Genomic DNA, 71,182 nt, shown 5'->3' on the forward strand with positions numbered 1-71,182 from the left:
CATGTATATGAACATTCACTTTGATATTTAATTTTTGTTCACTTTGATATTCTTCTTCTGTACACATAAGCATCAGATAACTGCCACATTTACATGAACTTGAATGGTGGAATGTTGCATCCTGAAAATGTTGTCTATTGCATAGAAATTGAGACATGTTAACTATGATATTTGTGCTGTTGTACTTGATTTCCTCTCAGCATAACTGAGACAGGTCTAAACTGCATTCAGGCCTAGGGTACCAAGTGTCACTGTATGAAAGTTTGTGCGAGGCTTTGACATGTTCAAGAGAAGTATGCTGATCTAAGGTATACAAGTCTGTGTGGTGCTGTCTGCAATCATACTTCCTATTTTTTCTTTTGCAGTTCATTATATTCCTCTGCTTTTGAAATATTTTACATGTCTATATTTTGTAGCTACTGGTTATTGGTGAATGATATAAATGCTCAAACTTTTTGTCAGCTATACATATGTATTGGTGAACCAGCACTGTTTGAATGATGACCGGTGCATAATACTGCTAGCTATTGTCTGAATTTTCAAGCTTAGGCATATTATACCGGTGTCTGAATATATTTCTTTATTTTGATTTACAGGAGCTTAGTAAAGCTACAAGGACCTATTGAGTACAGTCAAGCAAGCAAGCTTTTAGAGAACATGGGTATTCATTTAGCCTGTTGAAGCCACATTACCACTAACACTTCCAAGTGCTCGTTACTACTGTGCCATTGCTGTCTTTAGCTTCTGTGAGAGAACTAGATAGTCGTATAATGAACCATACAATGGAATAGTTGTATAATGAACCATACAATGGAATATGTTATGAAATGGTTGTAATGATAACTCTATGATGATATGGTCTAATATATATGTTGTTATGTTCTGTGATAATTTTTGTTTGTCATCCATGTATGTTTGGACAAAATTCCATGTTTTCAATGAAGATAACTGATCATAGTGGATAGTCAGTTCTCCTGCACTGTCCTGAAAATATTGCCTTGATGAATAGTTATCACTGCTGGCCCATAATACGGACTGGTGGTGATGATGTATATATCACTGCCGGTCCGTGGTTGGAACCGGTGGTGAATACACATTATCACCACCGGTTCGTATTACAAGCCGGCGGATAACTCATTTTCACCGCGGGTTGAAAACCGGTGGCCGAGCTTTCTCCGCCAATGCCTAAACCAGTGGTGATGAGGGGGTTTAGGGCCGGCGGTAAAAATAATTCTGTATTAGTGGATGATGTGCTCCAGGGAGAACAGAGGATTCAGAAGAAGCACATTCTGCATGTCTTTTTCATCGTTCAGCGACAAATCGTCTAGATCGACCGCAACCAATCAACCTACCCTTTTTCTCAACCAGCACGAGAAACATGACCTCAAGTACTGGTTGTCCATTGATTTGAATGCCACACCTCCAGATAGGCTGGCATCATCAGTGTTCATAATCCCAGGGTCAAATGGGCATACATACCTCACTTGAACGAGAGTTCCAATATAGTTATCAAAAGAAGAGAGAAACCATGGTGAACAAAAGAAGAAGCAGAGGAGAAGTGATGGACGACTAAGTTGGCATTTTCTAGAAAGATTAATACAGCAGCGGAAGCAGTTCATCCAGATAAGTTGACAGTTCCATGAAAGTGTAATGCGGGAGTGGAAGCGGTTCGTCCAAATTCCAGTCAATTGATTATTGTCTAGATGGAATTTTTAGAGTAATTGCATGTGTGTATATGTGTACATTTGCAATTCCTATTGGTTTATTTTTTGTTCAACCGAGATTTCCTTTGAATTGTGATGCTGACCCTTAACTATAATCACGGTCGTTGACGGCAAGAGTAGGCAACAGTGCGCTAGTGGCCAGCGAGGGCGGCGCCGCTTTATATTACTGAAAGGAATCAGTGCTCGTAGCCTAAGAGGGGTGGGGGTGAATTAGGAAATCCTAAAACCTTAACCTGGCTCAAACTAGTTTGCACAAAATATAAGCTAAAATATATAATCTAGATGTGCAACTAGGGTTCAACTAGTGTGAGAAACTTATCCCAAAAAGTTTTGCAACCTATAGCCAATCCTAACAAGATACTACACTAAAAATGTAAAGGCACAAAAGATTGCAATAAGAAATGCAGAAGCTTAAAAGAAGGGAATGAGGGGAAGCAAATTCTCAACACGAAGATTTATCCGTGGTATCGGTAGGCATAAGACCACCCCTAGTCCACATTGTTGATGCACTAACTATGAGTATTGCTTCCCGGTCAAAGGATCTCTTCCGGAACTCTTCTTGACTCACCACCAAGGCCCTCGCCAAGTCTCGGTCACCTCAATGTCGTCTCCACTAAGGAGCTTCTCCATGAATGAAGGGGGTCTCCACGACCCCCGCACAAAACCGTCGTCGCTGCTCCACACCAAGCCGGAGGGCCGAAGACTTGCTGGCAAGCCACCAAGACTCCAAAGGGCCGGCACACCGAGATACAACTTGCGGTTCACTCAAAAACCAGCACACAAGGCAGCAACGCCTTGCTCTCTCCCTCTCTCTAGAGCTAATCTTAGCACTAACACTCTGAAAGCTTGTCCTAGACCTAAAGATGTGATCAATGAGATCTTGGGTGGCTTGGAGAACTTTTTTAGAGTCCGGGTAGCTTCTCACGAGCTCCAACAGCCTCAAATAACTCTGGGTGAGTCCTTATATAGGCTAGAGATCCACTCCTAGCCCTTACATGCATTTTCCCTGAAAAGCATAAAGTGTCGGTTAAACTGGTCGTCACCATCGGTTTAACCAGTCACACTCAGCCTGCCTACTAGCCGTTGAACTCCAACTGCCATCTTCTACTGGTGTCTTTGCACCGACGCCTTGCACCGACACCGTCAGTTCAACCGGTGCTGAAGACTTTGCTTGGGAACTCTTCTGGAACCAAAATATGCGTACTAAGTAACCACATCACGCTTGCACCAACGCCTTCTTTTGCACCGTCGGTTTAACCGGCGCCTCTGTCATTTCTCCACTTGATCGTCATTTCATCTCCTTATTGCACCGATGCCTCCATTCTTGTAGCGTCGGTTCAACCGGTGCAATTGGGTTCTTTTGTACTTGATCGTTGTTTCAACTACAAATGCACCGACCCATTATATTCTGGGACTGTCGGTTCAACCGGTCGACTAATTTCGGCTGGCACTTGTCCAAGTCGTTGCTGCAATCATCTTGACAGCGAATTGAACCATCTTGTATATGGATTGGACTCCATCCATGGGACCTAGAAATCCTACAATCTTGAGCTTACAAACTCCTTAGTCCCATTGACTATGTTGTCACACAATCACCAAAATCACAATTATGGCCTAATGGGGCCATGTTCCTTATAATTACCCAACAGGTTGTCCCTTATCGAATAAGCTTCTTCGTGGTTCTTGCAACCTTCAAAAACCATCGAGTTACCACTGCCTTTTGAGGTAAGGTGTATCATGCTTCCTCTAACGAAGAGGAGATATCGCACAAACCCATCTGCTCCACTGATGAGGACTATTTTCCCAACCCCGATCCTCCACTGATTCGGAGTATGACGCATTAGTCAAAGCTAGAGACGAGGTGGATTTCCGCCATCATCAACACTATGGCATACGTGCCCCTAACCAGGGGCTTCGAAGCCCCTTCGTCGTCAAGCATGGTAAGGGAGCTCTGCCATCATCCTCGTGGCGGCACGAACCGCCACCCTCATCCTTGAGCTCGCGAGAAGGGAGCACCACAATCATTCTCTGGTGGCAAGGGAGTGCCACCCTCATGTCCTTGGTCGATAGAGTCCCAAGACAGCAAGAGAGGGCCACCCCCATTCCTCGGGCGGGGTGGGAAGGGAGTGCCACCACTATCCATCTGCCACGCTACTGGATTAATTGGGTCAAGGGCCTATTAAATCAATTAATCATATAATTCCAAGGCCCATAGAAAATGTTGGTAGTTAACTAGTGGTTAAACCACCTTGGAAGTTGAGAGGGTCCCTAACCAACTTATAAGGTGTAGTCTTCTCACACCTGGTAAGAAGGACAAGAAGGGATAGCAGGGTGCCACATGCGTGCGCGCTTGCTCACCTCACCGATGTGTGGTGTGGCGTGGCGTGCCGTGCCGTGCCGAGCCGAGCCGAGCCGAGCCCGACGTGGTGTGCTAGGCTTGGGCGTGTTTTGCAGTTTTGAACTCTGGTTGATGACTAGTAACTGATGCTACTTGATGGCAATTGTAACTGGTAACTGAAGAGTGATGGCTGACCATCAATGACCAGTAATTGAAGGCTATCATGGCAAAGGGTTGCTGGTAACTGACGCTGGTTGATGGCTGCAATGAACCTGGATGCCCAAATTTCTCCTAGTGCGTACATATACGACCTTCCTCTCTTCTTTCACATGAACGAACAACACATCTTTCCACTGCTATTGCTGCACTTCTGCATATCCGTTCCGGTGCTTGTGTGCACGAGTACTGGAAGAGTAGGCCTCCGAAACGCTGCTGTCCTTGAGTTTACCTACTCGGGTAAGGGCCGGCAATCACATTTTTGTGGGGTGTCCACTGGCGGCACGACTACTCGCATCATCTTCATCTTCTTGGTGGTGTGGTGATCATCTTCTTCCCGAAGTTTCAGGTGATCGGCATTGCTTCCTTTCCGCACTGCATCGAGCGGTACGACTACATCAACACGCACTATGTCGACTAGTGCTTCCAGCTCTGCCGCTAGGTATGTTTCTCATATGTGCTGGTTCAAATTCATGATAAGTAGTATCATCTGTATATTCATCACGCTTATATCTGATGTCACAAACCTATTGATTATCTTTTTCTAGATTAAATTGCTACTAAAATTTCCTAAATTTCTAACACTCCAAAAACGTGATAGGCAATTTTCGGTTTCCGGCTTTGCACAACTGTTGAAACCGAAAATTTGTGAGGGTGCTCATTACAAGAGGTGGCGTCAAAGGTGTATTCTATGGTTGACTGCTATGCACCGCTATTTTGTTGTCAAACCTAGACCGCTTGGACCACATACTGCTAAGGATTAGCAGCGGTTCAAAGATGCGGATACTACGTTCAAGGGGGCAATGATCAGCGTGCTAGGAGACTCCATAGTGGATACATATGTGATTATGTCCATTGGTAAAGAGATGTGGGATGCTCTAGAGGCCAAATATGGAGCTTCTGACGCCGGTAGCGAGTTGTACGTCATGGAGCAGTTTCATGACTATAGAATGTTTGAGGACTGTTTTGTAGTAGAACAAGCTCATGATATACAAACACTGGTGAAAGAACTCGAGAATTTTGGTTGTGAGCTGCCGGAGAAGTTTGTGGGCAGGCTGTATGGTTGCCAAGCGCAACTTCTTTGAAACATAAGAGACAACAGTTTGGCATTGCTGATCTGATTGGCTCTTTGGATATTGAAAAGAAGGCGAGAGCTAAAGATGTCCGCGACAAGAAAGTTGTGAATGGATATGAGGTGGGCTACGCTAGCGATAAACAAAAATTTTGCACCGCATAAACTAGGAAAATTGCTATTATAGATCACGGAATAACCACTAGACGCGCGGATGCAGAACTTCTGTAATGCATCGGGGTAGTGTAGTCAGTCGCCGGCAGTGCAGTTGCAAGACCTCCTCACGTGCGGCTTGTCCTCGTGCAGCAGATGTAGCACCTCCATGGTATCCACACGTATGGGGAAGAAGCGTCGCATTCTAGACTGCTAGGTCCACGAGGGCAACCGTGGGCGCGGGTGTGGGAGCAGGCGGCTGCCAGCAGGCATGGAATTAGGGTTGGCCCCTCCATGCGCCCCCACCCCTTCTTTTATAGGCGCCCACTAATGAGCTTCCTAACCGAGACCCATTAATGCACCTAAGCCTAATCTAATTCGGATCACATCCTCATTAGGCTTCCAGCCCTTTAAGTGTGTGACCCTATGGGCTCACACACGAATAGACATGGCCCGAGTACTCGTACACGACCAATAGTTGACAGCGGCTTCTAGCAAGACGTGTCAATTCCTATGTGCGCGCAAAGATCATATCAGACGAGCCTTCACAATCTCATATACATGCTATTCCCTTTGCCTCACAATATTTGGTCTAGCTCCAAGCTGACCTCTCTTTCTTGATGCCGTGATCTGAAATCCTTGGTTAACACTTAACCCTAGCACGGCAATGCATTTCTTGATCCGATCACTCGAGGGGCCCAGAGATATCTCTCTCAAGCAGAGAGGGGCAAATCCAGTCTTGACTGACCATGTCTCACAGCATGCTTCTTGACAAACCTGAGAACCATCTTTATGACTACCCAGTTATGGAGTAGCATTTGATGGCTCCTAAGTAGATCGGTTTACATCTTAAGTACATGCGACAATCTCAGGTCTAAGCACACAGTGTACACAATGTGTAATGAGAAATCACTATTTCTCGAATTAGGTCGGTCCAACCTCATGTCATACATACGCCCACATTATTAGTTTGACATCGTCATGTCTATAACTTGTGAAACACAGTCATCAACTAATACATGTGCCAGTCTAATAAGCCATGGCAATGTAAGTATCTTGGCTTAATCCAATAAGCCTTCTTGATCTATCTCTATAGATTCTTATGCCCAGAATGTATGCAGCTACCCCTAAGTCCTTCATAGAAAAACTATCTTTTAGTGAAGCCCTTACGGATTCCAGCATAGGAATATCATTCCCAATCAGCAGTATGTCATCTACATACAGGATCATAAATGCAACAGAGCTCCCACTTTCCTTCTTGTAAACACAAGCTTCTTCTTCGTTCTAAAGAAATAACCCTTTGATTACTTCATCAAAATGAATATTCCAACTTCGAGATGCTTGCTTCAACCCACAAATGGATTTCTGAAGTTTGCATACCTTTCTAGCATTGGTCAGATTGACAAAACCTTCAGGCTATATCATATACATGTCCTCATCCAGGTTTCCATTCAGGAAAGCTGTTTTGACATCCATCTGCCATATCTCATAATCGAAATACGCGGCTATTGCTAGAATAATCCGAATAGATTTAAGCATCGCTACGAGAGAGAATGTCTCATCGTAGTCAACTCCTGGAACTTGTCTAAACCATTTAAGTGACAAGTTGAGCCTTATAGATGTAAACATTTCCATCCATATCTTTCTTTTTCTTATAGATCCATTTGCACTCTCTGGCTTTAACACCATCAGGCGGGTCAACCAAGTTCCAAACTTGATTGTCTCCCATGGAGTCTATCTCGGATCTCATGGCACTCTGCCATTTCTCGGAGTCTGGGTCCATCATCGCTTCTGCATATGTCACAGGCTCATCACTGTCCAACAATAATATCTTGCGTGCCGTGCGGAGCCTTTCCAACCTTCGTGGCTGCAGTGGTGCTTCTCTTGCCACGGTTATCTCAACTTGTTCTGCAATATTAGCATCACTTGTTGAATCTTGCCCGATTGGCTCATCTTGAACCTCTTCAAGATACACCTTCTGTCCACTTTTCTCCTCCTTGAGAAACTCTTTCTCTAAGAAAACACCGTTTCAAGCAACAAACACTTTGCCCTCTAATCGGTTGTAGAAGTATACCATAAAGTTTCCTTTGGATATCCCATGAATATGCACTTATCCGATTTGGGAGTTAGCTTGTCTGACTGAAGTCGCTTGATAAAAACTTCACATTCGTAAATTTTCAGAAAAGACAAGCTAGGAGTCTTCCCAGTCCATATCTCATATGGTGTCTTAACTACAAATTTAGATGGTACCCTGTTTAGTGTGAAAGCTGTTGTTTCTAGAGTGTAACCCCAAAACGATAATGGTAGGTCCGACTGGCTCATCATCGACCGAACCATGTCCAATAAATTTCAATTACATCGCTCGGACACACCGCCTCTCTGAGGTGTTCTAGGCGGCATGAGTTGTGGAACAATTCCGCATTCAGATGATTGCTAAACTCATGACTCAAGTACTCACCTCCTCGACCAGATCGCAAGGCCTTAATTTTCTTGCCACGTTGATTTTCAACCTCATTCTAAAATTCCTTGAACTTTTTAAAGGTTTTAGACTTATGCTTCATCAAATAGACATAGCCATATCTACTCAAATCATCAGTGGAAGTTACGAAGTATTGGAATCCTCCTCTAGCCGTCGTGCTCATTGGTCTGCACACATCAGTATGTATGAGTTCCAGCAAGTCCGATGCTCTCTCTGGAAAACCTATGAATGGTGTCTTGGTCATCTTGCCTAGCAAACAAGCTTCTAATGTCTCGTATGATTGAAAATCAAATGAAGTTAAAAGCCCATCCGAATGGAGCTTCTTCATGCGGTTCTCACTTACATGACCCAAACGACAATGCCACATATAGGTAGGACTCAAATCATTAGGCCGAAACCTTTTAGCATTTACATTACAGATAGGTGAATCATCAAGATTTAAAACAAACAACCCATTCTTAATAGGCACAGAAGCTACAAACATATCATTCTTAGAGATCACACAACCATTGTTTTCACTCACAAATGAATAACCATCCATCATCAAACACGAAGGAGATATAACATTTCGACTCAAACTAGGAACAAAATAACAATTATTCAACTCTATAATAAATCCTGACGGGAGGTGGAGTTGCATCATCCCAACGCTCAATGCAACAACTCTTGCATTATTGCCCACGCGGAAATCAACTTCTCCTCTTGCCACGCTTCTACTTTTTGTCAGCCCTTGTATCGAATTGCAAATGTATGCAACTGATCCGGTATCAAATACCCAAGAATTGACAAAAGAATCATCAATCAAAATATCCATAACATAAACAGTAAGGGTACCTGATGTGGAAGTACTCTTACTTTCGCAGTTCTTCAAAGAAGCTAAGTACACCTTGCAGTTTCTCTTCCAGTAACCCTTTTCATGACAGTGAAAGCACTCATGTCAGCAGCTGGTCCAGTTTTAGCCTTAGGATCTGAGTTCGGCTTGGGGTTCTCAACCTTAGCCTTGCCCTTCTTCTTCCAAGAAGTATCCTTCTTCTTGAAGTTAGACTTGTTCTAGACCGCCATCATATGGCCGCCGCCCGTGGTCTTCTTGATGTCGCTTTTTGGTGTCTTGAGCATGCCGCATAGCTAATTCAAGCCCTTTTCAGCCCTGTGCATGTGGTAGTTCGAGATAAAGTTCCCATAGCTCGGTGGTAAAGATGCAAGAATGAAATTAGTGGCCAACTCTTGGCCGAGTGGGAAGCCCAGCTTCTCCAACGTCTATGTGTAACCAACCATCCTGATCACATGCGGCCCACTATTGCACCCTCTGCCAGCTTGCTCTCAACAAAGGCCTTGGACACATTGAACCTTTCAGTCCTAGCTTGTGTCGGGAACATGTCCTAAAGCACCACGATCATATCGTGAACCTCATGGTCTGTCTCAAACTGCATCTGCAACTCGGGTTCCATGTAAGCGAGCATAACGCAACTCACTTCAAGATTGTTGTCACATGCTTTCTCGTAAGCATTCTTGACAGCAGTAGTTACATCATCAGCAGGCTCTTCTGGTAATGGGGTATCCAGAACGTCTTCCTTTTTCTCAGCCCTGAGAACAATTCACAGGTTACGGATCCAATCTGTATAGTTAGTCCCATTCAACTTATCCTTCTCAAGGATCGAACGCAAAGTAAAAGATGTGGTGGTGCTAGGTGCCACTGATCTACAACAAAATAATAATGCAAAATACTAAAACAAATGTATCCATGAAAGAGTAAATCACATTAAACATTTAACAGAATCTACTCCCATTAAAATCAATATCCCTCCATTGATACTTAGTTATTCAAGACCCACAACTATCAAGTTGACTAGTGAGCTTTAGCATCACCACTAGAAGACAGGTAGATCGGTAAGCAACTCTTTGCTAAGCATATCACATATGACTCTTGTTGTTGGATAACATCTCTATGTCTCGGCTCCCAACCTTTATGCCCCAGGGTCCTTAACCGTTAAGATGACCTTGTTGAAGCTTACCAACCCTTTATGCATGTAAGTATCCAATACAAACTCATCAAGTCAAGGAAAACTAGTGGCACCCTAATTTCATAGACCCACCACTAATTGTACAAGACACGCGATGGAGCAAGGTTTAGTTGGGAGGGCATTTAAACTTAAACATTGCGAGGGATCGATCGATCTACTTCTACCGTATGCAGAAAACACATTATCGCATGTTGAAGTAAAATGATAAGAACGGCAAACACATAGTTGTGAATCAGTATGGCCCATATTCACATGGTGATCTCCATCTCCATAGAATCTGTCCACCATGATAATCTCCATCTGCATGTTCCATATGCGCCATCCTCCAAGTGACGAGTTCTCCAAGAACTATAACTACCGAAATCTAGTTACATTGTCGGATCGGATCATCACAGGTTGGCACGCAGGCCATTACACAAATTGGCAATACATTTGGCTCCGGTGGTATTGCATTACTCATGACACGCAGGTCATGAAAATTACATACATGAATCACATACACATAAGAGCCATATCGATCACACATGATCCTGCATAAACAAGTTAGGCGCAACAACGTATAAACTTCGAGCGCCCAAAACTCCATCTTCCAAGCCATTTTTGGGAAATCTAATTTCAGCAAAAACGCCCAAGGGGTTGAATTTCATGTGTAAGATTTTCTGTAGATGAATTTTCATATAAATTCACCTCAATCCGAGTTCGTATGCAAAAGTTATGGTTGTTTTACTGAACAACATGTTTCTGCAACTCCCTCAACCCGGTAGCAGATCCAATCTGCCACCCCACGCATCATATGCATCTGGTGATTCATCCTAGGTTTCGATTCGACCAATCTCATTGATCTCCGCCTACTTTGACTGGGTTTATGTGTATCACTTAACTCCGATGGTGGATACCCGAACGGTAGGAGTATATCATTACACGACCATCATAGCGGGACACAAAACAAGATTAGGGTTTCATCTACATCAACGTATATCTCCATATGCATACATCTGAACCTATAACGAAGCAGCGACAGCTCTGATACCACGGAATGGATATAAGGTGGGCTACACTAGCGATAAACAAAAATTTCCACCGCATAAACCAGAAAAATTGTTGTTATAGGTCACGGATTTACCACTAGACGCGTGGGTAAGGAACTTCTATAGCGCGTTGGGGTCATGTAGTCGGTCACCGGCAGAGCAGTTGTAAGACCTCCTCACGTGCGGCTTGTCCTCGTGCAGCAGATGTAGCACCTCCAAGGTATCCACATGTTCGGGGAAGAAGCGTCGCATTCCGGACTGCTAGGTCCACGAGGGCAACCGTGGGCGCGGGCGTGGGAGCAGGCAGCTGCCAGCTGGCGTGGAATTAGGGTTGGCCCCTCCATGCGCCCTCACCCCTTCTTTTATAGGCTCGCACTAATGGGCTTCCTAACCGAGGCCCATTAGTGCACCTGAGCCTAGTCTAATTCGGATCATATCCTCATTAGGCTACCAGCCCCTTAAGTGTGTGACCCTATGGGCTCACGCGCGAACAGACATGGCCCGAGTACTCCTAATCGACCAATAGTTGACAGCGGCCTCTAGCAAGACGTGTCAACTCCTATGCGCGCGCAAAGATCATATCAGATGAGCCATCACAATCTCATATACGTGCTATTCCCTTTGCCTCACGATATTTGGTCTAGCTCCAAGCTGACCTCTCTTTCTCGTTGCCGTGATCCGGAATCCTTGATTAACACTTAACCCTAGCACGGCCATGTATTTCTTGATCCGATCACTCGAGGGGCCCAGAGATATCTCTCTCAAGTAGAGAGGGGCAAATCTCATCTTGACTGACCATGTCTCACGCCATGCTTCTTGACAAACCCGAGAACCACCTTTATGACTACCCAGTTACGGAGTAGTGTTTGATGGCTCTTAAGTAGATCGGTTCACATCTTGAGTACATGCGACAATCTCAGGTCTAAGGACACAGCGTACACATTGTGTAATGAGAAATCACTATTTCTCGAATTAGGTCGGTCCAGCCCCATGTCATACATGCGCCCACATTATCAGTTTGACATCTCCATGTCTATAACTTTTGAAACACAGTCATCAACTAATACATGTGCTAGTCTAATATTCTTGTGTGTCTATACATGAACTCCGACTAGGAACAACTTTAGAATAACCATACAAGTAAAGAGTCTCACAAATAATTCACATAATTTCCAATCAATACAAGTTGCCTTTCATGGATATTTAATGAACACATAATACATTATAGATACAACCAAATATGATCATCTCTATGATTACCTCTAGGGCATATTTCTAACGAGTTGTTGAGGCAAATTCTAGTGCTCATGTGGTACAGAAAGGTCCTCAAAATTCCCACAAGAAGAAATTCAAGCTGGAGCTCAAATAAAAGAACACTACTCCTTTTAAGAAGAAGAATCAACGTAACAAAGGAAAGGGCAAGTGTTATACTTGTGGTGTCGAGGGACACTACACCAAAGAATGCGAGAAGAGCATGTATAGGCCCAAGAAATCTGCAGACATGATTGAGGCTGATGGAGGAACATTAGGGTATGGTAATTTATTGCCTACAGTTTTTTCAGTTTGTCATACACCTGATTGGTCGATTGATAATGGTGCTAATATTCATGTGTGTGCTGATATTTCTTTATTTTCTTCTTATCAGGTCAGGAGGACTTCCTCCTTGTTGATGAGAAATGGAGCACGTGCGGCTGTTCATGGTGTTGGTACGATCGATCTGAAACTTACTTCGGGAAAGACCATGCAGCTGAAGAACGTCCAGCATGTCCCCTCGATAAGAAAGAATTTAATTAGTGGTACTTTGCTGTGTCGAGATGGCTATAAACTTGTGTTTGAGTCAAATAAATGTATTCTATCTAAGTATGGAACATTTATTAGTAAAGGCTATGAGAGCGGAGGCTTGTTCCCCTTGTCTTTATCGGATGCTTGTTTTAATTCTGTGAACTATGTGAGCCATGACATTGAGACAAATATTTGGCATTCACGTTTATGTCATATAAATTTTGGTTGTATGACTCGCTTAGCTGGTATGAATTTAATTCCAAAATTTGATTTGGTCAAAGGTTCTAAATGCCATGCGTGTGTGCAATCGACCAACCTCGCAAGCCTCACAAGGCTGCTGTGGCGAGGGACTTGGCACCATTAGAACTAATCCATTCTGATTTGTGTGAAGTGAATGGTGAATTGACTAAAGGTGGCAAAAGATATTTCATGACGTTCATAGATGACTACACTAGATTTTGCTACATGTACTTGTTAAAATCAAAAGATAAAGCGTTATATTATTTTAAGGTCTATAAAACTGAGGTTGAAAATCAACTTGAGAGAAAGATAAAACATGTTAGATCGAATCAGGGTGGAGAGTATTTCTCAAATGAGTTCAATTTGTTTTGTGAGGAACATGGCATTATTCATGAGAGTCAAATGGAGTGGCTGAAAGGAAGAATCTCATTCTAACTGAGATGGTCAACGCCATGTTAGATATAGCAGGACTTTCCTGGGAATGGTGGGGTGAGACTATTTTGACAGCCTGTCATACTCTTAACAGAGTTCCTATGAAATATAAAGAGAAAAAACCATTCAAGGAATGGGAAAATAGAAGATTGACACTCTCATATTTGCCTACTTGGGCTTGTTTAGCAAAAGTGAATGTGCCAATTGCTAAGAAATGCAAACTCGGACAGAAAACAGTTGATTGCATCTTTTTAGGCTATGCTATTCATAGCGTTGGGTATAGATTCTTGATAATAAAATCTGGAGTACCTGACATGCATGTTGGGACAATTATGGAGTCCAGAGATGCTACATTTTTTGAGATAGAGTTTTCTATGAAAAATACACCTAGCACTTCTAGTCATGAATCTATTTTATTTCCTGAGACACCTGAACCGGTAAAATACACCGAAACTGAAACCCATGGGGAATATCTAGAGGAGGATGGCAATGAAGCTCCTAGAAGGAGCAAGAGACAAAAGACTGCAAAGTCTTTTGGTGATGATTTCATTGTGTACCTTGTGAATGATACTCCAAGAACCATTGAAGAGGCATACTCCTCTCCTGACGCTGACTACTAGAAGGAAGCGGTGCGAAGTGAGATGGATTCGATGTCTAATGGAACTTGGGAGATTGTTGATCGTCCTTTCGGGTGCAAACCTATGGGATGTAAATAGGTGTTCAAGAAAAAGCTTAGGCCCGATGGTACTATTGTAAAGTACAAGGCAAGGCTCGTGGCCAAAGGTTACACCTAGAAAGAAGGCAAAGATAATTTTGATACTTATTCACCAGTTGCCTGTTTGACGACCATACGAGTGTTACTTTCCTTGGCTGCCTCACATGGTCTTCTCGTTCATCAGATGGACGTTAAGACAGCTTTTTTGAATGGAGAGCTTGAGGAATAGATCTATATGGATCAGCCATATGGTTTTGTAGCAAATGGTCAAGAGGGAACAATGTGTAAGTTATTGAAATCTTTGTATGGCCTGAAGCAAGCACCTAAGCAATGGCATGAGAAGTTTGATAAGACTTTGACATCAGCTAGCTTTGTTGTGAATGAAGTTGATAAATGTGATTATTATCGGTATGGTGGGGGAGAAGGTGTGATCTTGTGTTTGTATGTGGATGATATACTAATCTTAGGAAATATATTAATGTGATCAAGGAAGTGAAATACTTTTTGTCTAGTAACTTTGAAATCAAATATATGGGAGAGGCTGATGTTATTCTTAACATAAAGCTATTGAGAGAAAAAATGGTGGGGTTACTCTTGTGCAATCCCACTATGTGGAAAAGATGCTGAATCTTTGGATACAGTGATTGCACATTTGCTCCAACTCCTTATGATCCAAGCGTGCTATTGAAGAAAATTGGAAAATAGCACGAGATCAATTGAGATATTCACAAACTATTGGCTCTCTTCTGTATTTGCCTAGCGCAACGAGGCCTGACATCTCGTTTGCAGTGAGCAAACTTAGCCGATTCATGTCAAATCTGGGAGATGATCACTGGCAAGCTCTTGGAAGGGTGTTGCCCTATCTGAAAGGAACTATGAGCTATGGCATTTACTATACCGGGTACCCGAGGGTACTGGAGGGTTACTATGATGCAAACTGGAAATCTGATGCTGATGAGATTTAGGCCACAAGTGGATATGTGTTCTCACTTGGAGGTGGCGCTGTTTCATGGAAGTCTTGCAAGTAGACCACTTTAACGAGGTCAACAATGGAAGCAAAACTCACAGCATTGGATACCGCCATAGTTGAGGCTGAGTGGCTTCGTGAACTCCATATGGATTTACCGGTAGTTAAGAAACCCATACTGGCTATTTCTATGAACTGTGATAATTAGACGGCGATAATTAAGGTGAACGGTTCTAAGGATAACATGAAGTCTACAAGGTATGTGAAAAGGCGGTTAAAATCTGTCAGAAAACTAAGAAACTCCGGAGTAATAGCGTTGGATTATGTCCATACATCTAAGAATCTGGCAGATCAATTTACAAAGGGTCTGACACGTAATGTGATAGAAGGTACATCGAGGGAATTGGACTTGAGACCCACCTGAGAAGTCATTGCATAGTGGTAACTTGTTCTATATAATCAGAGATCCCGTGAAGTAGAATGGTGTAACAAACTAGTGGTTGACTGATGGAGAGACCCCTTATGGTAAGGTTCAGATCGTTTGAGATGCACGTTTCTCCTAAGCTGTATCATAGGATGATTAATTTCTTAATGTGATCCGAGGGGCTTGTTTAAGCAGGGATGTTGTCCTACAGAACATGTAGAAGGAACACACCTATATGGGTTCGACTGTTAGTCATAGTCTATGAGATCAGGTAATCTCTAGAGACTCATGAAAGGCATAGGAGTACGACTTATATGCTCCAAAAAGAGGGGATGCATTCACAGCCTTGTATCGGTCAAGGGCTTAAGTGGAACCTGTTCGCACAAAACTGTCAATTTAAGGCATGGTCCCTTGTTCAGTTGTGGACAAGTGTAACTTATGTTCTAGGTGGATGTTAAACCATAAACAGGTCTCCATCAAAACACTGGTATATCAAAATAACAGTGGAAATGAGAATTTAAAATCTATGCTTTGGAATTTGGTGGAGATTGTTGGATTAATTGGGCCAAGGGCCTATTAAATCAATTAATCATATAATTCCAATACCTACAGAAAATGATGATAGTTACACTAGTGGTTAAACCACCTTGGAAGTTGAGAGGGTCCCTAACCAACTTATAAGGTGGAGTCTTCTCACACCTGGTAAGAAGGACAAGAAAGGATAGCAGGGTGCCACATGCGCGCACGCTCGCTCTCCTTGCCGACCCGAGGCGTGGCGTGGCAAGCCAAGCCGAGCCGAGCGTGACGTGTGTGCTGGGCTTGGGCGTGTTTTGCAGTTTTGAACTTTGGTTGATGACTAGTAACTGACGCTACTTGATGGCAATTGTGACCGGCAATTGTGACTGGTAACTGAAAAGTGATGGCTAACCACCAATGACCAGTAACTGAAGGCTGAAGGCTATCATGGCAGAGGGTTACCGGTAATTGACGATGGTTGATGGCTGCAATGAACCTAGACGCCCAAAGGTCTCCTAGTGCCAACATATACGGCCTTCCTCTCTTCTTTCACGCGAACGAACAGCACATCTTTCCACTGCTATTGCTGCTCCTCTGCGTCTCCGTTCCGGTGCTTGCACGCACGAGTACTGGAAGAGTAGACCTCCGGAATGCTGTTGTCCTTGAGTTTACCTGCTCAGGTAAAGGCCGGCAATCACGTTTTTGGGGAGTGTCCGCTGGTGGCACGACTACTCGCATCGTCGTCGTCTTCTTCTTGGTGGTGTGGTGATCGTCTTCTTCCTGGAGTTTCTGGTGATCGGCATTGCTTCCCTTTCTTCGCTACATCGAGCGGGACGACTACATCAACAGGCACTACGTCGACTAGTGCATCCAGCTCTGCCGCTGGGTATGTTTCTCATATGTGCTGGATCAAATTCATGATAGGTAGTATCATCTGTATATTCATCATGCTTAGATATGATAGGTAGTATCATCTGTATATTCATCACGCTTAAATCACACTTGTACATATCTGATATCACAAACCTGTTGATTATCTTTTTCTGGATTAATTGCTACTGAAATTACCTAAATTTCTAACAGCGGCAAGGGTGCGGCGCTTATGCACCACCAACCGTGAAGCAGCGCCGCGACTAGTGGTACTAAATAGTAGTAATAATAAGCTGGTACCATCATCGATCTCAATCCCATATATATGGTTTCTTTTGCCTGTAAGATGGTAATGACTGGGGCAATCTTTTGATTGTAAGATAGAGCACTCCTCGGTTTTATGCAATGTTGTAGTTAGAAAATGGCCTTCTAGCTTGAATCGTGTTAGGGTTGTCTTCGGAGTCGTTATCCGCCTTGTCTCTGGTCTATATATATGAAACATGAATTTCGTTTTGTGAGAATGAAAAATGGGCCAGAACCTCGTCTCGGAAAAAGGTTTATTTAAAATAGCTTAAAAGCATCTTCAAGAGCCTTTATAAAATCTACTATCTAAATCATCGTTTAGAAAATTATTTGAGTAAAAATTATTTTTTATATCTTTGTAGTCTCCAGCTTCTTGTGTGTTATCTAGAGAGCAATTCTTGCTCTCCATCTTTAGCTAGCGAGAAATCCTGAATAGAGAAGGTCTATATTTTAGATATCCAATTGAAGAGTATGTTGGAGGGCAAATTTTTACTAAAATCTCTATTCCTAAAGATATAAATAAAGAGTCTCTTAGAGATGCTCTAACGAATATTTTCTCTTTTATCCGGTCTATTCACAGAAACAGTAACGAACTTCCCCTTCCCGACTATGGAATTTCCTCTTGTGCAACCTTACACAAATGTTGTGAGATTAAGAAGACCGTTACCCAAACATCATGTAAAGCCAGACCATGTAACTAGAACCTCATGTTCAATCATTCACACATTACAAAATTGATTAAAATTTGTTCAGATGACTCGGCATGACAGTAAGCAACCTTATGTAGATTATTGTGGCTAGATCTACATGCGGCCTCTACGTTACAAGTTGAACCCTAAAACTAAAATCTCATATTCCTACTTTAATTTTTTTAGTGAAATTGATTGAAATTTATTATAAATGACATAATATGGCCTTCGCCTACTTGGTGCTAATCTACATGTGGCCCCACTGCCCCACGTCAAAAAAATGGACCTAAGAACTAAATTCTCACTTTCACATCTTAAAAATTTAGGTAAATTAACTAAAATTTATTAGAGATGACTCAGGACGATAGTCACTAGTCACTGGAAACTCCCTAGGAAATCTAAAATATGTTAGTTTAGGCTAGACTGGTACTCGAGTCCAACTGTCCAAGTGATATTGGATTCTTGGCGTCACCTAACTCTAAGTCCATATCAAGTTTGGAGCCTCAATCCATGTACATTCAATGTCCAAATTAATAAGATGCAGACCAGTATAGAATCTAAGATGGAAAAGTGTATAGTTGGACTAAAGATAATCCAAATCCAATGTCAGGACTAATTAGGGTGAGGATAACCATACTCAACAATGCATTTGAACGTCAAGAACTTTTTAGAGCATTTGTTAGTGCAATCAGGATGATTGTTGATGTTCATGTTTCAGTCATGCATGCATGATTACTACCATCACTTTGGCAAGGCCATTTCAGGTATTTCAGAATTGAGCAGTGTAAGCTAGCTTCAGAAACGAATATAGCAAAGACTGTCAGGCATGTTGTTTGGCTTCTGAACAGGTAGTGCTTGTCAGGCCAGGCCACGCGGAGCTCCAACACACAAAGTCCCCAACGCTATCCCACTCCAAAAAGCTTCCGTCTAACGTCTCATCTCATCCCCTCCTCGAGTGCTAGATTCTGTCTCCACACCCACTCCACTCACACTCACCCACTGTACCTAGCTGGTCACACACACTTGAGCGCGGCAGAGCAGAGCTTGCTCTCCTAGGATAGGAACTAGCAATGCCGACCCTCCGCCGTTACACCGCCGCGCTGGTGCTTCTCGCCATCAGCACCCGCCTCCTCCTGCTGCCCGCGGTGGCGGCGGCGGCATTGCCCGACCCGGCGTCGCTCGAGCCGTCACTGCTCTTCCCGTCCACGGGCGCCGCCGCCGCCTCGCAGACGCAGCCACAGACAGCCGCGGGGGACTCCACAATCCCGGCCTTCCCGGAGCAGTCAGAGGCTGCCGCCTCCACCTCCGTCTGCCAGCTCACCCCGTCCCCTCCGCTCCTCCCCGCCGTCCTCGCGTCCTGCAACGCCAACGCCGGCGGGAGCGGGGGCGTGCTCCCCCCGCGGCTGCGTTGCTGCCCGTCGCTCGCCGCGTGGCTGTACGCCGCCTACGCGCCCACCGCGCTGTCGGGTCGCGGCGCTGGTGGACCGTCGGCGGTGGCCGCGTCGGCGGAGGCCGCCGCCGTTGTGGACATGCCGGTGCTCCCGGACGACGCGGAGGAGTGCGCAGGCGCGGCGGACCGCGCTCTGCGGGCGGCCGGGGCGGTGCTTCCGCGGCCCCAGCAACGGGGCAGGAGCACCGGCGCTGGCAACGGCACGGCGGCGTGCGACGTGGCGTTCTGCTACTGCGGGGTGAGACTGCGGCGGTCGCTGTGCCCGGCGCCGGAGGGCCGGATGGCGAGGAGGCTGGAGAGGGACTGCGCTCTGCCGGGCATCTCCGGCTGCTCCAGGTGCCTCCGGGCGCTCAACAAGGTGACACTCGAGAGCTTTCTTTTCTTTTTCCCTTGGATGCTTCTTGTCTGCTGCATTGGATTTGGACAAGGTGTACATGCCCTTGCCAAATTGGCAAATTGCCATCATATCATTTTGTGATGGGAAACACATCAAGATTATTTGCATTCGTAATGCTGAACTGCTGATGAAGAATCTGCTGTTTATCACTTTTAGTTGTCAAAGCGTAGCATTTCACCTACTGTTTACTTCCAGAATAATTAAAATAGTATATTGCGTCAAACAATGTAAAAGATTTTGGTAGGGTCTAACAGAAAGCTTATCTACTATCCTAACCTAAAATATCAGAGATGACATTTTTTCTCCATTGCATACTCTCTTTACCGTAGTATACTCTGTCTTGAACAATGAGTCCCACTTTCCCAGGAAAGAGGGAAAAAAAGAAATGTGGCCATTAATCCTAACTAGGTAGATCCATATATTTCAGATGAAATTTTGTTTGTTATGCATCATGATTTGCCTCTCAAGCCTGGTTGAGAAACAAGACAGAATTGGACCATGGACCTACAATTTTAACAAAAAAAAACAACCTGGAATGTATATCCATGAGAATAGACAAATAGGCGGTCCCAGTATTTGTTCATAGCAAACAAAGTTTAGGAAAATGCCATGGAGAGTTCACAAGATCTCCAGTAGTAGAATGCTAATGAGTTAACCGCAACAGCACCCCCAAGTGACCTATGTACTGCAAGTTTCTGCCGGAAGAATTTTTTCTGTGCAGAGGTCAGGAAGAGTTTTAGTTTCATATTTTTCTGACCAAAGTACAGGCATGGAAATCATTTCACTGAGCAGCTGCTCGCCTGCTCCTTGCAGTAGTGATGTGTGAAACCTGCTCTCTAACGAAGTTAATTACCTTCCATTATCTTTTTACCATTCGTCTTGCAGAAGTAGAAACGCTAGTCATCCTGAGTCCTGACTTATTTTGGGATCTGTCAATCAACAAGGAAAAAGAAAGATTCTCGCGATGAGTTGATTAGCTTTCAATAACGGATTGGGGACAGATCCTTGTTAATTAGATTATACTAATGAAACTGATGTACAGATCAAGAATAACTGCATGATGCTTCAGTAACTTTGTTCACACAGTACACTCCTACAGCACAGTACAGTTACTCAGATGAGGCGCTGCACGTGAACCGCTTTACTGAAATGCCCTTGAATAATGAGATTTGTAGCGGGATATCCGGGGCTCATGGATGGATGTGTAGGGCCTGGAGCATCATCTGCTCCAGAACACCACGCCGGGACCTTTACCCCCTTTCACTTTGGGCCCTCTTTTACATGCCATGCCCTTCTTTTTATTCACCTCAAAAGTCTCACGGTCACAAGCCGGACCGAATCATCCGCTTTAATTCTTCTACTAATTAATCTGACGCCGTGAGGAAAACATGAGGGGTTTTCAGGGTTCCCAAGAAAGAAAAAAAAACCTACTATGTGATGCCGGTGACATCATGCCGCGTGCGACATCAAGCCCCTGTCGCTCCGGTGTCCTTTTTACCTCTGCAGGAATCTCTGCCCTCTCGTGGTGCGGTGAATTTTCCTTTCTTTTTACTGACTCGCTGCTGCTGATTGCTTGCGTTGGCCTCCTGCGGTGCAGCTGAGCGGGAAGAGCAACGCCACGGCGCCGGCGAAGGCGAGGCAGGAGCGGCGCGAGGACTGCCAGGTCATGGGCCTCACGTGGCTGCTGCAGCGGAACGCCACGCGGCACCGGGAGGCGGCCACGGCGGTGATCCAGGCGCTCATGGCGGCCGACGAGGCCGGGGCCGGCCGCCCGGCGGCCACCTGCTCGCTCCCCGCCGGCGACGAGCTGCCCGTGGCCGTGCGCTCCTCGGAGATCAGCGGCGCCGCGACCGGCGGCGCGTTCCCCGTCGCCATTGGCCGCCTGCTCCTCGCCGTGCTGGGCGCTTCCCTCGCCTCGGTGTCGCGGTGCTTATTCTGAATGGCTCGACATCGATCCGTGTCGTTGTCGCATCGCATGTCTCTCTTTAATTTGTTATCTGCCTACAGTACTTGGTGCTTTGCAGTGTAGTTCAGGGATGATTTAGTCTCCGTTGGTTGGACACCGTTGAGCGTTGATGTAATTAATTATATGTTTTATGTTTTGTCATCACCTGATTGCGTGGCATGATGAATGCATCCCTCCGGTTTCAAGAAAGACTTTGTAATAGATCGTACGAGGGCCGAGATGCGGGGTAAATTGTAAATTGTACGCTTCTAAGAGGAATTGTTAGGCTCTACCACACATAAAATTATAAATGACAGATATGTTCATGGAATTACATCGAGGACAAGAATAAAATGTCAAGTTCTTGGGAAAACGTTGCCAAAATGTGGATCTTTGCAACAGAACACCGAGCTCGTAAAATATTATTTTTGGCTGATTAGAGAAAAGCAATATTAATTTTTCACTTTGTGTGGCCCACATGTCATCCTCTCTCATCATTCTTTCTCCTTACTCTTCATTATTAATTTCTTTTTTTTTAGATAATGGACATAAGGCTTCAACCCATGCCCCTCAATGAGGGATAATCGGTCCACACATCATTGCATTACATTCGCGTATAGTAATCATGCTCACAAGTCAAATTGATTCGAAATTGATGACTCCAATGATCAAACTAAAAACCAATCCGTAAACCAAAGGTCCACCCATTGGAAGCGAACAAACCAAGAGCCAAAGTCCCCAAATTTTAGCACGCCTAGATTATTAACTCCTCCTGAACTTCACTCTGTTGCAACTGCGCGCGCAGCATCAGAGATGTTCCTCTGAATAAAATCTGCATAAAAAATTTTTAGTTGAATATCTTAAAAACAATGTCGTTTCTTGTGAACCAGATAGCCCAACGAAAAGCTGCCGCCCTTGTCAGTAAGTGCATGTTTGGCCTTTGCTCTTTTTTTTAACCACCGAGAAAACATGTCATATGTCCTCTGGGGTGGCTTCATTATTTCTTCTAGCACCTACTTTCTTACAAAGGCAGAAGTTGGTCTTGCCGCAAAATAAAATCCATCCACAAATTCTCTGGTACATACCAAAGGCCAGGAACTAGTTGGAATCATGCACCCCCATGAAAGGAGTAAAGTAAATTCCTCGTATATAGAAAAAAAAGGGCAAAATAAATTGATCGCTGAACTGTAGTAATCATACAACACCATATTGACTATTGAGACCAGCACAAGCCCACACGGCCCCCTTGGCCCCAGCCCCACGTACTAGCATGGGCTTACGTTGCCCAATGGGCTGACCAACAGAAGAAATAAACAATCGTAATTTCTAAACAATACTTTACCTGAATGAACAACTTGAAGAAAAGACACAGCAGGGCTAATACGAGTTTTGTCCCATATCGGTCCCTTAATCTTTTTCTGAGTGTGGATAGATCCGTTAATCTTAAGCTCTGTTTGGATCACATAGGACTAAACTTTAGGTGATTAAACTTTAGCCCATACATGTTTGGATCCATGGACCTGGGACACATGCATAGATACATAAATGCCGTTTTTGCCCTTGTATTTTAATGTTGATGTGCATGCATGCGTATAGCGAGGGGTAGTTTGGTCTTTTCGCCGTTTGTTGGTTGGTTTAGTCCAAATTAGGTGGGTTTTGCGGACTAATGGACTAAATTTTAGTTTGGATGAAACTAAAATTTAGTATATATTTTAGTCCACCTATTTAGAGCCTTATTTGAGATGAGAGTAGGCTACAAACTAACGCCAGGGCATACATATAGGTCCATACTTATCTGGATGGGCTATATGAGTGATCAAGAAAGCTCATAACCAAAGGTTAGCGGCCTCCATTGCACATAGGTAGAGTGCTAGCCTACCATCTCTTCGTGTAGGAGAGTGGATATTATAATTTGTTGTAGAAGGGAAACGTGTTTGTGCGGTTCCTGCTAATTTTAATTTATTTCCAAAAGCAAAAAAAACTTTACTTTCTTTTTGCTTGTTAACAAGTTTTCACTCAATCATCGATCAGTTTTTACATCACCTTTTTGTCATGAGGATATGACATATCACATGACTTTTTTACTAGAAAATTTTCTGAAAAGAAAGTGATTGGTTGGAAAATAAGCATCCAAACAGAACAAGACGAGAATGAAGATATAATAGAAAAGTGCACCGTAAACTGTGATCTGCAATCTCGATATCGTTGTTGCTGTTACTGAATAAAATAAGAAGAACATGTGTCTTTGTCCGAATATATCTATTGTTCCACCATAAAGTAATTGAGAAAGAACATCAAGATTCAGCATGGTACTATACATGGTATGGTAGCACAAAACATACCAGTGCCCCTGCACCCTGCAGTGTTTTTTGTTCTACATAGTAATGACCTAAAGGTTTGCAAAAGAGTTCAGATTTCAGCAGAATCTTTGGTTTAATGTCTCTTGCTAGCACTGTTTTCTTCGAGAGTAGCGATTATATTTGTTCCACAGGAACATTTTGGGAGCTCATTGTGCTTCAACTGGTTCGTAGTCTCACTGAAACTGGAGCAGCTACTAGCAAAACAGCAGATGCAAATTTATGCTTATTATGAGACTATAGTGCTGCAAGTTTCAACATGTACTGTATTGTTGCATACAGCTCAGACTTCAGAATTTATGCTTATTATGAGACTATAGTGCTGCAAGTTTCAACATGTACTGTATTGTTGCATACAGCTCAGACTTCAGAATTTGAGTACTGAGTAATAACTGGTTGATATCTAGCTAGTCCCTTTTTCTACCGGCGCAGATGAATTGTAATACTGGTTAATTACCAAACTGTTCGTGTGTGGTAGTTATATATTGTCCAGGCCTCCAGGGTGCCTATTGTCCATGATCCATACAAACGATGCTGTCATTGGACTTGAAATGAACGAGGAACTTTTCTATGCCAATTTATTTCTGTGGATTACAACAAGAAGAAAGTAGATTAGATTCAACGTGGGACAGCAATACGAGGTTTAAGAAGTGAATGTGTTTGAATGAACACTAAAATTCAAGCTTGAAGATGTAGTTACCCACTACCTTCTCGACGAGGGCAAAGGAATGTAATTGGTCCATGTGAGAGAGGGAGTCTGTGTACTTCGACATCATGGACAGGAATTGTTGGGTGAACTGTAATGACAGTCCAACCTAGCTTCAAAGAAGCATGCTAGAGATAGGAATAAGAATGCTCTCGTTCTAACCCCTGATGGATATATAGGAGTCCTTCCAGAGGAGTTGGGTGTAACTGGCATTTAGAGACTAGTTGGGCAATGCTTAAGTTCTTGGTCAAGATAGTGTTGTTGAATTATCAAGCCTTTCAGTATCATCATAAACCGTTTCAGTAAAGACGATAGTGTTGTTGAATGATCAACCCTTTCAGTATCATCATCAACCCTTTCAGTAAAGAAGGGTCATTTGGCCTATGACCTTGAAGGCCACACCAAGGATGCACCTGGAGGATGGAAATGAGAGGATGATAGATTCACCGTACCAGGATGTTTCTTCGCTGTGATTTTTCTAGTTTCTGGAGGCTATAAGTAATACAGAATGTCATGTTTTAAAATTATATCTCACTTCACTTTTAGGAAAATAGAACTCGATACAACTGTTCTGCAGAACTATAGAATTATGAGTAAACTAGCCTATCAACCCGTGCTCAGCTAATTAGAATTAATATAAAAATAAATCTTATAGCTAATAATTATAATTATCTATCTCATTCCATCTTTCATCTATTAAATATTCTAACATATACTCTAAAATATATATTTATCATTATCTAGTTGCAATAGATTTCATTTTGCATCACACCTCCATATGTGTTTGATATATATTTAATTGAACGATTTGTTTATGAATTGGTATTCTTATCTCTTCCATCGTACATGAATACATGGTAACACATATATCGTGGATAGTATTTATATATAAATAGTAGCATAAATAATATATTAATAATGATAGAAACAATTACTTAGAATTTTATATTGATGCACTTTAATATTTTGTTATAATTATATAATTTAGGTTCAGATTTAGGAGTTACTTTAACTTTTAATAATGATACAATTGGATAATTTGTATGCAAATTTAGGGGGTTATTTGAATTATTTTTATAATGGCATAGGTGGGTAATTTACATAAAGATTTGGGATTACTTTAGATTTTGTTTATAGTGGCAAAGGTGGGTAATTTAGATACATGTTTAGGGGTTACTTTAGTCTATTTTTATAATACCAGAGGTGGGTAATTTATTAGAAAAGATAATAGATCCAATGACTATTATAATTAGAGTTGTAGGATTGATGGCCGGATGTTTCTAATTTTTGTGAGAATTTCTAAGAATTTTTCTATTTTTGTAGAATGTCCATCTAGAATCTTAAATGGTTTTACGTGGAGGCTTCAAAAGGAACCTTCAATTAGTAATAGTAAGATTGCACCCACTGTACAATAATAACTTATATAGTTGTATCACTTTTGTCCAACAAATTGCAAATCATGCAAATGGATATATGAATTTGTCATTAGTGTTCTAGTATACATGAATTATTACCAATCTTGGTTGTTGTATTCAGTATACATGAAGACGTGGAATAGTATGCAATAACTATAACAATCATCTTTCGGCTCCTCACTTCTCCACATTGTTGTCACCGGTGGTTAGCTGGACCACGGCATGGAAAATTCCAAAAGAATCTTTCTACAATTTCTCACGTGCAATTTTCTGTATTAGGTGTTGGATCCAACTCTGTATTCGTTCTTCCAAATGTACTTCTCGTTGATGGATTTTAGCATCTTGTTGCTTACTGGATTGGCCAACTTGCAGAACAAGTTGAACCCTTTTCAATACTTTGGCACGGGCTTATGACTTTTCTTTGTTTGGTGTGGTGGGGATGGGGAGGGGGATTTTTTTTCTATCAGATCCGGATGCTCCATTTTTGTCTTGCCTGCATTTTATCCATGCATGTGTAATATACTAGTATATATTTGGCATTTCATCCTTTAATTTTCAAATCGGCCAGCATAGTCCCTCAACTTTTATTTTTTCAAACTCATTCTTATGCTAATATTATATTTCATAATAATATGATATTTTTGCAAACTGTTCTCTTTGCTCTTGGCTCCTTCCCCTTCTAAATTCATTTAGGAGCTGGACATCATAAGTGTTTAATTTGAAACATAGAATTTTATTTACTCATACATCGTATTGTATTGTGGACGCGTGGAAAGTAAAATTAAAACTATTTATTGCATAACTATGTACCACCATATAAAATGTTGCGGAAAGTTGAGCGAACAGTGACACAAATAATAGAAATTGAGAAGGGAAAAAAGAAACCAAGGGTAAAAAGAACCTTTTGCATTTATTTCATGTTACTATGGATCATAATATTAGCACTTGGACGAGTTTAACCTCAAAACAAAAGTTGAGGGAATATTTTGGACAATTTAGGTACGAACTTGATCCTTAGGATAAAGTTGAGGGACCAAAATAATATTTTGCCTTTTCATATTACAAAAGTGAAAGGAATCGGTGCTCGTAGGGCTGAACTAGGCAAACTTAAAATCTTAAAATTTGGTCTCCATCTAAATTGTATAAACTAGAACATATGCTATCTAGATATGCAAGTATGGTTCATCTAGTGTTACAACCCACACAACAAGAGTTTTGCAACCTACTAATCCTAACAAGATACTACTAAGTTTTGCAACCTACTGGTCCTAACAAGATACTACTTTAAGAAAGTAGAGGCATACAAGTTGCAAGTATGAAATGTGGAAATGTAAAGGAGTAGATTAGTGAGATGCAAACTCAGCATGATGATTTTTTCAGTGGTATTGGTAGGCAAAAACCACCCTAGTCCAGTTTGGAGCTCCACTAAGGATATGCTTATGGTCACCGAGTCTCTTTCGATCAAGGGCTTGATCTCGCCACTAAGGGTCTTGCCAAGTAGATGAGGATCTTACCACAAAGGCAATTCTCACCAACCCCCTTGCACTGGTCTTGTTGACATCGTCTTCACTACGGAGCCTCCCACGAAGGAGGGATCTCCTCATCCCCCGAACACAGTCATCGTAGCCACTCCAAACCAAGCCAGAGGGTCGCTGACTTACCGGCGAGCCACTAAGACTCCAAGGGGGCGGCATACCAAGACTATAGCGGTGGTTCACTCAAAAACAAAACACAAGGCAGCTACATATTGCTCTCTCACTTTCTCTTGGCCTAACCTAACACTAACACTCACTAAGCATGTGCTAAAGCTATTGGATGTGATCACTTAGCACTATAGTGGCTCGGATGTCTTCTTCAATATGCAGCAACCCAAATGGGCGAGAGAAGAGGCTATACATAGCCCAACAACTCCAAAGAGTCGTTGCTCCAACAACCATAAAAAGTGCACTAGTATCGGATGAACGGATACTCTAACTAGGTGGGTATCGATTCATGTGGTATCCCCTTTTCAGCTACATATCCGTTGGCCCCTCTCTCCGCACAGTCTTCTTTTGCTTACGCCATTGCATCGAAGCTTACTCTGACGCTTCGTCCGACTCCAGTCGGTTCATCCAGCGCTGAAAAGTTTTCTCCCAAAACTCTCTGTCGCCAAATATGCTCTCTAAGTAATCATCTGTAGTACCAGATCATCCGATACTTTATCTGATACACTGTTGGTGGATCTGGTACAACTGAATTTTTTCGCCTTCTTCTCAGCATTGATCTGACCCGTGTAATTCTGAGGCCGTCACTTCATCGGATGTAATTCTGAATTTTACTATGACTTGCACTTTGTATGATTTGGATCACTTATTTTGGACAACTTTGCAATAATTTGGGATCTAAAAATCATACAAATATAAGCTCATACATTTGTTAGATTTGTTAGTCTCATTGACTATGTTCATTCAATCACCAAAATTACAATAATAACCTGGTATAATGGAGTCGTCGTCCTTAATAAAAAAGCCATCAGCAGCTATGTACTTTGTATTTAAAACCATCTAGCGCGAGTCTATGTAACCTCATCGTGGCTCGATGGTAGTGATGGTGACGTCATTGATCGAATGAGGAGGCGCCCTGGACTGTGTCCTCGCCGTGAGCGGCTGTGCCGGCGATGGCATGCTCCTCAGCTTTGTGAACAATGGTGGCTTGGCTGGTTCTGGGAGCTTCATATGGTCGCTGATTAGCATGAGAAGGACGGTGGACATGGTGGGACGGACGTCAGGGTTTTCCTGCACGCAGAGCAAGCCGACATGGTAGCACCGCCGCGCCTCTTCCCTTGAGAACGACCGGCCAAGAGACAGGTCCATGAACTCGACGGCATGACCTTCGATCCACAATGTCCATGCCTGTCAAAAGTTCAGTTATCTTTAGAGGTCTGACCTTTTTTTGAAAGGTTTAGAGGTCTGACTTTGGAGATCAAATATCCTATGATTGAGATAATGCTAAAAATAAAGGAGGACCAAATCGGGATTCTTACGCCTCGGATGAGGGACTGGTGGTGCTCCTCAAGGTACAATGCGCCGTTCCGCTGGCCGCTCAAGATCTCTAGTAGGAGCACTCCGAAGCTGAACACGTCTGACTTCACTGAAAATACACCCTCCAACGCGAACTCAGGTGCCATGTAACCGCTGAAATCGAGTTGCAACATATATGTGATTACTATACATTTTACAGTTATATTTTACTTCTAAGGTAATGACATGTACATTTATTTCATTTGGGGCTTACTAGGTTCCAACGACCCATCCTGTGTTATTTATCCCACCGGATTCATCTTCGAAGATCTTGGCCATGCCGAAATCAGAGATCTTAGGGTTCATCTTGTCGTCAAGGAGCACATTGCTGGCCTTGAGGTCCCGGTGGACGACCTTGAGCAGGGAGTCCTCATGGAGGTAGAGCATGCCACGGGTGATGCCAAGGATGATGTTGTGCCGGGTGCTCCAGCTCATACACGTGCTCTTGCTGCTCTTGCTCGGATCTTCAAACCATCCAAACAACGAGTTAACAACATCTTTCTCTTAATTAAAAACGTGCTAAGGCACTGTCGTGAAAAAATAAGTTAACAACACAAGTCAGACTGACCAACCAACCAAATTGAATCTGACCAATTCTATCAACTCAGTAATAATCACTCCCAAACCTAGCACAGTTAAGGGTCTTCTCATCCAGTCCACCTCGTGTAATATTACTGTTACGTGCATGATATGAAGAACTTGTCCTGAGCATGGCATACATTAAAAGTTTTCTGAACCTTCTCATCCGGACTGGAAGAGGAGGAGAGGTGCGCTTGGATACCCCACCGAAGAGGAATGCGTCGAGGCTGCGGTTGGGGAGGTACTCGTAGACGAGCAGCTTTTCGTCTCGGTCGGCGAACCAGCCCAGCAGGCGCACCAGGTTGCGGTGCTGCAGCTTGGCGATGAGCTCCACCTCGTTCCGAAACTCCGCCGCCCCCTGTAGCGACCGCGCCGACAGACGCTTCACCGCGATCTCAGACCCGCCGCTCAGCACGCCCTACAGGAGAGAGAGGGAGTGGACTAAGCAAGGAAATCGTCACAATTGCTGCTTGGCCGCAGCTGAATTGGTCGATCCCTCACTCTGTAGACGGGGCCGAAGCCGCCCTCGCCGAGCTTGTTGGCCTTGGAGAAGTTGCCGGTGGCGGCGAGGATGGAGGCCAGGTCCATGAGCGGCAGGTCCGAGCTCGACCGCGGCCACAGGCTGTCAAGCAGGGGCCTCTTGATGGCTGATTAAGAAAAAAAGTAAAAAACAAAAGAAAAGTAAGGTCAAGGTGCTTTTAGCACAGGCAACCAAGAGAAACGAGAGCAGAGATCATCTGATTCTGCCATTGCGCTTCCTCCACCACCAGCAGTAGATGCAGTAGAGCAGCGTGCAGAACACGACCGTTACCAGCACGCCCACCATTACGCGCATCGCGTCCGGGCTCGAGCCCGAGCCCGAGCCGTGCCCCGCTCCGCCGCCGACTGCCGGAGCCGGGGCCGCGTCCAACAGCCGGCGGCGGCCGCCCGCGCTCACACGACCTGGCGTCGCCATGCTTTCGTTCTCACTGCAGCTCCTGAATAATGAAGCTGTCGATTTTCTCTGAAGATGGCGAGCAGATCCACACACTGCACTTATATTTGTTTGGGATGGGACGGAAGTAAGTAGCAGCGGCAGCTAGCTATCAAGTGGCGTTTAACCTGTCCTCTCTTCGGCCTTTTGGTCATGTGTAAGCATCGGCACTGTTGTCCGCAGCACGGGGCACGACCCGGCTTGCAATGCAAGTTGCAACTGGATTGAGAAGTTCAGAGAGTCGAAAGAGACATGTATACTGCACTGACCTAAACTTGTAGCTCTTACATCTCCCTATTTCTGCAGAGGCATACAGTCAACTTGAATCACTCCAGCCATGTTATCCCGTACATTAGGTCAGTTAGTATTAATCACAAGGACAAGGTGCATTATCCCATCGGCACGTAGATGTTTACAGCGTTTAATTTGTACCTCCCGGTACTAGCTTTTGTTGCTTTCCGTCGTCTGCTCTAGCTATCTTTTATGCGGTTGTTGGCTTGTGGCTTGTGAGTACGATACGTTCACCAGCTGAAAGCTGACCCACCGTTTGCTCATATCCATCTTCATGAGATAAATGTTCTATTATAACCAAAAAATTGGTCTGATCATTAAAATATATGCTCCAGGATTACGAGAAAAATCTTTTCAATTTACAACAACAAAATGTCCCTCTCAAATAAAAGTTCCATCCTTGTGAGAAAAATGTTCTAGGTTACAATAAAAAATGTTCAACTTGGTTGCTATGAGCAAATTTTCCACATAAGAAAAATTGTTACAACATTACTATAAAAATTTTCCAGGTTAACACTCGTAGAAATTATGTTAGCTTCATGATAAAAAATGTACTAGGTTAGATAAGAGTATTATAGAAATGTTTTTATGATTTTTTTCTATAAATACGACTACGGAAAAATTAAGAATTTATCTAGACAGTACGACAGTTCAGTGTAGATCCAACGGTCCAAAAAAAAAGGATTTAGGCATACAGAATACTTAGGTCACGTTACGGGAGATACACCCATGAAAGAGTAGATGAAGCAACATGGGAAAGAAAAATGCATAATAAATAAAGTAATTTGGAACAGCTAGGAACACAGCGACGTGCCCTCGGCCACCATAAATTAAAGGCTTGGAGTGTAGGATAACGAACTTTGTCCTTTGGCGTAGTGTGTAGGACACAAGTCTGCATGTCAGGAGTCTTCAAGAAAAAAGTCTGCATGTCATGGACTAGATAATAAGAAATGAACGTGTTGTCTTTGGAACAAGCTACAATAACTAGGATAGTTGACTCAAATTTGGTTGATAGGAGTGTGTATCTTGTGTGCTCGATCACCATGAAGAACAAGCTAGCTTCTGGGAAACTATTTGTAGGCTAGCCTCCAAGAATTTAGGAGCAAAACTTCACAACATGATGGCACGTGCCGAGCAGGCCGGTCATTTCCAATTGGTGTTTCGACCGTTTCAATCCCTACATCAACTGCACACTGGTTGCAAAGTCTTGTGGCTTAGCAAGATGGAGATTATGGGTCACGACACTCTGACCCTATTACTTTTGTACTAAATGTAGTACCTATGTACGTAGAAACCTGCAGCTGAATCATGTATACAAGGATGATCTTTCAAACTTTGCACTCACCATATGTTGTTGGGCCGTTCACATGCTTATGTATGGGGCCGACATAAGTAAATATGAAATTTGCGCTCTGGGCCCATGGCTCGTCAAGTCGCGGCACATCAAGTTGCATTGCAGGCCGAGTTGGGTCCATTTGTCAAACGAAGAAAGGCCCATGTGATTTTGAAATAGAAATGGTCTAATGTGCCCGAACATTTCTGTGTCTGCTCTGACCACTTGACACCTCAAACTGAAAATGAGGATATCACAAAACGTGGTTGCGGAGGTAGATGATCAAGTATGCACGACTGATCAGCATCGCGAAACAAAACGTACATTATGTAATAGTGAGGCTATGATGCTCAGATCGCCAGACACCTGCTACTAGACTCGCACCCTCGAAATTCAGAAGAGTGTCAAAATCCCAGTACCCCAAATACCCGTGGTAATAGGCTGCTAATAGCAGAGGAAATCCACGCAGGTCCTCAGTGCCAAAGAGCCGCGGAATCCAGGTAAACATGAGTTGGCTTCATATTTTTATCTCATATTTGCCATGGTTGATGCCGTCACACCAAAGTTGTGAATCTTGTGATATGAATCTGAGAAAAAAATAGTTTTCACTGCTATTTCTGAACTTTGCTTCTTTATTAAATAGCATGAAACATATCTGTTGTTTCTTCTGATATGAATGTTGAATCCTCTGGGTGGATACTAAATCACTAAAATTGTAAAAGTGGCCACATCGAAACTCGGAGTTTCATTTCATAGAACGCATTAAAATTTTCTGTTCAATTAGAATTGTGAATCACTGCAAAAAATGTGCATGTTGATGACTACAGTTCTGGAAGATGGGGCCATTTTCCGTTGGATATTGTCATGTTGCAATGTAGAGCATGCTTGTTAGTTATTACAATGGACTATGCTAGATCATGCAACTGAATAAGTTCGCTTGGCTCTAGTCAGAACACAAAATGGGTGTTGAATGATTCTTGTTCTTGTATTCTGCAGAATAGCCACTTCAGAATTTCGCTAATTACGTAGCACTGCAACTACTGAATTTTATTGAAGTCCCTTAGTCGTGTGCACATGCAGAATGGTCTGCATTTTGCACTCTGCAGCATGAACCTGGTTACGAGCCCCTGGTTTCAAACAAATAACTATGCAGTTATTTATACTATTTGATGAATAACTAATCTACTTTTATCATAGTAGTGTGTATATTAATTTAACCATTAGATAAGCCATCTGTTAGTTTCAGTTTCAATTTAGTTTTGGTTATGTCGAGTCTGTCAGTAGCTAGGCAGTTAGAGTCTTTGTTTCAGTCCAAGGTTGTTAGAATCAGCTAGAGTAGCAGCATGAACTTGGTGGTCATGGCTGCGGGTCATTGGGCCACTATGGCAAGTTTAGGAGGGCACTAGGCCACATTTTCAGGCCAGTTCAGCCATTGCTTGTTCAGGCTACATATTGCCATTCAATGAATAGAAAATTGCACAAAATCCACTTTTCCAAGTTCGGTTTCTCCAACTATAACTCTTATCATGTCTTTCATTTTACACTGACTCTGTTATTCATATGATTCTGAGTGTTTAATTCCTGGTACTCAAATTCTAGATGGTTTGTCGAGTTTTGATGTATTTTATTTGATTTAGGTACAAGGGCATCACTTGGACAAGCTGAGGAGAAGAGTAGCATATATCACAGGCTAGTAGATGTAAAAGGCGTGGAATGGGGCAGTTTGCCACACTTTGCCATAATTTATTGCAAAACATGTCCACCAATTACGGAATGGAATAGATGTTGTGTGCTAGAGCTAGTACTGCATGTTCTATGCTGGAGAGAATTATTCCAGCGGCTAACGAATAATTGCATTTTCTAGTACTACATGTGTGCTAGAGCTAATACTACATGTGTGCTGGAATTGCATTTTCTAGTTCAGCATTAATTCTAGGAGTGGAATCAATCTGAACAGGAACAAAACCAGGCCAGGATTAAGTGAAGGAGAGGGATTCACTCGATCCCATTCCTGAATCGTTCCTGACCAGCCGAACGAGCCCTAAGTAGTCTAAGTACTACTTCACAGGCGTACCTTCCTAGCTAATTCCTCCAAATCCTGCAATATTTATGGGAGCTAGAATTGCAAATCTGCAATACTGCCGTTGTTGCAAATAACTTCCCGCGTCCGAACAAATCGCCCACCGATCACAAAATTACTCATGTCAGTTGACGTCTGTAAACAAAAAAGAGAACCCGTTCATATATGCCGCAGAAACGCTTCTCAAAATCTTCTCATCTTTTTCTTTGTGATAACCTCCCGTACATTTGGTTTTTGAAGGCATATCATCATGCTCTTCACCAAGTAGGAGGAGTACAGCACACGAAGGAGAGAGCAGCCGCGCGGGGTCCGCACACGCCCGCGCTTGTCCGCTGGAGCGACCGATAACGACAGGCAATAACGTTGGCAGGGCCTCGGTTGTTGCCTGCCGGGCGCAACGCGATCCAGTCCAGGGTCGCTCGCTTCTTCTCCGGGTGGATACCGTACCGTCACTCTCCTCCCTTGCAGTAGTCCTCTGCTTCTAGACTTGATTCCATCTGACCTGGGTCGCCACACCCGGGACGACGTACGAACGATCCGGTCCTGTCCGTGGAGGAGGTTTTATAGGCGTGGCCCATCTGCGTCAAGTGGAAACTGGAGGAGTCCCCAGCTAATAGTTTGGTAAGTGATGACTGAAGAAAGACAAACATGTTCACTTGATCCGGCGAGATGTATGTGTTTGGTGGCCTTCGTTAATGGAGTAGTACTTGTAAGCCCAGGATCGATCTTGCCAGTCTAGGATCAGCTCGAATTCATGTTTTAGGGTGTTTGGAAAAAAATATGTGTGTTTTATTAGCCACCTAAAATTCATGTTCAATTGTTCCAGGACAATCTTCTTCAAGCATCAGACGGTTATAAACTAAAACATGTTTCTATTCCGAATGTATACCTTTGTTCTTCTACTGCGAGTCCTCTTCCAAATGTACGGTGGATTTTAGCATCTTGATAGATTGATCTCTATATCAAAAAGATGGTGGAGATTGCCGCGCTAGAGATGAAACTTGAGATTGCCGCGCTAGAGATGAAACTTCTCCCCTTGGGAGCGTTTTTCTAGAATTTAACGGTATTGTTTTTTTAGTGGTAGACGACATTCCAGTTAACAGCGAGACGCCTACGATGATTTCATTAATCTTGAGGATTTACCAGCTCAGTTTTCGAAGATGCTTATAGAGGTAAGGTTTGCGTACATGTGTCTAGAGAGGTAAGTGTGCGTGGTTGTGAGTATCTAAGTTGTACTGGGTAATCTTAAAAAAAACTTCTCCCTCGAGTCAAGACACTTGGTGTTCCGGAACAGCTTGGTCTTTGAAAGGTAGTTTTGACCACTATTTTCCATCTAAGCAGTAGGTGAGTAGCTGGATTAAAAGGACCCGTTCAGATCCGGGTGACTAAATATTAATCATGTCACATCGGATGTTTGACACCAATTAGAAATATTAAATATAAACTAATTACACTACTAGAAAAATAGGCTATTGGCACAAAAAACATTGCAACACCATATAGATTGTTGCAATAAGTAGGTGATATTGCCACAATTTGAAATTTGGTGGCAATATATCTGTTATATTGCCACGAATTTTATTGCATTGCCCATATGTTCAACTTTCGTTGCAACAGGTTAACATCTATTGCAACATTAGCTTATGCTGTTGCATTAAGGTGATTGTTTTGCTACGTTAAACGAGTGTGGTAATATTTCAAAAAGTGATTGTAACAAAAAGGTTATTATTGCCACGAGTGAAGTAGCATTGTAGTATATGAATATTATTGCCATATTTTCTAACTATTGCAACGTCTTTTATTCATTCTAACTCAGGTCGGCCAAGGCCTGCTGACAACAAATATCAAAGGACGTCTAGGCATTGAAAGTACAGCAGAACATCAAACATTTGACAGTGTCGCATCAACTGCCAGCTGGGCCGCTGTCAGCAGTGTCTTCTTCTTCATCGGGGTCGCCTGTTGATGGAACTCCTCTGCACGAGGCTGCATCCCGGTTAGATGAGCCGGTGGTGGAATGCGCAGCGCCAGGTCGAAGGCGGGAGCGGAGTCCGGTGTAGCCACCTCCTCCTGTGGTGGCGCAGCCAACTCGGCTTCCACGCTCTGGGGTGGCACCAAGTTCGCCGCCGCCTCCAACTTCTCGCCCACCGCCGTCTAGTCCCCCAGGTGGGCACGGGCAGCGGGCCGCTCGTCTGCACGAGTCAGCCCCATAGCCGCCTCGGCCGACTCGGCCTCCTCGGCGGACTCCTCCGGCTTCCTCTTGGCACCGACAAGCAACGCCTTCCTGCTGTCCGAAGATCCCTCAACAACGCAAAAAAAAAGCGACACATCTATAATTCAGATAATGCAAAAGAAGGATTTCGACTTATTTCTCGCTGCGGCGCGCACTGAAGCTTATCTTCAACGGCACCACGGTTGGCAACAACCACACCAATGCTGCGGGCAGTGTTATCTGTTGCATCCGAGATAGCTCCCGGGCTGCCTCCTCCTCCTTTAGGGTGGCGACGTCCGTACAGCCACCTCCGGCCACCTCCTCGTGGACGTCCTTGTCCCCCTCAGCTCTAGATACGAAGGCGCGCCCGCCTTTCGGCTGGGCTGCCACCTCCAGCACCTTGGAGGTAGCCACCTTGCACACGGGCGCCGCTGCCTCCTTGTCATGGAGCCAGCTTAGAGAGGCGGCCCCTTAACCTCTACAACATCCCCCGATTCACTCCCAATGGAGGAGTCAGAGGAGAAATCCAGGACCCCCTCCGCCGGCTGTGCAAGCCTGGCGGGAGGGTCGCTCGCTTTGCCCTGCTGCCCCTCCAACAGTGGAGCAGGGCACCAGAACTCTACTACCCTCTCCTACAAAGGTTCGGGTAATGTCACAACCCAACGGGTGCTATCTACTATGAATTTCAAAATCAAAAGGACTGACAAAGAAATCAACTCGGAAGAAAATCAATTGACTCGGGCAGCTTGAGGCAGTACGCCTTCGGGCAGCCCTTGTCACGGACCTCCCCGCTCATGATGCAGATGACCTGGCCCAGCGCCTCCTTGCGGGAGACCTTGCGGTTCTTCACCCCGTTCACGACCCGAGTACTCTTACCCCGGGTGGACCCTGTCCTAGATCGGCTGTGTCAACCACTTGGAGAACGACAAGGCCACAGCAGCCCCGGTCAGCTTGTCGGCCTTGAGCCTGGTTAGCTCGGGCAATAGGATCCTCACCTAGACCATCTCGTCCTTGGAAGGCATCTCCTCCCACTAGTCATTGAGGATTGGGGGATAGCCGGTGCGGGACGGAAGACTCGGGGCGGGGTTTGCCACCACGAGCCACTCCTCCGCCCACTGCTTGTTGCTGTCCTTGAGGGCAGCCTCCAGGTACTTCACCCCCTTGCGGAGCGAGAAGGCGGCGGCGCCCACCACACTGGGCGGCTCCTTTGATGGATACGCCCTCAGGTGGTACAGCGCCAGCCAGAGATTGAAGTGGGCAGGAATGCTCAAGAACCCCTCACACAGATGGATGAAGATTGCAATCTGCGTGATGGAGTTGGACTTGAGGTGGATCACCTCCAGCCCTGTAGTATTTGAGAAGCCCGCGAAGAATGCTCTAGCGGGGAGGCCGAATCCCTTCTCATAGAAGGACTGGAAGACGTCCATCTCGGTCCGGTCCTTCGAGGGAAACTACTGGCCGTAGCAGCACTTCCACCCGGAGACTGCCTTCTCCGGGAGGAGGCCGCGTGCCTCCATGTCCTCCAGCTCCTCTTCGGTAAGAGTGCTGGGTAGCCACGACTCGCTGGGCGGCGGCCGACGGCAAGGAGGGCGTAGAGGTGTCGCTGTCCATCTCGAGATCGAGCGAGGCTCGAGGATCGGAGAAGAGGGTGGTAGCGGCCGTGCAGAGGAGAGGGCGAGAGCTTTTGAAGAATGCCGGCAAGATCCAAAATGGGTCGGCGGTGGCGGAGAAAGCAGAAGAAGGCAGGAGCGAGTGGATAAGGATGGGTTGGGTCAGTTTCTTTTATATCGGACCAAAACCTAATCGTTCATTTGGCTCTGCGTTCGAAATTTGAATCACTCCTAATGGCAGATGGTGAGCGTACGTTGGAAGGAGCTAGCGAACGGTAAAAATCCTGACGGCACGATTATTCCCAACAGTAAAAAGCCCTAGCCTATGCAGAGGAAGGTAACCGTAAAAGAGGGAACGGCATCAGGTGATTGATGGCAGAGAGATCAACCGGCGCTCCTAAAGTTTCTCCTTGGAAAAGATTTTGGATCTGTTGACTCCATATTTCTCAGGTTATTTCTCAGGAAGTAAATTCGGAATGAATCGGGTGTCTCCGTGACTCTGCCAGTGATCCTGCTCGGGGCCTGGGCACCGCTCTTCGACTCGGCATGTCTCCGCAACTCCACCAGGGACCCTGCTCGAAGGCTGGGCGCCGCTAATTGATTCGACGTGTCTCCATGACTCCGCCAGTGATCCTGCTCGGGGGCTGGGCGCCGCTCTTCGATTCGCCGTGTCTCCGCGACTCCGCTAGTGACCCTGCTCGAGGGCTGAGCACCGCTAATTGACTCAGCGTTTCTTCGTGACTCCGCCAGTCACCCTACTCGGGGGTTGGGCGCCGCTAATGGACTCGGCGTGTCTCCACGACTCTGTCGGTGACCTAGCTTGGGGATTGGACACCGCTCTTCGACTTAGCATATCTCCACGACTCCACCAGTGACCCTACTTGGGGTTGGGCGCCGCTAATCGACTCAGCATGTCTCCGCGACTCCGCCAATGGCCCTGCTCAGGGGTTGGGCACCGCTAATTGACTCGGTGTGTCTCTATGACTCCGCCAATGACCATGCTCGGGGGCTGGGCGCAGCTAATTGACTTGGCGTGTCTCTGTGACCCTGCTCGGGGCCTGGGCGTTGCTCTTCGACACGACGTGTCTCTGTGACTCCGTCAGTGACCTCGCTTGGGGGCTGGGCGCCGTAAATTCTCCAGGAAATAAGCAACCAGAGAAGGGGATATAGATCTATACTGTTGACCCCCGAAATGCCTCTACGAGCCCTTCCGAGGCTTGGGGGCTACACCTAACGGGTGCGCCCAGGGGCGCATCCCATTGAAGACTAAAGAATAGGCAGGAGTTCACTAACGTCAAGACTGCCGAAGGAGCTTGAAGATCCGAAGGAGTGCTTTGACCATGATGAGCACCGACCAACTTCATGACTTCGGCGGGGACCCATTCAGCGATTTAGTGCTCCGGGGCTTGACGGAGGTAGACCCAGGTACCTCCCTACCGAGTGAAGCCTGGCTCTTCAGGGAACGACTCAGCTTAACGACCCTATGGACAGGCACTTGGCTGGACAGCGGGAAGGGTCCTTTGGAATTAGAATCAGAGCCGAATCGGATAGCCTTGATATTGTGTATCTTAACCGACCTGATTTCTTATAAACAACCCGAGTAGATCTTATCCTAACTTGTAACCCACAGCTACTTGCCTATATAAGGGGGCCATGGGGATACCCACCAAACACGATGCAACTAGCATGCATATTCTAGAAATTCTAAATATAGCACCGAACATAGGACGTAAGGTGTTACGCTCCCAGTGGTCCGAACCTGTCAAAACCTCTACGTCTTCGTGTTACCATCAAGTTCTTAGCTCTACGATCTCCCTCAGCTACAAATCTACTACTTGAGCATACCCCGGGTGGACTCGCCGGAGTACAAATCTGACACGACATTTACGGGCTATAGCGGGTATTTAGCAGACTATAGCCGATTTTAGCGGGCTAAATACCATAGCGGCCGCCCTTTCCGGCAGTTATAGCCGGCTTTAGCTAAATCCGGGTATTTAAAACCTTGTTTGAAAGTGCTGCAGTGACCTCACTCACGCGGTGAGAGCACCGGCGACAGTGGTCTAAAGCAGAGCACAGGAAGTCATAAAGCACCACCTTCTTTTCAGGTCTCCCGTTTCTTTCAGCAGCGTACCAACGGCGGAAGGTCACATGTGTATGCCTTGACATCCATACCCGAAGGAGGGGAATCTTTCCTCTCCCTCCTTGCCACTTGCTGTCTGCTGTCCACATTTCTGAAACTTGTCAAAGCAAAAAGCCTGGATTCCCTGGTGCATGTCATCTGGAGAACTTAGTGAATCTCGCACTTGTGCACACAATTAGAACTTACAATAGTTACATGTCACTCATTCAGTCATTCTAAAATGATTGCACTCTTATTTACACTTCAATCAATGCAAGGCTCACTCTCTCAAATTCCCACTCGCGGATCACATTATCACTCCATTTTCAGAACTCGCGGAAGCGATCAAAGAAGAAGAACCTCATCGCGGCTCGATCATGGTGATGGACACGTCGTTGATCGACTGGGGAGACATGGTCGACTCGGTCTTGGTGGTGAGCGGCACCGCCGACAAGGGGATGTTCCTCAGCCGCGTGAAGAGCGGCGGCATGGCTGGCTCCGGGAGCTTGGCGTGGTCGCTGATGAGCATGAGCAGGACGTTGGACATGGTGGGCCGGACGTCGGGGCTCTCCTGCACGCAGAGCAGGCCGACGTGGTAGCACCGCCACGCCTCGTCCTTGGAGTACAAGCGCCCCAGCGACGGGTCCATGAACTCGGCCGCGCGATCCTCGGTCCACAGCTTCCACGCCTGCCAACAAGCTCAGCTAGCTAATTTCAGATCATGAATTTCCTTTTTGTACTCCCATATGCTCTATATATGCCTGAAAATTAAAATTGCTAGGGCTTTTCAGATGGTGTACATCTTGGATGAGGGATTGCTGGTGCTCCTCCAGGTACAATGCGCCGTTCCGCTGCCCGCTCAAGATCTCGAGGAGGAGGACTCCGAAGCTGAACACGTCGGACTTCACCGAGAAGGTGCCCTCCAAGGCGAACTCCGGCGCCATGTACCCGCTGCATTATTTGCATTTTGCAACATGTTATTGCGGTGCATAATTTGTTGTTTATTTTACAGGTGCTCTAGCTAGCTAGATCTTGTTTAATTAATTACTATGTCCCGACGACGCGGCCGGTGTTGATGGCGTCGGCGTCGTCCTCGAAGATCTTGGCCATGCCGAAGTCGGAGATCTTGGGGCTCATCTTGTGGTCGAGGAGCACGTTGCTGGCCTTGAGGTCCCGGTGCACCACCTTGAGCAGGGAGTCCTCGTGGAGGTAGAGCAGGCCGCGGGCGATGCCGAGGATGACGTTGTGCCGGGTGCTCCACCCCAGCTGCGCGCTCTTGCTCGGGTCTGCAGCAGATCAGAGAGCAACCGGCCGGCAACCGCCACCAGAGAAAAACTTGACTCATTAATACAGTAGTAATTAAGGGTTTTTGTTGTTGCCCGATGCGCGTCAGGGTAAATCACGCGATTAATGGCGGTACTAGCGAGAGTACAGTCAGTCGGAGACGGATTGATGAGTTCGTTCGTACCGGAGACTCTTAACCGAACATGGGAAAGATTAATTAATGGCGTGACGGCGCCGTGCCCAACCACCGCGAGAGCTACCTGCCCACGGCGGCGCTCGCCGGAACAGTGGCTGGGGATTGACGGAGGAGGAGGAGGAGGTCATGGCTGCTGGGGATTGACGGAGGCGTACCGAAGAGGAATGCGTCGAGGCTGCGGTTAGGGAGGTACTCGTAGACGAGCAGCTTCTCGTCCCGCTCGGCGCACCAGCCCAGCAGGCGCACCAGGTTGCGGTGCTGCAGCTTGGCGATGAGCTCCACCTCGTTCCGGAACTCCGCCGCCCCCTGCCGCGACCGCGCCGACAGACGCTTCACCGCGATCTCAGACCCGCCGCTCAGGACGCCCTACAGGAGAGAGTAGATTAAGCAAGGAAATCGTCACAATTGTTGCTTGGCCACAGGCAGTTGGTCGATCGCTCACTCTGTAGACGGGGCCGAAGCCGCCCTCGCCGAGCTTGTTGGCCTTGGAGAAGTTACCGGTGGCGGCGAGGATGGAGGCCAGGTCCATGAGCGGCAGGTCCGAGCTCGACCGCGGCCACAGGCTGTCCAGCAGGGATCTCCGGATGGCTGAATTTAAACGAACCATGCACAGGAAGATTCATTAGGACAGAAGCTAGCCAAGCAAGCAAGAAGGCAAGCAGAGCAGATGAGCAGAGGTCATCCATCGTCAGCTCACCATTGCGCTTCCGCCACCTCCAGCAGTAGACGCAGTAGAGCAGCGTGCAGGCGATGACCGCCACCAGCACGCCCACCATTATCCGCATCGCGTCCGGGCTCGAGCCGGAGCCGGAGACGTGACCGCCGCCGTCGCTCGCCGGCGCCGGGGCCGCGCCCAAGAGCCGGCGGCGGCCGCCTAGAAGACCCGCCCGCTCCATGCTTCTCCCTGCAAAGAGCCTCTCCTGTTCTTGGATGAAGCTCTAGAGCTTCTGCTGCTGGGTACGGGCGGCGCAAAGGGGCAAGAAGTGTGGAAGGAAGTGAGACGCACGCAACGCAACGAAAGTGGGGGAGGGTCGTCGGAGAAAGAGGTGGGAACGGGAGCTAGTGGCGAGAGCGGAGCGAGCAGATTGCTGCGGTGCGGGCCGTTGAAAAGCCAACAAGAGCTTCACTTCAGCTGTGGCGCTTGGCCTTTTGCCCTGTCATCACAACCTGCGGGCGGCGGGTACGTTTGACCCAGATGACAGACACATGACTTGAACACGGACGGGAGTTGCCTATCCACGGCAGAGGACTGCACGGGCCAGCTGGTGTGGTGTGCTGGGGAAAATAGACCCGATCGAGATTCTAGAACCTCTCTGTTATCCCAAAAGGCAACCCAGTGGTACGGTGTGTGCTAACATCTGTATACCACATGGCAGCATGGACACAAAGGCTCAATTCTGATGATAACTCAAGAGGAGTTTTTTTAGGACCCGGCTAAATTACGGCCGGCCCTGCGACATGTTTGTTGAGAGGTTTGGTGTTGGATTGTTACGTATTGCTCGATCTAGGATAATCGCAACTCTTCTGCCCAGTTTGTTTAAAAAAAAATTACGGCCGGCCATAATTTACATTTACTGTACGGCCTCTCCATTTTTGAAAAGAGACAAACGTAGCGGTCTCAGTTTTCCTTTTCTGGCAGAATTCTGCACGGTGCGCATAGCAAAGAAACACAGAAACCTCATTTTTACTCTCCCATAAGCAAAGTTTTGAAAAATAGTAAGCAAATTAGAACATATACAAATATATTTCACCCATCTAAATTCTAAGCATTAACAAAGTTTCAAAACTACCAGCATACATGTGATTGCCTCTACTGTTATACTGAACAAACAGCCTCTACTGTTATACTGAACAAACAAAAAGATTAGAGCTACTAGAACTACTACCATGCTGCTCATGAATCAAAAATCGAGGTTGAGTTGCAATTAAACTGCTGTCGATGACAGTCTGATGATCTTTCCGACCACCAAGCACCAAGCTGAAGAGCATGTTACAGTGCCAATTCGATGAGGAAACTTGCAGGCAGATAAAAAGGCACATCGGATTTCAGGTCCTAAACATTGTTTTGTACGACTGAAACGAATAGCAAGTGCAGTTAGTATTAGGAGTAAAATATCAGCAAGGCTGAATACCTCTGGTAACAAACATTGCTAGTTCTATATTACCTAATTCATGATCATATTTTTGCTAATACAGAAACACATTATTGCCTAAATTTCTGGCCATATTACTACCTAATTTAAAAACCATATTATTGCCTAAAATAATTGCATAATTTGCCTAATCTGAACAACATTATTGCCTAATGAAGTACATATTTAGACAAAAAATTGCAAGAAATGTACTTGCTCTCACTACATATGTACTTTACTTGAGCTAGTTCATATGCACATCATATCTTCTTCATGCACTGTACTTGATCTCTCCTGCAGGATAACTTGGGAACCTGCAATGTAAGAACAGTAAAAATAAAGAGAAATTAGAGAAGAAAGAATGTTGTAAAAATTGCCCATCAATTTGCACTAATTTGCATTGACCTTACGATAATATTGCTTGATCATAGTACATTTAATTGCCTGTTCTTACTTTCTCACTGTCTAATGAAGTTCGGCAACTAATCAGATGCACCTGCAGATATGTCATACTAGTGGTATCTCAACTATAATTGAAGGACCGATATATGGCGACCAGAGGGGGGTTGAACGGGAGCCTTTCAAAAATTCTCAACGAGAACAAGGCCCATGTCCCGGATACAACCCGACACGCCTCTCTTCTAACCATCAAGATGACACAAGCCAACTAGTAACGAGCTCACCCTAGGAACGGTTAGGAATTTCTCAAAGTACCGCGGAAGCAAAGATACAAACAATCAGATGGCCAAGATTAGCACTAACTAATTTTCAAAATGATCAATTCAAGTGCTAACTAAGAGGTATGCAGATAAGACTGAAATCTTACTTAGAGCTTACGAGCAGTTTAAAGCATCACAAAAAATATGGACCAAGCGTCTAATCACTGGACCTGTAGCATGAGAGAGATATCAAGATTAATTCACCTGATCAGTGAAAACTCTGAACAAAAAGCAGATAAGTGTTGCTGCTGTAGCTAGAGTTGTTAGCTGATATAAAAACAAAGAGCTGCTAGCTACTGGAACAATGCAACTACAACATAATGGCCTGACAGAGCAACACATGATTAAATTAACAGTGCAAGGAAAAAGCTACAGGCCACACATGGGGTTAAACAAAAAAATCAGACAACTTCTATGCAAGACAACTCGAGTAACAGATCATTGTGGCAAAAGGAAAAAACAATAGCTCATGCAGCTATGTACCTCAATGTGTCTCTGAACAAACCTGACAAGCTGAGTTGATTCAGAAGCTACTGTTGCTTGATGAGCTGCAAAAACAAGTTAAGCAATACCTGCACTTGTCACTGCTGATTACCTGTGTGAGCTGCTAATCGACCAAAAGCTGTTGTAGTAGGAGAAGACAAGCAGACAGAGATTGAGCTGCACCTGTAGGTTGTACTTGCCCCTGGAATTCAGAGAGAAAATACAAAACAACTGCAGTTGCAATCGCTGGCTACTGTTTAGGAGAAAAATCTATGCTAGAACCCCCACCTCCAACCCAACAAAAATAACTGTTAAGCTAAAACATTTCAGTGGTAAAAAAAGCTAAGAAGAACAAAAAAGCATTCAGTTATCTAGCTGTGGCTCTGACTATCATTCAGTTAAGCTATTATTTCTTCTGATGAAAAAAGGCGTGTCTGAAAATCAACATGCTTCCTCTTAAGCTCTTGATTTGAGTTATCTATTCTCTATTGTATTTACAACCTGACCCTAAGAACTGCAATCTATACTCAAGCTTGGTCGCACTGTACTTGTGCTTCTCGACAGTAACAGTTGGCTAGTGATTTCATATAAACTCACCTCTGTCCTGGAATTAAACAAAAAAGGATTTGAAAAGCTTCCAGCATGGTGAGCGAGTGTTCGAAGATAAACGAATCCTAGAGATACTAGATCAACTAACCTAGGACTAAACACAATTAATAGATGCCTAGACAAGTAAAAAAAATCTAGCAACTAGATATGTTGTTCCTTATACTGAATTGAAAAAAAAAAGAGGAATGAGTCTGCTTGACTAAACTTTCTGCACTTTCTCACCAGGAGGCAGCCTTTGCGCTAGCAGCAAAAACTCTATTCTCCAGGGGCCTTGAATTCACAACAAACAAAAGGCTGAAAAAAAAAGGCACAAGCGCTCAGGGATTGGAGGATAAAAAATGTGTGAGAAGGCAGTAAAAATCGAAGATCCCGTTAAGGAATCTCTCACCTGGTCTGATGCCCCTGATGAATCCCTGCTATTGGATGCGAAAATGAACCTGATGTGACCGCAGGTGTCCTCATTTGGAGGAAAATCTGCACACAAATCCCTCCCCCCAAAATTAGTCGATGAACCAGGTGAGGATCCAGAGGATTTGGGGGTGCGCGGGGCATGAACTGACCTGGGTCTGACATCTACGCTTTCAGTCCCTCTCTCCCCACCGCGAATACCTCGCCGAAATCCAGATGTGGATGCCGAAGACCTCCCCAGCCAAAACAAACACGAAACCCCCCAAAAAAATCAAAACGACGAACCCGATGCAGAGGATTTGGGATGCTCGGGCCATGAACTCACCTGTCTGAATCCGCGCTTCCAGTCTCCTCATCCAACCACCGCGAATGCCTCGCCGGATTCCAAATGCGCTCGCCGTTGAACTCCATCGAACAAACATGAAAACGCAGTCAAAATCGATGGGCGAAACCGCGGGCGCGTGAAGAAATCACTCACCTGGGTCTAATCTGCGCCTCCCTTCCCACACCACCGTGCGGATGCGCGCGGGGGAATCCAGAAATGCGCGCCGATGGTATGGAAGATACGAGCATCGCCACTGGATGTGAGAGGAATCGGGTTTCTTAAAAGCAGGTAGCTCCTCGACGCGCGAGAGCGTTTCCCGCGTACGACGCATGTACGGCACTTATTTGCAGCAGCCACGTCTCCCGGAATTCTCTTCGGCTCACGCGCGGGCGCTTCTAGTGGACAGAAAGTTGTTGTTCTGGCTGCAGCGTGAGCCCTGAGCTAAACAATACACGCCAGAAAAGCATCCTGATTGGTGAGCAACCAGATTCGCTCATCCGGTCAAGCACCTGAGCAATTGAAAACGAGCGGTGGTCTCGGACAGTATTGGTAGTATCTGACCGATGGATCATATATTTCTGTTAGCTCCACTATCAGCTGCTATTAGTCAATGAGCGGGAATGCTGGATAAGTGGAGAGGGCCAACTCTGCATGACCGGCACGAGCGGCCCGCGTCCTCTATTTCCTATGCCCATTGTCCACCAGCTTCCTTATCCTCATTGAATCGTGAACCTCGAACGATCATGGCTCACAGGCAGCGACAAAGGTAATGCTCATGTGCTTGATAAGAAAAAGGAGCGGAGTGGTTAGGACGACCGCCACGCGACCACTATTTCCTATGTGTGCCGTCCCTCTACTTCCTCATCCTCGCTGAACGGTAGGCCTTGGACAATCATGGCCCGATGGGTAGCGACAAAGGTGCTGCTGCACCATATGCCTGAGCGAAAGAAGGGATGGAGAGGGCGGTGGATAGGGTCATGGAGCCCTTGATAGGCAATCGATCGTCATCCTCACATTCCCCTGCAGTATCTCATCGGAAGTATAACTCTTGACTGAAGACGGCGCCACAGGTCGCGGTAGGAGCAATCCGTCTCCATAGCGCAGTCCAAGAATGGCTGCCCCAAGGTCCTCGTCTGCGCTAGCTCTGGATCCGATCCCTCTGCTAGCTCTGACGGCGACCACGTGAGAAACTACATCTGATGACTTGCTATTTCGTGCTATCTATTTAGCTGTTCGGACATCGAGTTTCTAAGAAAATGAGAGATGTGATGGCTTGGTGCTGCGTAGAGGTTTTGTAAGGATGAAATATGGACGAAGAGAAGGATTGAATCTTAGTCTTCGTGGTTTCTTTGTTTGTTTTAGAGTTTTTCTTCTTGTATTTTTAAATCCTCGTTTGAGGTTTAGAGGCTAAGAACTCTTATAGCCATTGGCTGTAGATATATTTACCTGTGAATGTTTTATAACCTGCTTTCATTTAGATACTTGATAGCTGCGGACTATGTTATCTCATATATCCTCTTTAATATCTTAGTACTCTATTTTTATTTGGATCATTAATCCAAGCTACCTTCATGTTGATGATACGTGAGTGTGACTATTTTTTATAGTGTGTGTGCTTATGCCTCGCCTTTGTTGCGACAGAAAGGTTCTTTCGTGTTCTGCCTCCCTTCAAGGGTACATTTGTAATACTGCCCTCTTCTGAGGACTTCTTCAGAACTTGTCTGATGTCTTAATATAATTATATGAGTCTCTATAAAAAAATATTTCAATCTATCCACTAAAATGGTAGGTACCTACCAATGCTGATCATTAAAAAAAGCTCAAAATATCATAACCAAATGCTTGTTTAGCCAATGAAGAATTTTGTGGCTTGTCAGAACCTACATGCTGTCCCTCTACTTCCTCATCCTCGCTGAACGGTAGGCCTTGGACAATCATGGCCCGATGGGTAGCGACAAAGGTGCTGCTGCACCATATGCCTGAGCGAAAGAAGGGACGGAGAGGGCGGTGGATAGGGTCATGGAGCCCTTGATAGGCAATCGATCGTCATCCTCACATTCCCCTGCAGTGTCTCATCGGAGGTATAACTCTTGACTGAAGATGGCGCCACCGGTCGCGGTAGGAGCAATCCGTCTCCATAGCGCAGTCCAAGAACGGCTGCCTCAAGGTCCTCGTCTGCGCTAGCTCTGGATCCGATCCCTCTGCTGGCTCTGACGGCGACCACGTGAGAAACTACATCTGATGACTTGCTATTTCGTGCTATCTATTCAGCTGTTCGGACATCGAGTTTCTAAGAAAATGAGAGATGTGATGGTTTGGTGCTGCGTAGAGATTTTGCAAGGACGAAATATGGACGAAGAGAAGGATTGAATCTTAGTCTTCATGGTTTCTTTGTTTGTTTTAGAGTTTTTCTTCTTGTATTTTTAAATCCTCGTTTGAGGTTTAGAGGCTAAGAACTCTTGTAGCCATTGGCTGTAGATATATTCACATGTGAATGTTCAAGGCCGGGATTTTCCTTCATCTAAAAAAAATCTATTCAGTTGTTTTATAACCTGCTTTCTTTTAGATACTTGATAGTTGCGGACTGTGTTATCTCATATATCCTCTTTAATATCTTAGTACTCTATTCTTATTTGGATCATTAATCCAAGCTACCTTCATGTTGATGATATGTGCGTGTGCCTATTTTTATAGTGTGTGTGCTTGTGCCTCGCCTTTGTTGCGGCAGCAGGGTTCTTTCGTGTTCTGACCTCCCTTTAGGAACATTTGTAATTCTGCCCTCTTCTAAGGACTTCTTCAGAACTTGTCTGATGTCTTAATATAATTATATGAATCTCTATAAAAAAATATTTCAATCTATCTACTAAAATGGTCGGCAGCTACTAATCCTAATCATTAAAAAAAAGCTCAAAACATCATAACCAAATGCTTGTTTAGCCAATGAAGGATTTTGCGGCTTGTCAGAACCAACATGCTGCAAATGACATTCGATCACAAGTTTTCTGCTGTTAAAATAGTTGAATGAGACATTGTCATATATTTACTTGTCATTCACAACATTGCTAGATTTCTACATTTTCTGCCTGGTGCTATTGAGCTCCTTTCCAATTTGTGGACCGTTGGGTTCTATATTTACTTGGAACATGTATTCAATCTATGTTGTTGCCATGTTGGGTTCCTACATTTGTTTCCATTTCCTATCTCATGCTTTGTTTACTTATGTATATGGATCTATTTTATTTTGAATGAAGAAAATTGATGATAGGGCGTGCGAAGCGCGTGTTATGTTCTAGTGAAATGAACAGACGCGAGATGCTCAATCGCATTTGAAAAGTTTATCCGGTTATTCAGCCGCACATGGGTTGCGCGCGCGTCACTTCGTTGGATGGGGGACGGACGGTTTGATGGAAGCGGCCGTATGATTGCACAAAACTATGGCCGGCTGTTAGACTCTATATTAAGAATAGGTTCAAGAATTAAAAAATGGTCTTACTAGCGCCCAGACGTCAGACGTTCGATTAGAGATATTCTCATCGGGCGGAAGGTCCATCGACAGCACTCTTCATATTATTCACCGCAATATGAGACGACAACATCTGCAACAGCAGTAAAATACCATCGAAACATCACATTTAAACATTTGCATCATTAAAATTATTTTAAACTAGTTCGATGCAGCCAACCAATTTTGATAAAAAATCGCACTGAAATATCGTGGATATGTTTCATGCAACATTGACAAAAGAAAATCTCCAACACTCAAAATATCACATCGTAACATTCATAAATCAAATCTGCAACATCTTCAAAAAAGAATTGCAATATTATTGGGAGAGGAAAAAAACTCACGACCAAATCATTCACTGTAACATCATAACTTGTCCCTTGCAACATCACAAATAATATTTTGTAACATATCAATTCACATGTGGCTACATAAAAAAAAATTAAAATATGGCAACATCCTAAATCACTATTTGAAACATGGCAATTAACCTGTTGCAACATGAAAAGGCAAGTTAAACCCCAATGAAATCAGGTGTCGTGGTATGAAAAAGCTGCTACAACATCATAGATAATCTGTTGCAACATGTCAAAATATTTACCGTAACATCGAATAATATTTTTTTGAAAAACATGGTTGTAGATTGGTGAACATGCTTCTTCTCTTGTTGGTCGGGATGGAGCACAAAGTAAGAGTCTTGCCTTCACCTCTGCCCTCATCGTCCCGTGCCTCACCTCCATCACCCCCACACCGAGTTCTTGACGGCACCTCCATCACCCCCCACACCGAGGAGGATCTCCCCTGTAAGCTGGTCCGTGAGGAGGAGGACGAGGCTGAGGTGAACATCGTGGATGGCGAAGCCGTGGGTGGCGCCGAGGGAGATACGCGCCATGTCGGAGGCGATGGTGTTGCCGAGGGGTGGGAAGACGGCCTGGCAGTGTAGGCCCACCTCAACTAGCGGTAGGGGCAGCGGGCCGGGGCTCCCGTAGGGGTGGAAGTAGTAGCTGAGGAACGGCGGCGTGCGGGGGAGCTCGTGGGAGGCGACAAGGCACCAGCGGCAGCAGACGAGCGCGGCGCGGAGGAGCTCGTCCGGGGAGAGGCGCCAGAGGATGACATTGAGGATGTGCTCCATGAGGGCGGCGACACTCGCCGCCTCTCGGTCCACCCACAGAACCTCCATCGGTGGCGGCGATGGAGAGATCAAGGCGGATGAATCAAGGTGCCTCATCCTCCTTCTCCTCCTGCTCCACCGCCGCTGGGTGAGGTGGAGGGGGAGGGGGAGGGGGAGGGGAGAGGGCCATGAGCCCGATGAGACTGAGTCCTCCGCCGCGCGGAGGCGGAGGCAGGAGTCGCGCCTGCTCAGCCGCTGGGTCGCTCACCAGAGCGAGGAGGTGCTCTCCTCCATGGAGCGCGAGGTCAAGTGCCGCAACTGCGAGGCTGAAATGCTCGTGCTCGTACACCTCCACCCGGTCTCCACCCTCGACCCCTCTTTCTTCCTCCTCTCCAAGCCCGCCATGCCGTCGCTGCACCCGTAAGCGCCCTCTCTCCTGCAGATAGTGGTGGAGCAGGAGCCACCGTGCGGTCGTCGAGCGTGGGTGCGCGACGTGCCCCTTGCTTCTCCTCATGGCTTCTGCAGCCACCAGTGGCCTCCGTCACTATCCTTCTCGCTGGCCCGGGCGTTCATGTTGGTGAGAAGCAGAAGCGCGGGGCTGAGAGGCGGAAGCGGCGAGGAATGGAAGCGGCGTGCGCTGGAAGGAGGAGGTGTTGTGGATAAAAGATGTGCCTTTGGTGGATGGGGCATCGGATGCCCTGTCCTTAGCATTACCGATTAAAAAAGATCCGAGTCCCGGGTGGTCTTACTAACCGGTACTAAAGTAACCTTTTAGTACCACTTTTAGTACCAGAATCCTTCACAAGTTACTTCAAAAGGAAAATATCTTCCATTAAGTCACACATGCTGCGTAGGTGAGATAGTAAGGGAGGTATGTGCGAGGCAAGAGGTCGCGGGTTCGAACCCCGACCACCGCACGCGCGCATATTTTGCTCGTGACTTGCGACGTGTGCGTGAGCGGGCCTCTTCCAGGTCGCGGGTTCGAACCCCGACCACCGCACGCGCGCATATTTTGCTCGTGACTTGCGACGTGTGCGTGAGCGGGCCTCTTCCAGGGTTTAATATATTTTTTACCAAAAATGCTTGGTACCGGGTGGAACCTTCACCCGGTACTAAAGGAAGCCTTAGGCACGGGGTAAAACACCTAGTACCGGTTCTAGAATCGGTGCCTAAGACCCTTTCTACCCAGTATTGAAGGCTTGTTTTCTAGTAGTGATGGAATAAAAATAGGAAAAACCTGCATCAAATAAAATGTACGTAGTGAGCGATTTTGAAAATATGGATGGGGAACTTATCATGGAGTAAAAATAGGAAATATTCGTATCAAACTATAAGGTGGGTGGCGCCCCATCGATGCTGAATTTATGGTTGACCGTAAAACTTACGGGTCAATCGAACTCCCTAAGAGTTATTCTATAACAGGACCTCCCCTCCCCTACCGTAATTTCCTTCCTTTTTTATTTTTTCTTTTCCTTTGCTTTGCCTAGTTGCGGCCAGTGACTAAGTTTTGCTTTCTCTTCCAAACTGGGTATTAAGTTTTGCTTCCAAAATTTTTGCTTCTGACCTTTTGTTTTCCAAAAGTTATGAAAATCTTTATCTTCCAAGTTTGATCTTAAGCTTTTGCTTCCAAATTTTTGTTCCCAAAATTTTTTCTCCCAAATTTGTTCTTAAATTTTGTTTTCCAACTTTTTTTCTGAAATTTTGTTCAAGATTTTTTTTGAAGTTTCACTGAAAGTTTGTTTCAAAAATTTTCCAAACTTTTTTCCCAATTTTTTTTGTTTCTGACCTTTATAATTTTCTCTTTCTATAATTTTTGTCTTTGTGATTTGATCAAACTTCGTGTCTGTAAATATTTGTATGTAATAATTGTGTATATAATTTTGTATCAAAACAGAAAGAGAGAAAAGGATACGTGCGGACGGTAGTTTAACTACCTGGTCGGAAATCGACCCTACGGAACGCTCGTACGGTCGCCCGCGAATTAGCGTACCCCTCTCCCATTTCTTCTCCCGTGTCTTGGATATCGCAAAAAGAAACCTAATCTACAACCAAGTCAGCCTTAACTACCTAACGCAATTCAGCACTCCTTGCCTAGCCCCACACCGTCTTTTGCCTCTTTACCTTTTCTCACGGCCCAAACTCTAGAAAGCCGACCATAATCATATCTCGCGTAAGCCTGCCTAAGGATGCCTCATGATTACCGTCTACCATCATGGAAGTATACCACGGGCAGCACGAGAGACCGGTTTACGATTTCTTCACTTGATTTGAAGTTTCACATGTCGCATACAGATGATTAATTAACTCCGTCCTGCTGGAGATTCCCTTTTTACCTGCCCTGAGGGGTTCTACTCAACAAAAGTGGTGTGTGAAAGTGACCTAAGTTTTATACTACCGCCGAACCTCAACGGTAACTACGCGGGGAAAGTTTTTGCTGATGACGATTAAAAACATAAGTTAGTTTTAAGCACTTGAAATCAGTCCCACCCAAAATTGTATAGGCGGAGGAAATGTACTCCAGCCGTACCAAATTATTAGTCGTTTTGACTTTTTTTCTAGATTCATAGATTTTGCTATGCACTTAGATGTATATAAAAAATTATAAATCTAAAAAAACCAAAATGACTAATAATTTAGAATGGATGGAGTAATAAACTGATAAGAAATGGGTGGTGTAGAAATTGTCTAGTGATGAGATCAACACTACCGGCTATTCAAGCATTAGCTGCTTATTTCATTTTGGTTCGGTCATTGAATTTATATATATAATTGGCCATTGTATTATTTTTCCACAGCATACACCATTTATGCCTGCAAAACCAATATAGTGAAAAAATATTCCGAAATATGAATCCAGTGGTTAACAGTTTGCCTAATAACCAATATAATCAAAGTACAAGGAGTTTATAAATTTTTAAAATAGAGTAATCATTTTAAATTTTTTAACGGAGGGGGTATAGTAAATCCGTTGAGCATCACGCCAGCCATGCTGCCCCGTACATCACGGGAGTTTTAATCGTCTGGATGCGATGAGGTGGCAGTGCCACCCTATCTCATTGGCAGCAACGACAATCGATAACGTTTACTTTCTACCTTTTTTCTGGTGGCACCTTTATTTCCAGCTGCTTTCCGCCGGCTTTACATGGTTGCGTTCATCACCAGCTGCTGATGCCCTTTCCATGAATCGTCATTGACCGGCTGGGCTCTGCGAGGAACGTTGGCGTTGGGAGACTCAGTCCCACCTCGCTTTAAAAAAACATGCTGCCAATGCTGGTCGTTGCATACAGTGGGAACTAACTTGTGCTTGAGAGTTTTAATTTACAATAGCAATTTTAGAAGTATTGAAGTTTTCATTCCAAATGATGTTTTGAAGTAAGATAAATAAGATATGGAAGAATAGAACGCCTTCTTGGATAATAAATAAGATAAGAAAGAGATGTACGGTACGGAGGCATGACAATAAAGGAGATGAGCAAGGAGATGAGGTTAAAAGCAGGACTGCGAATGAAAAAGATGGAGCACATCAGATGTGTGGTGATGGTTTGATAGCAAGTCGCAATAATCCTAAGCCTTAGAACTCAGTAGACATTAATTGCTGTAGTGATCAGCTTAAACTAGCAAGTTGATCAGGGTCCAGAACGCGGTCAAGAGCCGTACATGACACCGCCTCCACCCCCGCCGCTGGCGTCGCCATTCTAGGCGGTGCCGTCCAAGCTCCTCGTCCTCAAACGTGCTCATCGCCCGTTCAGCTCATCACTACGGTCTAGCCCACCTGCACCTTCAACGCCGAGTTCTCCAGCTTCTACCATCCTAGATCTTGTTACTTCGCCGCCTGCGGCCCGTCACCTCACCACCGTCGGTGGCAGAGCTACCGCCCCCCTCAGCTGCACTGCGCCATCCCCCTTCAATCCACCGGATCCAGGATGGACTCGCGTCAGGGAGCCGTACTGGTGGCGTAAATCGCCCGACTGCGGCGAGCCTCAACCACCAAGGTCACTTCCCTGCAGTGGGTATTCAAGCCACACTGGTTGACGCCATTACCCTGCACGGAGCACTGTGGCTCTGGTGCCATCACCCCTACCCTGCGCATCTTCCGTTCCAAGACCGACAGCAAGTGCTTCATCTGTTTGGCCTTGGACCATCGGGCAGCTTCCTGCCGCGATCCAGTTCGGTGCTTCAATTGTCTTCGCTCAGGCCATCGGGAGCGTGAGTGCAAGGCTGCCGCCCATCGACGAGGGGGTGCAGGTCCGGCACCTGCACAGTGCCGCAACGGGCGCGGCGATGACAACAAGCTCCCGCCGCCACCGCCGTGCTCAACGTCAATGACCATGCTCCAACTGGGGGACCCCGCCACCAGGCCTGACGACGACCATTGCTTTCTCCCCACCACCTACGACATCGAAGCCAGCCTGCATGAGTGGGAGAGCACCGCTGCCATCTCCTGGTCCCTGACTGGCCCGCCGTCGACAGGCCCCAAGGAGATCAAGGTGGCAATCCGTGATGAGTTCCGCCTGCGCCTTGGCGAAGTGCTCGTCACCAGGCACCACCCCAAGGGGCCGCCAGGAGATGCCAGGTACCAGCAGGAAGCTTTCCTCATCAAGTTCCTAAACTGCCACCAGTGCGAGCAAGCTGTCAAACATAGCTATGTCAAGTGCAAAAGCATCGACATCCGCTTCGTCAAGTGGCAAAGCTTGCGCACAGCACTCGGCATTTCCCTGCTCTTCCTCGTCAAGCTCTACCTCGATGGGGTGCCGAGGCACGTCTGGAATGCTGACATCATGGAACGCATCGTCAGTGTCCACTGTGCTCTGGAGGACATTGAAACCAATCTGCAGCGGCCGAAGGAGACAAAGACGATTGATGTTTGGACATGGACAGCAAACCCGTGCCTGATTTCCAAGCGAGTTTGGCTTGTGTTCACAAGCAAGGTGAGAGATGCCAAGCTTCCTTCTGTGTAGGTGAGGGAGACGCTGCCTAAACACTGGCAGCAAGGGTGCAAATATCCAATAATTCTTCACCTGGAAGAAATTCACGACTACATCGTCACGACGGTGGACGAGCACGGCGACATCTTGCTGGCAAAGAGGCGCCTCCCACAGTGGCATCTGGGCATCCTAGATGGCGCCCCTGTGCCAACTCCTGCTGTCGAGCCTCTCCCTGACTCCCAGTGGGACCGGGACAGGGGAGACAGGGAAGCCAATCATGGCAGGCGGCGTGACGGCATGGGAGGGAGAAGCCGGCACTACAACGATGACCACCACGACTTTGACCGCGGCCATGGGTGGCGCCGCCACGACGATGACGAAGACCACGATAAGCACGGCCGCGATGGCCATGGCGGTCGGGACGGCCGACGCGAGCAAGACAAAGGAGTCAGCATTGGTGGCATCCGTCGCAAGCGCGAATGCTCACCGCGACGCTGAAACTGGGGACAAAGTAGCGGCACGCACCATGCTGCACCAACATCGGAGGCCGGCGCCACACACCATGCTGCACCAGCACCGGAGGCCGGTGCCAGGCTCACAGCTCCGCTACCCCAGCAGAGACTCCTACGGACCAAGGCCTGGCCGGCGCTACAGGACCTCTTCACGATGCAGGCCAAGGCGCTGCAAGAGGTTGCTCAGGGGCTCTTGAGCGCTCTGGGGCACGACGACGCATGTAAGACGACGGCCGTGGTGTTCGCGCTACTCAACGACTATATCAGCAAGGAATGTGCTTTGGCGGCCAAGTTGGGGATCTTGGAGGCCCCGACACACGGGAATGAAGCCTCGTCCAAAGCATTCCGCATCGCACCTACCGGGGTTGCCTCTGAAATCCCGGTGAGTGCAGCATTCGCCCGAATCATTGAAGCTTTACCGGTGGCCGAGGCAATTCCTAGGCTAGCAGAAGACACCTCCATTGCAGCGGTGGAGCTTGCCCTTCGCCATTTTGAGCTTGCAACTACGGCGGGCATCACTGACTTTGGGCCTCGGCCTGCTTCACCTATCGACATGATTCAGGTCCTGGAAGCACAACAATTGCAGGGGAACGGGATGACACAAGATGTGGAGATGGAAGAAGTGGAGATGGCTGGAGAAGAACAGGGCACTGTTGCTGATTTCTTTGTTGCGCCGATGCTGACTCTAGCAGCCTCTCCATCACCAACGCCAGCTCCACCACCATGTCGACGCCCACACCATGTCTTCGATATGTCTACGGTACGACGTAGTGCAAGATTATCAAATGCACCTCTCATCCCTGCAGTCCAAAAAGCACAACATAATCTTTTCTGCAAACTGGGACTTCTTAATAATGACATGCCGCAAATTGAGAGCGCACTGCAGGAGTATATTGCGATGTTTCATGGCCCTTTGCCACAGGACATCATCGCCGCACTCACAGCAATACTCAACATCGACAACGACGACGACAACACGCTCGATCAGGTGCTCGCAGGCCTGGTGAATGAAGGGGTCGTCAAGCTGCAGGATGATGTCCAGGAACTTGAAGTGGCGGTAGGAGCGGCACAGCTTGATGGAGCGCCGCCGCCGGCAACCTGAGGACAGAAGCGAAGCACCCGCCACAATGTCCGATCGAGCTATCAACTTTTACAATCATGTTTAGCTTTCATCTGCATGTTCAGCGGTGCCACTCCGCTTTCAAACTCCGGCTGCCTCATCCAGCCTATTGCCTGTCAATTAAAGCACAAACTCGTTGGTGCATTTTCAGACTCTACAAACTATTGCGTCGCTCCACTCTTTCTTGGCGTTGTTGTTCTGCGATGATCATTGGCCATGCCTGTGCTCTCTGTTTGGGCGTGCCTGCCTGCTGTGTTCCTCTGCATGTTTCAAAATGACAGCACCAAAGATCGAGATTTTGTGCTGGAACATTAGAGGATTGAATCGGCCTGCACGCCGTGATGCTGTTCATGAATTGCTGGCTGCAACACTCTGTCACGTTGCATGTCTTCAAGAAACAAAGTTGAACATCATCGATCAGTTCACAGCATCATACCTGGGAGGGCATCGTCTTAACAACTTTGCGTACAAACCTGCTGGCGGACTGAGTGGGACTCGAGTAGGAATTTTATTGCTGTGGAATGACAACTATGTAGAACTGAGGGACATAATCATTCAGGAGTTCCACATCTCCGCAACGGTCATCTCGTGAGAAAATTCAAATTTCTTCCTCCTCACTGCTGTTTATGGGCCGTCAAGGTACACAAGAAAATAAGCTTTCCTCCAGGAGCTTACCAATACCAAACTGATAGGGGGGATGCAGTGGCTTATCCTAGGTGACTTTAAGATGATCTACAAGACGAGCGACAAGAACAATCGCAACCTAAATCGTAGGCTAATGGGACAATTTTGTGACGCCCTTGAGGAGTGTGATCTCAGGAAAATCAGATTACAAAACCTGAAATTCACTTGGAGCAACGAGAGGAGAAATCCCACCTTGGCAAAGTTGGATCGTGTCTTCTGCAATGCTGAGTGGGATGCAGTCTTCGACACGCATGTGCTCCACGCTCTGTCCACCTCCCTATCAGATCATTGCCCAATTCTCCTATCTAACCAAAGTGGACCGCGCCGGCCACGTTCTTTTAAGTTTGAAAACTTCTGGACCAAGTTGCCGGGCCTCCACGAAGTCGTGGCTGCTGCATGGGATAGCAGCTTGGAACACCATGAGACCTTCCACAAGCTTTATCACAAACTGGGAGAAACAGCTAAGGCCCTAAGAAAGTGGAGTAACTCTATTATTTCAGATGCAAAGCTGCAGCTGCACATGGCACTTGAGATCATTCTAAGACTAGACTTAGTGCAAGAATGCCGGCAATTGTCTGAAGAAGAATTGCACTTGAGAAAGAAACTGAAGACCCGCGTTCTAGGCTTGGCGGCAGTTGAAAGAGCTCGGAAAAAGCAAGCGTCCAAAATAACTAATCTCAAACTGGGAGATACAAACACTAGTTTTTTCCATGGGAGGGTAAACACCAGAAGAAGGAAAATATCATATACAAAGGCTAGAAAATGGAAGAGGCTGGGCGGTCACATATGAGGAAAAGGTCGGTAATCCAAACACATTTTGAGGAAATCATGGGATGTCCGCCGCAACGGACCACCAACCTCATCTGGGATTCCCTCGACATTACGCAACATGATCTAAGGGGATTAGACGTGCCTTTTACGGAAGACGAGCTAAAAAATATGATCAACCAAATGCCATCGGACAAAGCACTAGGGCCAGATGGATTCACGGGGGCCTTTATCAAGTCATGCTGGGACATCATAAAAGATGACATCATCGCTGCTGCAAACTCTTTCTACTCCCTCAGATGTTCCATCTTACAGATCATCAATTCAGCCAACATTGTCCTGCTGCCAAAGAAAGAGGGTGCTGCTATGATAATGGAGTTTCAACCAATCGGCTTAATTCACTCCTTTATCAAGATAATCACAAAGGCACTTGCTCTCCATCTTGCCCCGTACATGAATAGGATTGTCTCAATGAATCAAAGCGCGTTTATCAAGAAGATAAGTATCCATGACAATTTTTTGTTAGTTAGGAACATGGCAAGACGCTTCCATAGAAATCAAACGACAACCCTTTTCTTCAAACTGGATATCGCCAAGGCTTTTGATTATGTGAGATGGGATTACCTACTAACTCTAATGTAGAAGTTGGGTTTCGTGACCGATGGAGGGAGATGATCACCCGCCTCCTCTCAACTTCTTGCTCACGAGTACTATTAAATGGAGTTCCAACACGGCCAATCCATCATGGCTGCAGTTTGCGTCAAGGCGATCCTCTCTCACCACTGTTATTTGTCATTGCCATTGACCCGCTGCAAAAGCTCCTCAACTTGGCAACAGAAAGGGGAATTTTCAGTAAAATCAGAGGCCGAACAACGGGTATCCGAATTTCCCTGTATGCTGATGATGTTGCACGTTTCCTAGAACCAATTAAAGAAGAAGTGTATGTCAGACCCGGGGCCACCGGGCTGGGCACATAACGTAGTTTAAGGAGGTCTAAGAGATTAAGTCCGTCTTATCTCTTATTCATCTTATTTATCTCTTATTTATTCCGTTTAAATAGGAGATAGAGCTAACCGATACAGGGAGAATCTACTCGAGATATGTTCTGGTACGATTCCTTGGCTGGTGTTGGTTAGTATCTTTGTAACCCTGCCCTCTCGGATATATAAGGGACGTCAGGGACCCCTCTCAAAACAGAGGATCATTAGGTCATTCTACACCAAAGGGAATACAAATCACCATACAGGACGTAGGGTGTTACGCTCCATGCGGCCCGAACCTGTCTAAGTCTTGTGTTCCTTGCACCATCGAGTTCCTGATCTCGGCGTCTCCTCACCCAAATCTTACGACCTTGGGTATACCCCTCGGTGGGCAGCCGGTTAAACACCGACAGCTGGCGCGCCAGGTAGGGATGCGCGTCGAAGATCCACCGGCGAGCTCGATGGCATCTTTCCAGTTCACCAGTCAGAATCAACTCCGACTAGTCGAGCTTCATCAACAAACCGTCGCAGAGCGCTAGGAGGCACAACTGGTGTCTCAGCAACAGCAGATGACAGATGGATCACCGAGCACATACTACATGTATTCTCATCCGTGCGGAGCTTGCTGGGGAGCTCTCACAGACAAGGATGACACGAGGCTGTTGGTGGCAGCGAGGAAGTTGCATAGCAAACTGACCCAGCGCCGCGTCGTGACTCTGCGACGGAATTCCGCCGCAACTGGAGCTGGTTAGGAGCGAGTGCCAACTGGTTTGCCTCATCAGACGCACTGTTGCCGACCTCGACTACTCAGCTCGACTTCACCTCGCGCTGCAACGTCGATGCACCGCGGCCGTCGATCTCGACGACCCGGTTCAACTTCGGCTTGTGCCGCAATATCCGCGCGCAGAAGTGACGGGTTCGACTACTTCAACTTCGCGAGGACGATCGGCAGCCCGCCGCCGACTACTTCAACTACTCATTTTGACTTGAAAACTAGTCGGAATCGACTCCGACTAGTTGAGCTTCATCAACAAACCGTCGCAGCTCCATCAACGAGCTCCACGGCTTCGTCGATATTCGTCCACGAATCAAGCTAAGTGATTTATACCTTTTCTAGCTTGTTCTTCACAGGATCGGCTACCTTTTCGGGTACGCCTTTCGATGGGTATGAAACCCTCGGGGGCTACGCCCTGATCGACTACTCCTGGGATGCTAGACCGACAGCCACAGCTTTGGTGCACCGAGTACTGGAGGCTCTACCACAGACTTAATGCACCGAGTGCTGGCGGCTTTGCCACGGCCTTAGGACACTGACTACGGAGGCTATGCCACAAGGTTGTGTTCTGAGTGCTGGAGGCTTCATGGGACTACACCCTATGGAAGTATAGATCTTTGCGTGTTGCCATACACGCTCTCGCCGACTACTTATGCGTGTATGTCTCTCGATGGGTACGAAACCCTCCAGAGCTACACATCGCCGACTACTTTATGCGCACCGCGCATCCTTTTTGTCGTATGACGACTTCTCTATCTTCTCTTAACGGTTGCTAAAGTACTCGGGTAGCACACGCCTTAATCCGTGAAACCTCGACTCTTCTGTAAGCCTATGCTCCTACGCGTGCATGCGGCTAAGCTCCCCACACTATGGTCTACGGCCATCAGGGATCAGGTGCTTAAACGTAATAGGCTAACTGCCCGAGTAAATTACATGGCCTAGCAAGAGCAAGACACGAAATTTTTACACTGAATAAATTTTGGTGTCTTTACATTATTACTGAGTACTACTCGGTATCTTTGTATTATGCTACATAATGTATGCATTGTCTTTTTTCAGATCAAGCTTCGGCAACAACCCTCCAGGAAGCACGGCGTGCCATCACAGTTCCGCTAGTTCCCAGGCTTGGGGGCTGGGTGATGCGCACTACTCGACATGGCTCCTTCGGCTCTCCTGGCTCGTAAGCTCGGGGGCTGAACGCCGCAAAACTACTCGAAGATGACTCATATGAAGACTGAGAGTGCAGAAGAAACCTTAAGTCACCACGCGGTTAAATAAACCAGCGGGAGGCTTAATTTCACTATGCAGAAAGTGAAGAGTTTTTCTCGGGATTTCAGAGTAACACCATGCCACGATTCTTGGATCCTTTTCCCCAAACCTAGGAAATTTGGGTTCAAGGCTCGGGAGCTGCGGGATACGTGGCATCGACTACTTATTTTTCAAATTTCTTTGAAGGATAAGGAGGATTACAGATTAATGGGACCCTCAGCATGATTCTTCGATTCAACCTAAGGCTCGGGGGCTACTCCATATGGAGTGCGATTTTTCAATCGCATACCATGTTAAAAATATGATTCGGGGCATGAGCACCTCATAGCTTCGATGCAGCCAAGCAAATACTCGAAGAAGGACTTCAAGATGAAGCTTCAGAAGAAGTCGAAGACTGCTTCGAAAGTGCTCGATAAGCCTGCAGTTCTCAGCTACGAAGAGCTCGGAGGCTTGTCAGACCCGGGGCCACCGGGCTGGGCACATAACGTAGTTTAAGGAGGTCTAAGAGATTAAGTCCGTCTTATCTCTTATTCATCTTGTTTATCTCTTATTTATTCCGTTTAAATATGAGATAGAGCTAACCGATACAGGGAGAATCTACTCGAGATATGTTCTGGTACGATTCCTTGGCTGGTGTTGGTTAGTATCTTTGTAACTCTGCCCTCTCGGATATATAAGGGACGTCAGGGACCCCTCTCAAAATAGAGGATCATTAGGTCATTCTACACCAAAGGGAATACAAATCACCATACAGGACGTAGGGTGTTACGCTCCGTGCGGCCCGAACCTGTCTAAGTCTTGTGTTCCTTCCTTCATCGAGTTCCTGATCTCGGCGTCTCCTCACCCAAAACTTACCATCTTGGGTATACCCCTCGGTGGGCAGCCGGTTAAACACCGACAGTGTCCGCCCTTACAAAGTTGCTGATGTTGTTTGGAGAGGCAACAGGGCTGAAGACAAACTTTCAGAAATCAATAGTGGTGCCTATCCGTTGCAATGGCTTCAACATCACGCCTGTTCTTATGAATTTGCTGGCAAAAAGGACACAATTTCCAATCAAGTACTTGGGCCTCCCCCTAACCACTGTGGATTTTCAACCGCTCGTCGATAAAATGGTGGCAAAGTTCAATAGTTGGAATGACCGGAACCTAAACTACGCTAGACGACTCACATTGGTCAAAGCAGTCCTCACATCACAGGTTGTTTACTTCCTAACAGCGCTGCGAGCACCAAAGGCAACCTTGCAAGACATCAACGCAAAGCGCAAACAATTTCTCTGGGCCGGCACAGAGGCCAAATGCAAGGTGAATTGGACACGGGCTGTGAGATCAACGAAAAATGGAGGTCTGGGTATTTTACATCTAGGTAAATTCACGAGAGCACTTCGCCTCAGGTGGCTATGGCGAGCCTGGAATCCGGAGGACAACCCTTGGGTCAGCAACGAGCTTCCTTGCAATTAAGCAGACCACCATCTTTTTCGATAGCAACAACCATCACAATTGGAAATGGAGAGAAAATATCTTTCTGGAACAGTGCATGGATTCAGAGCCTCCGTACAAAGGACCTGGCACCATCAGTCTACACAATCTCAAAGAAAAAGAATAGAACGCTACAGGAGGCATTAACTAGCAACGCATGGATCATGGATTTGAACCTCCTACACCCATCTTTCTCCGCACGGCTATTTGCGGAATTCTTGCAACTGTGGAAGAATGTTCAACAGGTGAATTTGAGGCTGCATGTCTAGGATGAAATCTCATGGAATTTTAACGAGTCTGGTCAGTTCTCAATAAGCTCAGCTTACCATGCGCAATTCATAGGGGCAATCAGCACAAACCTCAACGAAATCATCTGGTCTGCTTGGGCACCTCCAAAATGCAAATTCTTCAGTTGGCTAGCGGTTCAAGATAGAATCTGGACTGCGGACAGACTACAGGCGAGAGGCTGGATGCATAACCCGGCTTGTGTTCTTTGCCGCAAGGTTCCTGAGATTGGAATGCACCTCTTCTCCAAGTGTAGGTTTACCAGGAGTATTTGGGCTGATATTTCTACTTGGCTGGCGGAACCGTCACTGCATCCAATAAACTGGAAACAAACTGCCTCAATTCATGAGTGGTGGTCGGTATTGCCCGAGATACAAGGAGTTCCGCGCAAAGGTTTCAAATCCCTAGTCATCCTTGTATGCTGGAAAGTTTGGCTGGAGCGCAACGCTCGCATTTTCAATCGTACAGAAGCGCCATCTTTCGTGGTGACCACAAAAATCGGAGACGAGGCATCATTGTGGACTATGGCCGGCGTAATGCATCTGACACGACTTATTGGTAGAGTGTGAGTCCACACACATGTTTTAAATGCATTATGATTTTCTTATTTTAGCTAACTTTTGTACAGTACCGAAGCCTCTTGCCTTTTTCCTCTTCTTATTAATACAAGGGACAGCTCTCCTGCCGGTTATTTTAAAAAAATTGCTGTAGCGAGTGTTGTTTAATTACTGGCCCATATAGGAATGCCTTTCAGGACTCTACTGCCGGTAGAACGATGTACACTCCTTTTACAGCACTTGCAACATAAAAATACTTGTCACGTACTGTACACAGAAATGTCTTCTGGTCACGGGTTAGTCAAGTAACATTGTGGTTACCTTTGGCTCAAGCTATGTAGTAACTTGGATAGCTGACACGATCAGGTTAGAGGAGGCTCAGGTAGCACCTCAGGTTCTGAGTTCGACTTTCTATGGAACGAATTTATTTTATTTAATGGTGTTGTGCTTTTAGTGGTAGGCATAACAAGGCGTCTGTGATGACTTCATCATTCTCCAAGATTTACAGGCTCAGTCTTCGAAGATGCTCATAGAGGTAAGGTTTACGTATGTGCATTCGTAAAGGTGAATGGTGCGTGCGTTGTGAGTGTCTGAATTATACTTTTTAATCTTAAAAAAATAAAGAAAATACGCTACTGGGTTAGAGATTACCGTTTCTTTATTCGAAGCAAAGCTTTCCAATCGGCAAAAGAAAACAAAACACTCCAATGGGCTGGCGAAGGCCCATCAGGCCCTTAGCGCTGACCCAAAGCTAGAATTGGGCGCTCCACCCACACGCATGTTTTCTTGGTTTTCTTTATCCTATTTGGCGTCCGGAACATTCCTTGATCCACTGTCGTGACAAAAGCAACAGGTCTTCGTTGTGATTATTAATGATGACTGTCTATACTGAGTGTTGTGCATTTGCCAAATGCAGAGTACGGACCATCGGTACAGTATGGTCAGGTACGGTCACCGTATTCATGAAAGACTAGGCTTTGTTTGTCTTATGCTATGTATATTATTATGCATTGCAGCCTGGAAATTTGGGTTATCAAAATTTGAAATGTGCATTTTTACAATATTTGACTGTACAATTGTTTTAATTACCAGCTTCTAACAACTTTTCATGGTGCAATCTAAAGTTTAGGAGTCAGAGTATCTCCAATAGACTACTAATAGTGGTTCCCAAATAAATTATTTTAGGGGAAGCCCCAAGTGGGGGATGCCATGTGAATTTGTTTGGTCTCATTGTTGGATCTCGATGAAGTAGACCACGACGGCTCGTGGAGGCAAATTGAGATCCAAAATCCCACACATTGTAATTTGTTTTACCTTTTAAGAATATGATGACTTTCTTCTGAAGCGAACATTTTCAATTCTATTTACACGATTGCATCCCTTATAGTGATATCTATAAAATTAGACCCCTGATGAGTATGTCTCGAAATAAAATTTTGAGATATGAACTTATGCTGAATACATTGTGTCTCGTTATGTATTCAGTGCGACGCAGCTTATGTGTATACCTACCAAGAATTTATATATATAAATTCCTATAAAAAATATATATACCTACCAAGAACAAATGTCTTTACATATATTTCTTTGAAGAAATCTTTACATATATTTGCTACTAGACTTTAATGTAAATTGCTACGTAGTTTCTACATAAGTTGATATTGTAGTTCATATATAGTAGATGTAACATCATAGAAGTTATCACATATTTTCTACATAAATTGATACTTATAAGTTGAACAAATTCTCTTCATAAGTTAAAGGTGCTACTAAAAAAACGTGTTACTACATTGTACAATATAACTTGCTAAATGCCTATGCACAAATCTCTACTTGAAGCAACATAATAATAAATTTCATCTCCAAAACACATGAGTTGATATACATTATGTATATAAGTTATTATTGTACTTTGAACATAAGTTGGTAGTTGCATATATTAGCTTTAAATGTATTAAATATGGATCTTGTTTTGCAAATCTCGCACTACAAGAAATCCTTTGATAGATGACATTTTATTTATGTCACAAAAATTAAAATTTTGTCATATTTCATATTTTGTGACGCTTGCGTGATGAAAACCCGTTCGTCACCTATCACGCGTACAAAAGATATTCTCTAACAAAATTGTGTTTTTTCATCACAAACTTTGTGGTGATTTTTCTATCATCATTAATTTATGGCGCTTATCTTTCATCACTATCAAACTCAAAAACCATCACAAAATCTTAACTATGGATGAGTAAGCAGGTGCCATGTAGGATAAAAACATCACAAAATTTTATCACTTTGTGATATGACGATGATTAGGATCCTATATGGCATCCATTTGTGAAGATTTGATTCGCCATATTGGTTTAGTAGCCCATCAAGACCCATATAATGAGCATTGTATTGTGGGCTTAAACCTAATTGGGAGCCCATTTCATTGTCAAATATTAGCCCGTTTTCAAACCTATTATTTTTTTTGACCAAGGCCCAACTCATTCGTGCAGCCAAACCCATTTTCCATATGGGCCCCAGTCCATTTTCCATGTGGGCCCCAGCCCAATTCTCTTGTGGCCCAAATTAAGCTTTTGAACCAATCCAGATTACAGCACATCACATTCAAAATAGCTACCAAAACAGACATAACACAGCAAAATTCATCATATCACTGCATCATAACATTGACCAAGATACAATAATAGATGCATACGTCAATATCCAAATCACATGAATAAGGTTCCAGCCAAAATAATGGGTGCATCCACCTTGATGCTAAAGAAATCATAGTAAAAGCATAGTGCCTAATACAAAACGTCACAAAACACACTGCTATATATAAATAATAACGAACATCTCCGATGTCACAAGATATTCGTCATAGAAGGTGATATGTGTTGTAGTGTCGTTGCCAGGGACACAAGGTTCGAACCAATTTTTTTCACAACCGATGTCATCAATGATGATGTCATACGAAAGTGACATCTCTCGTTTCAAACTCCTGCTTCGCCCTTTGGACACCCGACTTTAGACACACGCAGCAAGATGTTGGGGTCGCACAATATGCGTTTGCGTTACGGGTCGCACGTTATCTTGGTATTTTTAGAGGCTGATCCAGGGACTAAATTTTAATCCAGATTATATCGAATGTTTAGATGGTAATTAGGAGGACTAACTATATATGAGTTAACTATAAAATTAATTGCATAAATGAAGGCTAATTCACGAGACGAATCTATTAAATCTAATTAATCCATCATTAACGCATATTTATTGTAGCACAATATTACCAAATTATGGACTAATTAGGCATAAATAACTTGTCTCCATTTATGCAATTGGTTTTATAAGTAGTCTATATTTAATACTTCTAATTAATGTCCAAATATCCGATTTGACAGGAACTAGTCCAGGGTATCCAAACACCCTCAGAAAATCGACGGGAATACTATAGGGTGATAGGACTGTTCTGTTTTGGGTAGTGTAAGAATAGGTAAGGGGTAATTTTGTTTCTTGAAAATGCAGGAGAGATACGCTTCTTTGTATTAAGATAGAAGAAAAGATTTAGAGTTACACGCCGCGTGCCACGACTTCATGCGCTGTCCCACCTTAGGCTAGATTACATGTTAAACGCCTGGGCCTCGAATTACATCAAAAGCAACTACTCACTAACTAAACAACAGAGCTTCGTCACACCTGCTTCAGTCCAGCTATAGGGTACTGTATCTCGCACCTTGTCGTTACCCATCTCCAGCTGCTCCCATCGCTGCATCATCTGCCACCAATAATGCTACCATGCTAACCTATTGAGGTGAGTCTACGCTACTTTGACAGTTCCCACGCTAACTATCCAATCGCTAGCTGGTGGTACTATCAGAAATCCTCATTTGTGCCGGCTCCTATCCATCTATGTTGGTTACCCAATTAGTAGCATGCAAGTAATATGAATAAGGGTTAGTTATCTCTGACAGATGAGTTAGCTGTGATATATAGTATCAGTGTCATGAACGTTTGCAATGCCAGACCAACATGGATATATTTTTATCTCTATCGGCTCTATCTCTGTCGGGTGTCCGCTATTTTGATTTTTACCAGCATGGATGAGCCTACCCTTAACACATCGGAGAAGTCTGGTATTATCTCGAAAGGGATGGATCGGAGTACACGGGGAAAAGTGTGGATTTGGAGAATGAATAAACACTCAAATACCATAAGCTTTTCCATTAGACTAACATGGAACGGCATGGAAGAAAAATGACTGAAACATGCCACTTTTCTTGTATCTACAAGATTGTGACATCAGTTACACGGCGTGGTGAGAAAGAATTAATGCAACAATATAAGATGTGTAAGGAGCACATAAGAACATGACAAACTCAGCAGCAAGGACGCCTTTGTCCATTCCATGGATGCGATGCCGATGTTGCTCTGATCCTAGCTAGCTCAACCGGCCGGCCGGCGAGTCATCGTTGCGACGAGAACGGCGCCGAGAGGAGGATGGCGTCGAGCGCCTCCTTGACCTGGGACATCCTTGGCGCCTCGCCACCTGGTGCCGGCCAGAACGCGTCCGTCTGGAGCACCTTGAGCTGCAGCTGCATGAACTTGACGTAGGTGATGGCCTTGTCGAGCATGGTGACCGTGTCCACCTTGCTCCCGTTGGGCACCAGCTCCTGCAGCGCCCTCAGCCTCTCGGTGATCCTCTCCCGGCGGTTCTGCAGCCAATGACCCAACGAACAAGCACTGTTAGTTAGTTACTCCGGAGTACTAGTTAGTTAATCACCAACAAACTTGGAGACTGGATGCACGAAGAATTTAATTGCATTTGAGCTCGATTTACGGCGGCTGGATCGGACACGCACCTTGGCAGCAAGGCTTTGGGGGTCCTTCGGCGCCGTCGAGGTGGGCGGCGGTTTGCTAGGCTTGGCGGCTGCCCTCTTTAGAAGAGGAGGAGCAGCAGCAGCTTCTTCCTCACCTCCCTTTGACGGCGCACGCGCACGGGGCCGTTTCTGTGAGGCCACGGCGGCCGTGACGTCTCTGTCGCCTCGGAAGCTGAAGCTGTTCGAGGCGACGGCGGAGGCTGCAGCGTGGCCCGGCGGCGCCTGGTCGTAGCTAATAAGCGGGTCCAAGCCGTCCGTCCACGCGGCGCAGTACTCCTCGCCGCCGTGGCCGTCGAAGGTGACCACGGACGACGAGGATGGGGACGACGAGGAGACGACGCCAGCCATGTTCGCCCAGCCGCCGTCCTGCACGAAGGTACAGGTGCTGCGGCCGGGGCTGCCAGCCATGGGAAGCTCCCACGGGTGGTGATGCATGTTCTCGTACTCGACGCCGGTGTGGATGACGTCGTCGATGAACGCCTCGTCGTAGCAGAGAGTCGGTGTGGGGTCGCGGACCATGGCCATAGATAGGGACTCTACAGTCTATCTCTACTATACAAGAAAAAGAGAACTAGCCCTTGCGCGGCTAGCTGCATGACACGTAGCTAGCTGTACTGCGTCTAGGTATGTGATCTATGCCACAAGAGGAAGGAGATGAGGCGATCGCTTGGGCTGCATTCTCGGCCATGGCCTTATATGTACTGCCGCTTTGGACCACACCCACATGGCCACCGGGGAAGAAGACGATTGAAAAAGGGCGTGCCACGCGGGCATTTGACGAGGGAGGGTTATACAAATACATTGCAATTAATGCGCTGAACTGCCACTAGTTGCAGTCTACGTAGAGCTCCCTAGTCGCTATACGTAAGTTTATGTACCACAGGACTATACACATGACGTACATCTTACGGTATAAGGGGTGAGATAGCTCACGCCTTACATCAGTTGTAACCACTCGTAACGTAGTAGAACTACTCGTACCGTAGTAAAACTAGTCGGAACAGAAAGAAATTACCCGAAAAGTACTCGGGTAGAACTCCTGAGCTCATATCCGGCTAGGATTCCCATGTAACCCTATTCCCCCAAACTATGTAAGGGCGGGCAGGAACCCCCTCCAAAAGAGATCACCAAGATCACCCCGATCAACACCTAAGGCAATACAAACCGCACACAGGATGTAGGGTATTACGCTCTAGGCGGCCCGAACCTGTCTAAACTTTATATTCCTTGCACCTTCGAGTTCCTGATCTCGGCAACACCCTACTTACAAACTCACCACTTCAGGAATATCCCTCAGTGGGCATGGTGGTAAAACACCAACACCTGGCACGCCGGGTAGAGGTGTTCATCGAGCAACCAATGGAGAACTCGATGGCAGCTTTCTGCTTCACCAGCATCATGCTCGATGAGGGTACAACTTTCATCTTCGGCTTCTAGATCTGCATCACCAACAGCTTAGATGGTTTCAACGGCCACCTAGCCGACTTTAGGAAGTCGGAGGCCTCTACATCGCCACTTCTTACGGCGGCGCCATTGTTTATGGTAATGCGACAACGTGTAGAACTTTATATCCATGCCTCTATGCTCTCGGAATAAATTGATACGGTGAATACGATGCCGTTTCTTTCCTTAGCCGCTGTTTCATACGGCATGTAGAATATCAATTATATATATCCATCTTCAGTCTTGAATTAATATTGATCTC

At 45.7% G+C, this 71,182-nt stretch overlaps 4 protein-coding genes, 1 long non-coding RNA gene and 1 other non-coding gene across 16 annotated transcripts; 2 read left to right on the plus strand and 4 right to left on the minus strand.

Annotated features, from left to right (window-relative positions):
* The first annotated feature begins 18,861 nt into the window (after window positions 1-18,861).
* On the plus strand, window positions 18,862-22,032 carry LOC112889489 (uncharacterized GPI-anchored protein At4g28100-like). Its single transcript, XM_025956162.1, has 2 exons — window positions 18,862-19,777; window positions 21,414-22,032. Exons 1-2 carry the CDS (start codon window positions 19,040-19,042, stop codon window positions 21,753-21,755), a joined length of 1,080 nt encoding a protein of 359 aa, XP_025811947.1. The 5' UTR covers window positions 18,862-19,039; the 3' UTR covers window positions 21,756-22,032.
* A 1,516-nt stretch (window positions 22,033-23,548) lies between these two features.
* On the plus strand, window positions 23,549-23,710 carry LOC112891222. The gene has a single exon (XR_003228451.1). It is a non-coding gene; the product is annotated as a U1 spliceosomal RNA (small nuclear RNA).
* A 4,906-nt stretch (window positions 23,711-28,616) lies between these two features.
* On the minus strand, window positions 28,617-30,927 carry LOC112889486 (putative receptor-like protein kinase At4g00960). Its single transcript, XM_025956159.1, has 6 exons — window positions 30,625-30,927; window positions 30,379-30,524; window positions 30,085-30,295; window positions 29,513-29,762; window positions 29,262-29,412; window positions 28,617-29,130 (listed from the first exon to the last, which is right to left on the minus strand). The coding sequence occupies exons 1-6, from the start codon at window positions 30,830-30,832 to the stop codon at window positions 28,804-28,806; spliced, it is 1,293 nt and encodes a 430-aa protein (XP_025811944.1). The 5' UTR covers window positions 30,833-30,927; the 3' UTR covers window positions 28,617-28,803.
* A 9,718-nt stretch (window positions 30,928-40,645) lies between these two features.
* LOC112889488 (cysteine-rich receptor-like protein kinase 10) lies at window positions 40,646-43,095 on the minus strand. Of its 2 annotated transcripts, XM_025956161.1 has the most exons (7): window positions 42,848-43,095; window positions 42,670-42,796; window positions 42,415-42,560; window positions 42,128-42,338; window positions 41,541-41,778; window positions 41,293-41,443; window positions 40,646-41,180 (listed from the first exon to the last, which is right to left on the minus strand). In XM_025956161.1, exons 1-7 carry the CDS (start codon window positions 42,866-42,868, stop codon window positions 40,854-40,856), a joined length of 1,221 nt encoding a protein of 406 aa, XP_025811946.1. In that variant the 5' UTR covers window positions 42,869-43,095; the 3' UTR covers window positions 40,646-40,853. The 2 variants fall into 2 exon arrangements, with proteins under 2 accessions (XP_025811946.1, XP_025811945.1); XM_025956160.1 differs by having other exon boundaries at window positions 42,670-43,095.
* Window positions 43,096-43,652: 557 nt separating this feature from the next.
* Window positions 43,653-47,057, minus strand: LOC112891163. 10 transcript variants are annotated; one of them, XR_003228427.1, is made up of 6 exons: window positions 46,649-47,057; window positions 46,476-46,556; window positions 46,304-46,389; window positions 45,307-46,209; window positions 44,931-44,993; window positions 43,653-44,418 (listed from the first exon to the last, which is right to left on the minus strand). It is a non-coding gene; the product is annotated as an uncharacterized LOC112891163 (long non-coding RNA). The 10 variants fall into 10 exon arrangements; XR_003228428.1 differs by having other exon boundaries at window positions 43,653-44,045; window positions 44,344-44,418; window positions 44,931-46,209; XR_003228429.1 differs by having other exon boundaries at window positions 43,653-44,045; window positions 44,318-44,418; window positions 44,931-46,209.
* Window positions 47,058-68,752: 21,695 nt separating this feature from the next.
* Window positions 68,753-70,132, minus strand: LOC112890709 (transcription factor bHLH69-like). Its single transcript, XM_025957560.1, has 2 exons — window positions 69,460-70,132; window positions 68,753-69,312 (listed from the first exon to the last, which is right to left on the minus strand). The coding sequence occupies exons 1-2, from the start codon at window positions 70,000-70,002 to the stop codon at window positions 69,064-69,066; spliced, it is 792 nt and encodes a 263-aa protein (XP_025813345.1). The 5' UTR covers window positions 70,003-70,132; the 3' UTR covers window positions 68,753-69,063.
* Window positions 70,133-71,182: the final 1,050 nt, after the last annotated feature.

This window comes from Panicum hallii, chromosome 4, assembly GCF_002211085.1.
Source record: "Panicum hallii strain FIL2 chromosome 4, PHallii_v3.1, whole genome shotgun sequence".
In the NCBI taxonomy this organism is placed as follows: Eukaryota; Viridiplantae; Streptophyta; class Magnoliopsida; order Poales; family Poaceae; genus Panicum; species Panicum hallii.

Coding starts and splice junctions, on each gene's coding strand:
- LOC112889489 (XM_025956162.1), top strand. CDS start 19,040: ATGCCGACCCTCCGCCGTTACACCGCCGCGCTGGTGCTTCTCGCCATC. Junction 19,778..21,413: donor GCCTCCGGGCGCTCAACAAG/GTGACACTCGAG, acceptor CCTGCGGTGCAG/CTGAGCGGGAAGAGCAACGC.
- LOC112889486 (XM_025956159.1), bottom strand. CDS start 30,832: ATGGCGACGCCAGGTCGTGTGAGCGCGGGCGGCCGCCGCCGGCTGTTG. Junction 30,296..30,378: donor GCTTCGGCCCCGTCTACAGA/GTGAGGGATCGA, acceptor TCTCTCCTGTAG/GGCGTGCTGAGCGGCGGGTC. Junction 29,131..29,261: donor ACCAGTCCCTCATCCGAGGC/GTAAGAATCCCG, acceptor AACTTTTGACAG/GCATGGACATTGTGGATCGA.
- LOC112889488 (XM_025956160.1), bottom strand. CDS start 42,868: ATGGAGCGGGCGGGTCTTCTAGGCGGCCGCCGCCGGCTCTTGGGCGCG. Junction 42,561..42,669: donor GAGGTGGCGGAAGCGCAATG/GTGAGCTGACGA, acceptor GTTTAAATTCAG/CCATCCGGAGATCCCTGCTG. Junction 41,444..41,540: donor GGCCGCGTCGTCGGGACATA/GTAATTAATTAA, acceptor CAAATAATGCAG/CGGGTACATGGCGCCGGAGT.
- LOC112890709 (XM_025957560.1), bottom strand. CDS start 70,002: ATGGCCATGGTCCGCGACCCCACACCGACTCTCTGCTACGACGAGGCG. Junction 69,313..69,459: donor CCCAAAGCCTTGCTGCCAAG/GTGCGTGTCCGA, acceptor CATTGGCTGCAG/AACCGCCGGGAGAGGATCAC.